The sequence below is a fragment of the Odocoileus virginianus genome, chromosome 3, assembly GCF_023699985.2.
Source record: "Odocoileus virginianus isolate 20LAN1187 ecotype Illinois chromosome 3, Ovbor_1.2, whole genome shotgun sequence".
NCBI classification, from domain to species: Eukaryota; Metazoa; Chordata; class Mammalia; order Artiodactyla; family Cervidae; genus Odocoileus; species Odocoileus virginianus.
In genome coordinates, this window is record NC_069676.1 from 12,091,767 (window position 1) to 12,161,308 (window position 69,542).

Here is a 69,542-nt window from a genome sequence, read left to right on the forward strand (position 1 = left end):
CCAGAAGTGGTGTGGAGGGGGGGAGGGGGTTAACAGAGAAAGATATTTCATTCCTTTTTTTTATTTTTAATTGCAGAATAATTGCTTTACAATGTTGTGTTAGTTTCTGCTGTACAACAAAGTGAAGCAGCTATAAATATACATATATCCCTTCCCTCTGAAACTCTCTCCCACCCCTCATCCCATCCCACCCCTTTAGGTCTTCACAGAGCACAAACTGCACTCCCTGTGCTATACAAGAGCTTCCCACCTGCTAGCTATTTTCATAAGGTAATGTATATGCTTCAACACTACTCTCTCAACTTGTTCCCACCCTCTCCTTCCCCTTTTTCAATTTTTAAAAATTGAAGTATTGTTGATTTACAGTGTTGTGTCATTCTCTGCTGTACAGCAAAGTGACTCAGTTATACACATATGCATATTTTTATATTCTTTTCTGTTATGGCTTATCACAGGATATTGAATATAGTACCTGTACTATGTATTAAACCTTGTTGTTTCAGTTCAGTTCAGTTGCTCAGTCATGTCTGACTCTGTGACCCCATGGACTGCAGCATACCAGGCCTCCCTGTCCATCAGCAACTCCCAGAATTTACTCAAACTCATGTCCATTGAGTCAGTGATGCCATCCAACCATCTCATCCTCTGTCATCCCCTTCCCCTCCCACCTTCAATCATTCCCAGCATCAAGGTCTCTTCAGATGAGTCAGTTCTTCACATCAGGTGGCCAAAGTACCAGAGTTTCAGCTTCAGCATCAGTCCTTCCAATGAACATCAGGACTGATCTCCTTTAGAATGGACTGGTTGGATCCCCTTGCAGTCCAAGGGACTCTCAAGAGTCTTCTCCAACACCACAGTTCAAAAGCATTATCCATTCTAAATTTACTAGTTTGTATCTACCAACCCCAAACTCCCAGTCCATCCCTCTGCTTAGCTCCATCCCCTTTGGCCACCACAAGCCTGTTCTCTATGTCTGTGAATCTGTTTTTGTTTTGTAGATAGGCTCATTTGTGACAAATTTTATATTCCACATATAACTGATAGCCTATAGTGTTTGTCTTTTTCTGACTTACTTCACTTGGCGTGATAATCTCTAGTTGTACCCATATTGCTGCAAATGGCAATATTTTGGTTTTTTATGGCTGAGTAGATTTCCACTGTGTATATGTACCATATCTTCTTTATCCATATATTACTTATCTATTCATCTGTCAATAGACATTTAGGTTGCTTCTATGTTTTGGCCACTGTGAATAGTGCTGCTATGGATATAGGCATGCATATAAGAAACATATTTCTTCTTCCATATATTTCTTTCAAAGGTGGTGACTGATATTCTACTGTGTTCATGATTAATTCTAAATTGGCTCTTCTTTACGACACTTTGGCCTATTGTCTGTAAAATGACTGTACATAGAAACAGGTAAATAGCAGAGACATCAGTGAGAAAAGAGAAAATAAGTTTGCCAGAACTAAGAAATATCACTGAAGTTACTGGAATGTATGATCCTCAAGTGTGAATGATTTGACTTGCTTGAATCTAACAAAAAGACAGTGCTGACTCCTTGTTGGCTTGTTTCATTTATTTGAAACCTCTTTTCCTTTCCAGTGGTGTCTAAGCCACATGGGACCAGAGAATGTAACACTTGTCTCAAATTCCTCCTCATGGACCTCTCGGATGATCCAGAACTGCAGCCCCTCCTCTTTAGCCTCTTCCTGTCCATGTGCCTGGTCACTGTGCTTGGGAACCTGCTCATCATCCTGGCCTTCATCTCTGATTCCCACCTCCACACTCCCATGTACTTCTTCCTTTCCAGCCTATCCATGACTGACACTGACTGCACCTCTACCACTGTCCCCAAGATGATTGTGGACATTCAAACTCACAGCAGACTCATCTCTTACATGAGCTGCCTGACTCAGATGTCTATTTTTATCATTTTTGGATGTTTGGATAATCTACTCCTGACTGCCATGGCCTATGACTGGTTTGTGGCCATCTGTCACCCTCTGCACTACACAGTCATCATGAACCCACGCCTCTGCAGCCTGCTAATTTTGGTGTCATTTTTCATCAGCCTTTTGGCCTACCGTCTTCATAGTTTGATGGTGTTAGAACTTGCCTTCTTCCTGGATATGGAAATTTCTCATTTCTTCTGTGACCCCTCTCAGCTCCTTAGCCTTGCCTGTTTTGAAATCCCCAGCAGTAACACATTAATCTATTTTATTGGTGCCATTTTTGGTGGTTTTCCATTCACAGGGATCCTCTTCTCTTATACTCACATTGTTTCCTCTATTCTGAGAGTCCCATCAACAGGTGGGAAGTATAAAGCCTTCTCCACCTGTAGCTGTCACCTGGCAATCATGTGTTTATTTTATGGAACAGGCCTTGGGGTGCATCTCAGTTCTACTGTCTCATCTCCCAGGGACAGTGCAGTGGCCTCAGTGATATACACTGTGGTCACCCCCATACTGAACTCCTTTGTTTACAGCCTGAGGAACAGGGACATCAAGAGGGCCATGTGGGGACTCCTCAGCAAAACAACCTAACCTCAACATCTGTGCATCTTGTTTGCATAGATTAGAAGAGCCAGTAAAAACAGTTGGAATTCAAAGTTGTGCCTATTTGGTTCTTTGAATTTGTAGCTCTTGTGCCTTTCAAAACTTAATAATGTTTCTGATCAGTTTGTTGCTTCATTTGGTATATTTTAATGGGGTTGAGGGATTATTGTGGGATTCTATCATTATAATCACTGCATGATTGAATCCCAACCCAGGGATCGAACTCGGGTCTTCCACATTGTAGGAAGACACTTTACCATCTGAGCCACCAGGGAAGTTTCTTGTTATAGCTATAGACTCTCTTTCTTTCCTTTTTTTTAATTAGTTTATTTTAATTGGAGGCTAATTACTTTACAATATTGCAATGGCTTTCGACATACATCAACATGAATCAGCCACAGGTGTACACGTGTCCCCCATCCTGAACCCCCCTCTCACCTCCCTCCCCATCTCATCCCTAAGAGTCATCCCAGTGCATTGGCCCTGAGTGCCCTGTCTCATGCATCAAACCTGGACTGGTGATCTATCTCACATATGGTAACATACACGTTTCAATGCTATTCTTTCAAATCATCCCACCCTCACCTTCTCCCACAGAGTCCAAATGCCTATTCTTTATCTCTGTGTCTCTTTTGCTGTCTCACATATAGGATCATCATTACCATCTTTCTAAATTCCATGTATATGTGTTAATACACTGTATTGGTGTTTTTCTTTCTGACTTACTTCACTCTGTATAATAGGCTCCAGTTTCACCCACCTCATTAGAATTGATTCAAATGAATTCTTTTTAATAGCTGAGTAATATTCCATTGTTGTATATGTACCACAGCATTCTTATCCATTCATCTGCCGATGGACATCTAGGTTGCTTCCATATCCTAGCTATTTGATACAGTGCTGCAATGAATATTGGGGTACATGTGTCTCCTTCAACTCTGGTTTCCTCAGTGTGTATGCCCAGCAGTGGGATTGCTGGGTCATATTGCTGGACCCAGACACCCTAGAGACATGTAAAAATCCTTTTCTTAACAATTAAAGTCTTCAATCCTTAGGGAGGGGATATAGGTATACACATACCTGATTCACGATGTTGTACAGCAGAAATTCACACAAAATTGTAAAGCTACTATACTCCAATTAAAACATATTTTCAAAATCTGCACTTCTTTCCAAAATTCATGTCTATTGTCCACAGAACTGTTGCATCTTTCATATCTTCTTATGCATGTTGTGTGTAACATCCATGTAACTGGTCCTCAACATTGGTTTCACATTGGACTCACCTGGGAGTCTTTAAAAAATATTGGTGACTGCTTCTCAACATAGATTATGATTTAATTAGACTGAATTGTATTCCTAGCATAGGATTTTTAAAAGATCCCAGTTGATTTTCATGCTGTCTGGGAACTAATGATATAATCACATTTTGTTCAAAGACTGTTGTTGTTGTTCAGTTGCTCAGTCATGTCCAACCTTTTGTGACCCCATGGACTGCAGCACACCAGGCATCCCTGTCCTTCACCATCACCCGGAGCTTGCTCAAACTCCCATTGAGTTTGTGATGCCATCCAATCATCTCATCCTTTGTCATCCCCTTCTCCTCCTGCCTTCAATCTTTCCCAGAATCAGGGTCTTTTCCAAAGACTGGGCTCTTCATGTCAGGTGGCCAAAGTATTGGAGCTTCAGCTTCAGCATCAGGCTTTCCAATGGATATTCAGGGTTGATTTCCTTTACGATTGATTGGTTTGATCTCCTTGCTGTCCAAGGGACTCGCAAGAGTCTTTTCCAACACCACAATTGAAAAGCATCAACTCCTGGGCACTCAGCCTTCTTTATCGTCCAACTCTCACATCCATCCAAGACTACTGAAAAAACCAGAGCTTGGACTATACAGACCTTTGTCAGCAAAGTAATGTCACTGTTTTTTAATATAGCAGAGTTTTATCATAGCTTTTCTTCCAAGGAGCAAGCATCTTTTAATTTCACAGCTGCAGTCACCATTGGCAGTGATTTTGGAGCCCAAGAAAATAAAGTCTGACTGGTAGGTTTGGAGCCTTTAGTGTTCACGAGCAGATGAAGTTCTTAAAGTCATACTAGCTTAAAGTCATACTAGTAAACTCATACTAGAAGGATGATCTGAGAAAGTGTACCCTAGAAATAGGCCATGTTATGTTCCCCAACATTCCTGATATTTCTTTACATATATTTGCTTTCCATACCATACAACCTGTCGCTTGTGTTCATTAATAAGATATTGTCACCTTGCTCTGAATTCAGCCTTCTGTACTTTACTTCAGCAAAGGCTAACTCTTTTCTTTACTAGTAATAGGATCTTTGTGTTTTTATTGTTTAGTCACTAAGTCGTGTCTGACTCTTGTCAGAGAGTCTGAGTCTGAGAGTCTGCTAGGCTCCTCCTTCCATGGGATTTCCCAGGCAAGAATACTGGAGTGAGTTGCCATCTCCTCCTCCTGAGTTGGGGATCTCCCCAACCCAGGGATCAAATCAACATTTCTTACATCTCCCACAAGTTCCTCTTTTGAGTAGTAGGGCCTTGAACATGGGTATGAACTGTACAGATCCAGTTATCCAGACTACAACACATTTGGCTCATTCAATCTGAGAATACAAAATCACTGATATGAAGGGTTGACTGCAATAATACATGGGTTTTCTCCTGCTCAAGGTCAGTGCCCCTCCCTGCAGCATTGTTCAAGGGTAAACTGCAGTAACACGTGTGGTTTAAAGTGTGAATTCTGAATCCAGGCAGATTTTAGCTGCTAGTTGTGTGACTTTGGGCAAACTCCTTAATTTCTCTGCCTCAATCTCCCCATCTATAAAATGTAGATAATGACAGCATCTATCTCAAAGTTTGTTTTCCAATGTTTCAATTGTTTATTAACTGACCAGATTATAAAAATAATCCTGGTAGATACCTTAATTCACCCTTCTAATAAGCCTGTTGATCTAGTCTTCCCCGTTGCCAGCATCTCCACCTTCTACAAAATGAGTGGTCTCATTCTTCATTCCACCTTGTGGAGAAGACAATTTAAAGGGACACAGGAAATTGTTTGCTTCTTTGAAATGTTTTCTAATGGTATAGATCTCATGAATCAGATCCTCCATGCAGAAGATGCCATACTTCCCAAGAGATCAAGCAATCAACATGTTACCTGTCAGGGCAATTTGCTTCTTGCTGATTTTGCCATAACCACGTTTGTAGATCAATTCATTTACAGACTTCAGATTTGGGTACCCCCATGCTTGTATGGCTCCACAATTCTCAGCATGTTAACTGAAGACTTGTTGAGCTTCACAAAGGTGCCATTGAAAATCTGCCGAGGCGAAGGAGCTGTAGCACCTTTTGAACCTTTGGGTTCATGCCGTTGACACCTCTGATTCTGATGACAAATGCCAATTTGGGTTCTGCAGGTACACAGAAGTTGCCAGCTTTTTGTGCCATCCGAGCCATTCGAATTTCAGTTCTGTACATCTGCATGTATTCCTTGTGGTGATGCTTAGCTTTTTCATAGACAAGCTTCCTCCTTGCCTTTCGAAGCATCTTTTGGGCAAACTTCTTTCTCAGGTGATTGACCTTAAGTTCTGTGAAATTGTTTTGCTTTTTCTTAAGGGTTTCAGGCACAGTAGGAACCATTTTTTTCCCCTCTTCTGCACACTTCATGGTTCCAGCCAGAAAAGAGCTATCTAAAAATTTTTGTGCATGAAGTGTAAATGTGTTGGAGCTATAAAGTGTTTCAAAGAGTTCCCAACACAGAGTAACAAACAGTTCAATAAACCATAGCTATTTCAGTTGAATCAAACTATTAATATGCATTATTGCTAACAATGAGCTGTACATTTTCACTTTTAGATAAAGCAATATTGGTCTCATATTTTATTTTTTAAATTTTTATTGGCATATAGTTGCTTTACAATGTTGTATTAGTTTCTACTGTACAGCAAAATGAATCACTTATACGTGTACTTACTTATTTCCCATTCAGGTCACCACAGTGCATTAAGTAGAGTTCCCTGTGCTATACCATACGTTATCTATTTTATACACAGTATAAGTAGTATATATGTGTCAATATCAGTCTCCCAATTCCTCCCACCCCACCATTTCCCCTTGGTATCCATACATTTGTTCTCTACATCTGTGTCTCTATTTCTGCTTTGCAAATATCTATACTATTTTTCTAGATTTCACATATATGAATTAACATACAATATTTGCTTTTCTCTGACTTACCTCACTCTGTATGACATTCTCTAGGTCCATCAATGAACATTGGGGTGCATGGTTTTTTTTAAATTCGGCCTTATACTTTACTAAATGGATTCTTTCCTTCCCTTATAACCACACTCCTTCCATAAGATAAGGAGTTCATATTCTGTGGATAATTGAAAAGATATCTGGAGCTTGCCTAGAAGATGCCAAGTGAAGGTCACTCCAAAATGCTGTCTCAGCCTCAGCTGACCCTAGCAGCTCCTTGTCTGACCACAAATAAGCCTGCTTTCTCTAACTGGTTCTTCAGAATTCTTTGGTCACTGGAAGCAATATAGTGTAGTTATAAAAATCATGAATTCTGAATTCAGACATAGTTTCACTACATGTATAACACTGGCCAATTGTTTGAGCTCATGTGTGCTGTTTCACTACGTGTGTCAAGTGGATAAGTATCTGCCTCATAACTTTTTGTGGCAATCAAAAAGATTAATATATAGAAATATCTTGAGTATTAAGATAGTGAATGACACAGAGTGAAACTCATGAAATATTAAATAGTATTTTTCTCTTACCTCTTCCCTCCTATCATAAAACCAAATAAGCCCCTTCTCTTCAAAGCCTTCTCTGAAACAAATTTAAGTCTTCTAAACTTCTCCACAGTATGGGACAGAGAAGGTATGGCCCCATGGCATGTGACATCTTAGTTCCAATCGTCTTATGTTTCCTGACCAGGGATCAAACCTACACCCCCAGCATTGGAGGCACAGAGTCTTAACCAATGGACCACCAGGGAAGTCCCTGAGAAGCAAGTGATTCCGACAGAACAGGAAGGATGAAGTCCCACCCCAGCCACTGCAGCAGCACTTCCTATGTGCATTTCTGATGCACTAAACTAAGGACCAAAAAGCTTAAATGACTTTTTTCTAAGGTCACAGAGGTAATGAGCTGAAAAGTGAAGACTAGAAATCAGGTGCCTTGGTTCCTAGACCAGTTTTCTTTCCATTCCAACAAGGAAACCCTGTGACCTTATGACAATAGGCACATAAAGGTGTTTCTCTGCATACATCTCAAATGCATTGCAACTGATAATGTTAATATAGAATATTCTGATGGGATGGTTCTATAAGCAAACTACACAAAACAGAAGACAGGCACTGATATAAGCATCTAGCACAACTAGCTAGGAAAATATGAGAAAATTAAACCCAAATTCAGTAGAAGGAATAAGACCAAAAATTAAAGAATTATAAGTAGAATAAAACTGAGAGTTGATTCTTCAAAAACAATTAAAATATCTAAATCCCTACCAAGACGAAGAAAAGGGGGACCACATAAATTACCAAGATCAGGAATGAAAAAGGAGATAGTATCATTACAGCTTTTAGACATTAAAAATAAATTATAGGATTTTATTAATAACTTTAGGTCAACAAATTTGGAAAGTTATGGAATGGAGAGATACACTATAGTAAAACAAATACAAATTTTAAATAATCTTTTGTCTATTTATACATTCAATATAAATCACTACTAGAGTAGGAAATGGCAACCCACTCTAGTATTCTTGCCTGGAAAATTCCATAGACAGTGGCCCTGGCAGGCTACAGTCCATGGGGTTGCAAAGAGTTGGACACAACTGAGCATTACACACACACACACACAAATTCACCAGTAAAATGATTTTACAAAAGCTTCCTGTCAAGAAAACCCAAATATAGATTCCCTGGTGAATTCTTCCAAACATATAAGGAATAGATAGTAGATAGTTCAGATTTCATATAAAGTCTTCAAAACAGTTTCCAACTTTTATGAGGCAGCATGAACCTGATACAAAGCATACTGACATAAAAGAAATTACAAGACAAACCTCATTAACAAAGACACAGAAATAATTTTTTTAACAGCATTTGGAATCTAGCAAAATGAATAGGTTAAAGCTAATCTATAACATTCCCAAGTATGGTTTATTCCAGGAATACATATTTTCTTACCATTTGAAAATCAAGGAATGTAGTAATTCACCACATTAAGAGATCAAGGAATTATTTTTAAAGACCCTGACATAGACAGAAAAGGCACTAGATAAAATCCATTATCCATTAATGATTTAAAAAACTCTTCCCATATATATATACTTATGGCTGATTATGGATGATTTATGTTATTGTACAGCAGAAATCAACACAACATTGTAATGCAATTATCCTTCAATTTTTTTTAAGTTACAAGGTATTTTTTAAAAAACATCTTCACAATTGAGGAACAGATAGTAGAACAGAATTCCTTTCATTTTTAAAAGCTATCTGTGAAAAACATAACTATTATTATACTTAATGGAAAAATATGGAACATTTTCCCCTAAAATCAGGAAGAATGCAAAGATGTTCACTTTCATCATTTCTATTTATTACTATAAAGCAATGAGGCAAGAAAAAGAAAGGGTAAAATTTAGAAATCAAGTAAGACTTTCTTTTATTGGTGTTGACAAGATTGTATACAACAAAAATCCAAAATAACTCATAAATCATTTGAATAAATAATTTATAAATGTCATGGATAAAAGATCAATGTACAAAAGGAAATTGCAATTCTATGTGCTAGCCCCCAAAATCAAAAATTAAATAAAAATATTTACAAAGGAAAACATACCACAAGCCTAGAAATAAAGTTATTCAAGACCTCTACAATAGAAACTACAAAAAAAAAAAAGTTAAGAGGAATTAAAAATGACCTAGATAAATGAAAAATTATATTAGGCTCATCAGTTAAAAGACTTAGTGTTGTAAAGACATTAATTTTATTCACATTATTCTATAAAGTCAATGCAATTCCAAGCAGAGTCCCAAAAGATTTGTGAAAATTGCTAAGGAGATCCTAAAATTAATATAGAATCAAGTGGGAAATAGAGAAGGCATGATGATCTTGATGAATAAAAAAGTTGGAAGGCTCTTGCTACCAAGTATCTAAAAATATTGCAAAATTATGTAAAGACTGAGAAATCATCTTCAGCAATCAAAAGAGATGGTAACATAATCAAACCTTTCTGAAAGATTTCTTGAACTATGGCTGGCTGAGAGTTCCCAGCCTTCATAGCTCCCTCCCACTGCTAAGATCAGAGTAAGCATATTGTGTTGGCTAATGTTATTATTACATCTATTACTATACCCTATCTGCCCCTGCTGCCTTCTCCCTTCACCATATACATCATAAAATCAACCCTGAATATTCATTGGAAGGACCGTTACTGAAACTGAAGCTCCAATACTTTGACCACCTGATGCAGAGAGCCAATTGATTGGAAAACACCCTGATGATGGGAAAGATTGAGGGCAGTAGTAGAAGGGGGTGACAGAGAATGAGATGGTTGGATGGCATCACCAACTCAATGGACATGAGTTTGAGCAAACTCTGGGAGACAGTGAAGGACAGGGAAGCCTGGTGTGCTTCAGTCCATTGGGTCACAAAGATTCTGACAACTTAGCAACTGAACAACAAGATTCAGTGAGAAGCCAGTCCTAAACCAACCAAAGAAGCATACTCCTCTGGCCACAATGAGATAACAGTTGGCAAATAAGCCAATCAGATTGAACTGTAACAGGCATATTGGAATCAGTCACAATGATAACCACTCTCTTCTCCCTGACACATCAACCTGGAAAGAAAGCAGCTTGGATCTTCTGAGGGCCACTGTGGAGAGAAAGAGCCCACTTGGAAGAATAATTAATGCATAAAGATGCACAGTCAAGGAATGGAGACAGAATTCATCCAGCTAACATCTTTTTAGCTCCAGGATCCAGCCATCTCTGCAATTAGTTATACCCTAGGATTTTCCTGTAATCAAACTATTTAATTCTCTTTATAGTTTACAAAAATGAAAAGAATGGAGACAAGCCAGAGATTGGGGAAAACTATCTGCAATACAGGTATATATAGTATACATAATTTACATATATATAATAGATGTTTTATGTATATGTATGTAACTAGATAGAGACATATACATACATTTTAAAAGAATAACCAGAGGAAGGGCTTCCCAGGTGGTGTAATGCAAAAGACTCTTCCTGCCAATGCAGGAGACACAGGAGATGTGGGTTCAATCCCTGGGCCAGAAGATCCCCTGAAGAAGGAAATGGCAACCCACTTCAGTATTCTTGCCTGGGAAATCCCATGGACAGAGGAGCCTGGTGGGCTACAGTCCATGGGGTCACAAAGAGTTAGACATGACTGAGTGACTGATCATACACAAAAGCGACAGTTTTAAGACATGGCTCCCAAATTCTTTTATAGTCCTCTCATGAAAGTGAAGTCCACACTTCTTCTTTTGAATCAACTTGTAATCCTAAGTATGAATTGTAGCTGAAACTATTAATACCTACTGTTTCTAAAAACTTTTGTTACCCAGCCTATTGAAATGTCAGTTTCTTAGTTTTAAAATGGGGCCAATAAAAATTACAATTTTCTATATTTTTAGATCTCAGCTATGTATTCTCACATGCTTCTATATTCAGTGGCACAGGTATAGATCTCTTTTCTTATCTCTGTGGACTCTACACAATTTAATTTTGATTTCATGCAACCAGTTTCTCCAGGGACCAGGGGTGGGGAAAATGGGGAGATATTGATCAAAAGATGCAAACTGCCAGATAGAAGATGAATAAATTCTCAAGATCTAACTATAGTCAGGGCTTACCTGACTTCCCTGGTAGCTCAGACAGCAAAGAATTCACCCGCAAGGCAGGAGACCTGGGGTTTATCTCTGGTCAGTAAGATCCCCTGGAGAAGGGAACAGCTACCCACTCCAGTATTCTTGTCTGGAGAATTCCATGGACAGAGGGGACTAGAGGGCTACAGTCCCTGGGGTTGCAAAGAGTTGGACATGACAGATCAACTGAGCACACACACACACACACAACCATAGGAAACCTTTCAAATAGAAAAGGAACCAAAAATGGGTGAAATGCCTCAACAGGTATCCCCCAGAAAGAAGATATCCAGGGAACTGCCTGGTTGCCTAGTGGTTAGGATTCCAGGGTTTCACTATGATGGCCCAGGTTCAATCTCTGGTCAGGGAACTAAGAACCTGCAAGTCACACAGCCAAAAAAATAAAAATTAAAAAAAAAAAACCAGATATCCAAATAATCAATAAGCATATAAGAAAGTATTCACCATTGTTACATATCAGGTAAATGCAAATTAAAACCAGAAACAAAATAGTACACTCTGTGTTGAACAGCTAAAATTAGAAAGTGCTAATCAGGCATGTGGAACAGTTAGGACCTTCATTCATTGCTTTTAGGATTATAAGTAGAATTGCTTTTGAAAAACTGGAATACCTACCTAAACATAAAGTCTATCCTATGATTCAGTAATTTCATTCTTATATTCAAAGCACGTAACAAGAGACATAAGTTCATAGTCTGCCAAAATAGAAATTAAGAGGCAAATTAGACATTATATTGAAAAAAGAAGCCAAATGTAACTGTACATATTGCATCTTAACATTTACATGAAGATCAACAAGCAAACTTAATTATAATCAAAGCCAAAATTGTGGAGCAACATTTTTTAATATTTATTTATTTTTATTTATTTATTTGGCTGCGCTAAGTCTTAGTTTCAGTATGCAGGATCTTTAGATGTGGCATGTGAGATCTAGTTCCCTGATCAGGGATCAAACCCCAGCCCCCTGCACTGGCAGGCAGATTCTTAGCCACTGGACCACCAGTAAAGTCCCCAGAGAAATTATTGAGAAAGCAGATGAATGAACTTTCTGAAATCCTGGGAAAGTTCTGTTTGTCACAGTATTCAGTGTAAAATTTCATCAAGCTGTACACTTAAGATTAGCACACTTTCGACCATGTAGATGACAACAACCCTGATCCAAACTGGAGCCAACTCTATGCAGTCAACAGATGTGCCAGAGGGGCTGTAATATCAGCAAAATTACAATGCAAGAACTTACCAGAAAAATCCAAGCTGTGTATGACCATGATGGAGAAATTTATGGAGGTGTCTATGGAGTGGCTGCCTCTGAGACAATGAAAGTCAAGCATTTTGTGTTCTTCTTTGAGCCAGTACAGATCAGTGAGTCCAATAATTAGGGAAAAAGCTGGAAACTGAAGCTTGCCAGGCCCCCATGCATCGGTCTCCCTGTCTCGTTGGCCCCACAAACTCAGAATAATGGTTTCTTCCCTCTGCCTTCCAATTCTCACACAAACTCTTATTTTAGACAACTCAAACCTGGAACTAGATAAAGAACTGACTCTGGGAAATGCAGTCCCAGCCACGTCCAAAGTACCACAACATAAACCAGCCCAACCAACTTTACTTGTAGCTTTCCTGTTGCACGGTCTCTTTTATAAAAGTTCAAAACATTGAACAAAACATTTATCCCAGTCATAAGGATAAAGAAAAAAATACAAAAATACCATAACAAATGAGACTCTTCTATCAAGGCTTTTGCACTTATTGATTTCCACTGGATTACTTATTAGACAAGGAAAGCTTTTAATGGTAAAAAACTAATAATGTTTTTGTAAAAAAAAAAAAAGAGAGACGGGGAGAAATAGTGGGTAGACAATTTCCAGTTTCTGCCATACTAGATCAAAATGAAATTACCATTTACAAAAGAAACTACAAATACTGGAATGTCGATACCACAATGACTGTACACTTAAACAACAATGAGAATTAATCAGTAACTAATAATAGTAATAAAAGATCACTCATGCCTACATATAAAAAAATATACTTTAAATGCCCAATGGGTCCAGAAAACTCTGTAATAGAAATAACATTTACATCTGAACCAAAATAAAAGTACCTCATAACAAAACATATGTGGCTAGAGCTGAAAGGTATTAGAGGAAATTTACCACCTTAAACATTCATATCAGAAAATTAAAACAGGAAATCAATGAGCCAGCAGTAGCCCACTTTAAGAATGAGGCATTGATCTTTGCTTCGAGTATGAATTTTCTTAGAACACAATAAGTGATGGTCATGGAGGTATTACCACATGATTTACAAACACAGAGTTTCTCTCAGTTATGGGTTTTTCCAAAAGATGAGTGACAATTTCTTACATTCATAGTGAGTCTCCACAGTGTAAGATCTCATGTGCTGCTTAAGCTTTGAAAAAAGACATTCCCTCATTTCTTACTTTATAAATTTTCTCTAGTGTGAGTTTTCACATGTCTTCGAAAGTAAGCAGGACAAACAAAGGCTTTCCCACATTCCTTACATTCATAGGGCTTCTCACCAGTGTGGCTTCTTACATGTCTTCGAAAGGATGAAGGACAACTGAAAGCTTTCCCACATTCCAGACATTCAAAGGGTTTCTCTCCAGTGTGCATCCTTGTATGGACAGTCAGGTATGAAGAATGGCGAAAGGCTTTCCCACATTCCTTACATTCATAGGGTTTCTCCCCAGTGTGTGTTCTCATGTGGATCCTAAGGGCTGAGGGGTAAATGAAGGCTTTTCCACATTTCTTACATTCATAAGGTTTCTCTCCAGTGTGAGTTCTTATATGTACCGTCAGGTGGGATGAACTGATGAAGGCTTTCCCACATTCCTTACATTCATAAGGCTTTTCTCCGCTGTGAGTTCTTAAGTGTTCAGTGAGGGATGAGGAACGACTGAAGGCTTTCCCACATTCCTTACATTCATACTGCACCTTTCCAGTGTGATCTCTCACATGTGCTCGAAAGGACGAGGGGCAACTGAAGGCTTTTCCACATTCTTTACATTCATAGGGTTTCTCTCTACTCTGATTTTTCACATGTGTATTCAGGGAAGTGGGAAGATAGAAGGCTTTCCCACATTCAAGGCATTCATAGGGTTTTTCCCCTGTATGTTTTCTCATATGGATGCTCAAGGAGGATGGACAGTTGTAGGCTTTCCCACATTCCTTACATTTATAGGGTTTCTCGCCTGTATGTGTTCTAACATGTACAGTGAGCTTTGAGGACTCACTGAAGGCTTTCCCACACTCTTTACATTCATAAGGCTTTTCTCCAGTATGGATTCTTATATGTATGATAAGGTGAGAGGAGGAACTGAAGGCCTTCCCACACTCCTTACACTCATATGGCTTATCTCCACTGTGAATTCTTTTGTGTTTGGAGAGTGAGGAGGAACAGCTAAAGGCTTTCCCACACTCCTTACATTCATAAGGCTTATCTCCACTGTGAATTCTTTTGTGTTCTGTGAGGGATGAAGAACAGCTAAAGGTTTTCCCACATTCCCTGCATTCACAACTTGTCTTTCCTGCATGAATCTTCATATGTGCCCGAAAGAAGGAAGAACAACTGAAGGCTTTGGTACATTCCTTACATTCGTAGGGTTTCTCTTCAGTGGGAGTTTTCATATGCTTCTTAAAACAAGCAAAAAAATGGAAAGCTTTCCCACATTCCTTACACTGATAGGGTTTGCTACCAGTGTGAGACCTAATGTGATTCTTCAGGGATAAATGATCTATGAAGGCCTTTTTACATGCATGACACTCATAGGCTCTTACTTCAGTAGTTCTCTTGAGTACATTAAGGTGTGAAATTTGGCTGAAGGTTTGTCCACACTGATTTTCTTCATTATGTTTGTAGATGTTCTCAACCCCATGACTTCTTTCAAAAATAAAAAGCACATTATTAGTGGCAAGTAAATTTTTACCATTTTCAGTGACTATGTGTGTTTTTCTGCCCTGTCCAATGATAAGATGAATTATGACTGAGTTTTTGACTTATGAGATTTTTCTGATGGTTGCTCAATGATTTATGTGTCAAACATGGAAGGGCTCAAGTCTCACTTGTGAAAAAAATATCTTATGAAAAGTCTTTATGAAATTACAATTTTTGACCAAGTTTTAGATTTTTCTTTTTCTAATTCTGTGATATTTTAAGATTCTTTCCTGAGACACTACTTTTCTCTTATATGAATGGCACTTACCTCAAACGTCTCTCATGGGTTTTGTTCTGATAATCAATATCATGGTATTCCCAGATTTTATGTAAAATGGACAATGAGGAATCACTCCTTTTGAATTCCACTACATCCAGTTCATTGGATATTTTTTCTCCACAAGTATCTTGTGGAACGACTGATTCATTAACTTTAAGTTGAATCTTGAAACCTGAAATAAATTAGCAAAGGCACCCATAAGCAAAGGACTTTGGCAGTATGGCTGGTTCAGGACTTTGGTTAATAAGCACATGGTCAAAATAGTAAAGTGACTAGGAAATAATCCCATGAAGATGGAGACTGATGGTAGCATAAATAAGACACTACTAGGAGAACAAAACAAAAAGAAATGGAATAAAACACACAAGACCAAATACTACATTACAAAGAGGAAATGTGGTTTTTCCCAACAACAAGGAACAGGTGAGAGGACTGAAGAAAAGTCAAAATAGTAATCAAGGACTTCCCTGGTGGAACAGTGGATAAGAATCCACTTGCCAATGCAGGGGACACCTGTTCAATCCCTGGTCCGGGAAGATTCCACATGCCACAGAGCAACTAAGCTAGTGTGCCATAACTACTAAGCCCACAACCTCGAGCCCACAAGCAGCAAATACTAAGCCCAAGCACTGCAATTAGAGGGCAGTCTCCACACTCTGCAACTAGAGAAAAGCCCATGCAAAGCAATAAAGATCCAGCATAGTAAAAAATAAAAATTTTAAAAATAAATAAAATAGTAATCTAAGGTGTCTGTGGAAGCTCAGTTTCCTCAGACAAAACAAAGCTTCATTTTGATTTTATGTTATTTTTCCAAATGTAATATCCCCCAACCACATCAAGTATTCTTGCCTTCCTGATGCTCCCCCTGGATAGGTCTTTTCTCCACTGTCTCTAGGTCCTCCTCTTGTTTCCACTGTGAGATCAGATAGGGTTTGTGTAGTGGATACCCTGTCCACACAGAAAGGTATATCATAAGGGAAAACAATGAGTTACCACAAATATTTATATGAAACAGAGCAAAAACTGCTCTTCTGATACTTTAAAGCAAGTGATAGGGATAGAATAGGATAGTTATACAGGAAAGGATAGTTATGCAGAAGTCCCAGTAGTAGATTATAGATAAGTAGGGAAACCTAGGGAACTTTGAGAGACCAGTGGAAGTTAATGATGCTCAAAAAGCTATTAGACCGTGGTGGAACAAAGCAGCCTTCTTTAACTATAATGCCACTTATAAAAGCACAAGATATGGCCCAGGTCATTAGATGAAAGAAAAATGTCACCATCCTTCTAGTGATCTGAATAAGTGCTATGACAATGTGGCACCAGTGGTCAAAAATCTGCCTGCCAAAGCAGGATTTGTGGGTTCAAACCCAATGCTGGGAAGATCCTCTGAAATAGAAAATGGCAACCCACTCCACTATTCTTGCTTGGAAAATTCCATGGACAGGGGAGTCTGGTGGGCTACAGTCTATGGGATCTCAAAGAGTCAGACATGACTGAGCATGCATGCACACATGACAATTCTAGTTTGACCACACAGGGTCAGACATTCTGGTGCTTGATACAAAGAGGAGCTAGTGATGTAAGCCTGAAATCAACTCATAGAAGGCAGTCCTTTCCCCTCCCCCACTTTCCTTTGACAATAAAATTATAGCCCATTTAATCCTCAGTGCAGGGCTCCCTCACCTATCCACTTACATCTCTTACAAGCATCCTCTATTAATAAATCTACTTTTTGCCTATCAGTTTGCTTCTTGCTGTTCCTTTTGCACTGAGATACAAAAAAAATCTGACCTTTATTAAGTCCAGAAATCAGGTGTGTGATCTCAGTTGGAAGACCATGGGTTTTGGCCAGGCTGAAGTTCCAGCCTCATGAGTTTAAGTCCCAAACTGGATTTTGGCCAAGTTCAAGTCTTAGCATTTGAGTTCAAGCTCTGGCACGTGGGTTCAAGTCCCAATCTGAGGTGAACTGTTTCACAAGTGTGAGTTTAACTGCAACAAAATATCTAATTTATCTTTTAAGGGGAAGGGGCAGTCTGATGAATAGAACTGATCTGATATTCACACATACACCTCGATATTATTAGAAGCTGGTCCAATACTCACAGGCAGGATATTTTGTTCTCCTGTTGAAGATAAATAATCTCCAAATACCAATCTTAGACAAGGTTACTCTAATACCATGATAAAATGAAACAAAATAAGGCAACTTCATGATTTAGCCTAGGGACAAAGTATTACTAGAATTTCCCCTGCTTTCTGTCAGCATCCAATCTAAAATGACCACCTGTGAACTGGGGTGAGAGTGGCCCTCAAAAATTCATATCTAAATAGACCAATGGAACAGAATTGAGAGTCTAGAAATAGACCCACATAAATATAGTCAACTTTTCTTTGACAAAGGCTCAAAGGCAATAAACAGAGAAAAAAACAAGTCTTTCCAACAAATGGTGCTAAAACAACTACTAGACATTAAGGTACATTTTAAAAAAATCTTGATATAGACTTGCAAAAAATTAACTCAAAATACACAGGGAGGCATTCAGGGCTTTGGGACAACTTGGGGTCCCTCAATAGAGAGTAAAAAATTAGCTCAAAATGGATCACAAATCTAAATGTAAAAGGTAAAACTATGGAATTCCTAAAAGATAACAGGGAAAAAATGTAGATGCCCTAAGATCTAGTGATTTGTTAGATATGTGAAAATTAATCAAAGAAAACTTCACTAAAATGGAGTTGAGAGGCCAGAAGAGGAAGCTTTCATCTAATTCTTTACAACATTAATTACAGGGAGAATTGTCCATCAGAGACCCCAAGAATCACCAACTATAATCCTAACAGGAAAAGATGTACATCACATCTCCTATCAGAAATCACCACTTCAGCAACTCAGCCATCATCACCCTTAACTTTCACCTTTATCCAGTGGACTTTCATCCGAAACAACCTCTCCCAATTTCCTCATTTTTCTCTACAAAATTACATTCCTCTCCATTGTTCTGTGGACTTGCCTATGGCTTTTGTTATAGCTTTCTTATCTCAAATTGCAATTCCCCTGCTATTCCCAAGTAAACCATTTTTTGTTGGTAAAATAACATTATTTTTAAAGCCAACAAGTAACCTGAAAAGCACAATTCATGAAAGAAAGAACTGATAAGCTGGTCTTCATTAAAACTAAAAATTTTTGCTCTGAGTAAAACACTGTCAAGAAAATGAAAAGACATGCCACATACTTGGAGAAAATATTTGCAAAAGACACATGATAAAGAACTATTATCCAAAATATACACGGAAGTCTTAAAACTCAACAATAAGAAAATAACTTGATTTTTTTAAAAATAGGCCAAAGTAAGAATATACAATGGAGAAAAAGTCTCTTCAGCAAGTGGTGTTGGGAACACTAGACAGCTGCATGTGTATCAAGGAATCAACACACCCTCACATCATACACAAAACTACACTCAAAATGGCTTAAAAGACAAGACACCATAAAACTCCTATAAGAGAACACAGGCAAAATACTCTTTGACATAAATCATACCAATGTTTTCTTAGGCCAGTCTCCCAAGGTAAGAGAAATAAAAGCAAAAATAAACAAGTGGGGCCAAGTCAAACTTACAAGCTTTTGCACAGCAAAGTAAACCACAAAGCAAAAAGACAACCTACAGACTGAGAGAAAATATCTGCAAATGATGCAACTGACAAGAGCTTAATTTCCAAAATTAAGCTCCTTAACTCAAACAGCTCCTACAATTCAATAACAACAACAAAATTGAAAAACAGGCAGAAGACCTAGACATTTCTCTCTTAAAGAAGACATACAAATGGCCAATAGGCACAAGAAAAGATGTTCGTCTAATTACTAATAATTAAATAATTAATAATCTAATTATTGATGATTAATTATCTTATTATTAACTAATTAATTAATAATTAGTTATGATAATCACTAATTATTAAAATGCAAATCAAAACAACAATGAGGTTCCACCTCACACCAGTCAGAATGGTGATTATTTATTTATTTTTTTTTTTAGGATAAGTGATTACATTTTTATTTCTTTTTTTTTTCCATTTATTTTTTGATTATTTAAAAGTCTACAAATATGTATGCAAAGAGTAACATGGAAACTTACATTACCATATGTAAAATAGACAGCCAACAGGAATTTGCTGTATGGCTCAGGAAACTCAAACAGGGGCTCTGTATCAACCTAGAGGGGTGGGATAGGAAGGGAGATGGGAGGGAGGTTCAAAAAGGAGGGGATACATGTATACCTATGGCTGATTCACGTTGAGGTTTGACAGAAAACAATAAAATTCTGTTAAGCAATTATCCTTCAATAAAAAGATTAATTAATTTTTAAAAGTCTACAAATAACAAACACTGGAGAGGATATGGAGAAAAGGAAACCCTCCTAAACTATCCAGGAGATAGTGAAGGTAGTGAAGCCTGGGGTGCTACTGTCCATGAAGTCACAAAGAGTCAGATATGACTTAGCACTGAACAACCACCTACATTGTTGGTGGGAATGTAAACTTGTGCAGTCACTATGGAAAACAGTATGGAGGTTCCTCAAGAAACAAAAAGTACAGTTGCCATATGATCCAGCAATCCCACTCCTGTGCATATACCCAGACAAAATTATAATTCTAAAAGATACATACACCCCAACATTCAAACCAGCACTATTTATTACAATAGCCAAGACATGGAAACAACTCAAATGTCCATCAACAGATGAATGGATAAAAAAGATGCAGTATGCATATACAGTGGAATATTACTCGGTCATTAAAAAGAAATAAATAATGCTATTTGCAGCAACATGGATGGACCTAGGGATTATCATACTAAGCAAAGTAAGTCAAAAAGAGAAAGACAAATACCATACGATCTCACTTAACATGTGGAATCTAAAATACGACACAAGTGGAACATACCTATAAAACAAAAACAGACTCGCAGACGCAGAGAACAGACTTGTGGGTGTCAAGGGCAAGGAGTGGATTGGGAGTCTGGGATTAGCAGATGCAAACTATTATATATAGAATAAATAAGCAAGATCCTACTGTATAGCACAGGGAAATATATTTAATATCCTGTGATAAATCATAGTGGAAAAGAAAGTGAAAAGTGTTAGTCACTCAGTTGTGTCTGACTCTTTGCAATCCCGTGGACTATATACTGCCAGGTTCCTCTGTTCATGGAATTCTTCAGGCAAGAATACTGGAGTGGGTTGCCATTTCCTTCTCCAAAAGAATATGAAGAACATATATATATGTAAGTATAACTGAGTCATTTTGCTATACAACAGAAATTAAACACAACACTGTAAACCAACTACAGTTCAATAAACATTTAAGTTTTTTTTTTCCAATGGGCCTAAGACTTTAACAGATGCCTTACGAAGATGATGCCTTACGAAGATACATAGATAGCAAATAAGCATATGAAAAAAAAGATGTTCTACATTACCTGTCATCAGGAAAATGCAAAGCAAAACAATGAGACACCACTACATACCTAAAAGAATGGCCAAGTCCTGGTGAGGATATGGAGCTGGTGGGAATGCAAAATGGTACAGCTACTTTGGAATACAATTTGGCAGATTCTTACCGAATTAAACATACTCTTAGCCATATAAGAAAGCAATCATGCTCTCTTGGAGTTACCAAAAGGAGTTAAAAACACATCTACACAAAAACCTTCATGCGGATGTTTATAGCAGTTTTAATCATAATTGCCAAAAGGTGGAAGCAATCGTGTTCTTCAATGAGTGAATGGATAAACAGACTGGTATTGTACATCCAGACAACAAAATATTACTCAGCACTAGAAAGAAATCAGCCATCAAGCCATGAAGAGATGGAAGAGCATTAAATGCATATTAGTAAGTGAAAATTGTCAATCTGAAAAGGCTATATACTGTATGATTCCAACTACATGACATTCTGGAAAAGGCAAAACTATGAGAACAGTAAAAAGATCAGTGGCTGCCAGGAGTTAGGAGGGAAGGAGAAAAAAACTGGGGTGGAGGGGGATAAAGAATTTTTAGGAGTAGTGAAATTACTCTATGATACTATAATGGTGGATGCCTGTTGTTGTTTAGTCAATCAGTTGTGTCCTACTCTTTCATGACCCCACGGACTATAGCCCACCAGACTCCTCTGTTTATGGGATTTCCCAGGCAAGAATCCTACAGCGGATTGCCATTTCTTACTCCAGAGGATCTTCCCAACCCAGCGATCCAAACTGCACATCTGCTTCATTGTCAGGAGGGTTCTTTACTACTGAGCCACCAGGGAAGCCCATAATGGTGGAAATGTCATCACATATTTGTCTAAACTGTAACAAGATACAACAAAAGTGAACACTAATATAAACTTGAGATTTACCATGATAATGATGTGTCAATATAGGTTCATCAACTGTAATAAATATACCACTTTGGTAAAAAGCAGTGCATTTATGGGCAATCTTTGTACCTGCCTGTTAATTTTGCTGTGAGCCTATGAACTGCTCTAACAAAAATAAAGTATACTGGGGGGGTGGGGGAGGAATCCATGTCCACCCAGAATTCAGAACATTACTTTATTTAGAAATAGATATTTGCAGATGTAATCAAGTTAACATAAAGTTATACTCGATTGGGGTAGGCCCTAAATGCAATTACTGGGGTCCTTACAAGGACAGAAAAATGTAGAGACAAAGGACGAAGGCACTATGAAGATGGAGGCAGAGATTAGAGTGATGTGGCTACCAACCAAGGACTGCCAGCAACAACCAAAGGCTAGGAAGAGACAAGGAGGGATTTTTCCTGAGCCTTCAGAAGGACCATGACACCTTGATTTCAGACTGCCAATCTCCTGAAATTTAGAAGAGTAAACTTCACACTTACCTGGTGGTACAGGTGGTACAGAAGATGCCTGCCAAGGCAGGAGACACATGTTCAATCCCTGGTGCAGGAAGATTCCACATGCCATGGAGCAATTAAGCCCATGTATCACAACCACCGAGGCCCTCGTACTAAAGCCTGGGCTCCCCGACAAGAGAAGCTACCACTGTGAGAAGCCCATGCACCCCAACAAAGAGTAGCCCCACTCACTGCAACTAGAGAAAGCCCAAGTGCAGCAAGGAAAACCCAGCACAGCCTAGATAAATAAAATAGTTGTCTAGCTATAGAATAAGACTGGGGAGTAGAGGTGGAGGAAGTTTTTTAAAAAGTAAAAGAATAAGCTTCTGTTGTTCTTAGCTACCCAGTTTGTGGCACTTTGTTATGGAAGGCCTAGGAAAACGGAACAGCTTGTTTTCATGGACCTACCCACAAGTTATTCGACCTAAGTATTAAATCCTATAATATTTACTTTCTAATACACTGCATTGTTCCCCATGACATGTGCTTCTCCCTCACTGCTCCAAGGAATAAATCCAACTTGTTAAACTGGTGGTCTTCGGGTACAGAGAATTAACAGCAGTAAAATTCTCAAAAGGTCCCAAACCACCAATTTTCTCCCTGTCCCCCAAAGTGACCCCTGAAGTCTGTGCCCACACTATACTCACTAAATAAGCCTCCTTGAGGATTCTGACCACAAGAAAAAGGAAAAGCAGGTTCAATATATATGTTTATTTTCTTTCTTTTCTTCATGTTAATTTCATATTTATCTTCTCCATTACTGAAGCATTTTGAATACAATGACATCTTATCGTCCATAGTACATATTCAAAAGGGTTTGATACAAGTTCATCCTCAAAAAAAAATGCTTACAGAATGAAAGAATGAGAAACCACTACAATATTGTAAAGTAATTAGCCTCCAACAAATAAAAATAAATGGAAAAAAAAAACAATGAAAGAATGACTGAATGAAGAAAAATAAAGCTTTCAGTACCCTGAGAGAAAATGAAAACTTTACAACCCTGAGAAAATGAAAACTCTGTATTCAGTGCCAGTGGCAAAATGGGTAAGGAAATTTTCACTAATTCTTTTGCTTGTTTTATATTGGTGAACTATTTTAACAATACACATGTTTATTTTCATGGTGAAGCCACTAAACCATAAGCTACTTGGTGTCAGTGACCATGTCTGTCTTATTTAACAATTTATTCCAGTTTTTCAACCCAAATCCTAGAAAAAGGGCAATTTATAAGAAAAAGCTGTTTTCTAAATAACAGAATGTTGGAAGAATGTTGCCATTCTTACCTAATGAGGCCAGGTTCTGGAAGTTTTCCAGCATCACATCTCTGTAGAGGTTTCTCTGAGCGAGATTCAGCAGAGCCCACTCCTCTTGGGTAAAGTCCACAGCCACATCCTCGAAGACCACTGTGTCCTAAAACATTCCACATACTTTGTTCAGAAAGGTACCAACTCCCCCAGCATGTGCAAGAGGGTGAATGAGGCTGACACTACTGGAGAACTGAGAATCAACTCACAAGAGATTCAGAAGGTTCTTTTCTCGCAAATATCTACCCTAGGATTCAGTCATCAGATCTTTCTTGTTCTATCTAAGCATCCTGACTGATCAAATTCTGTTTCATAGGTTTAACAACATTTTTGAAACACTAAATTTATCTTTCCACTGTTTGATGGGGACTAATTCTACTCTTACAATAATCAAGAACATCCAGAACACATTGCAGATATGACAGAAATGCTCTAAAAATGAAATAACAATTTCCACATTGAAAGAAGCAAAAATCCCTTGTTAGAGGGACTTCCCTGGAGGTTCAGGGCTTAAGACTGTATATTCCAATGCAGAGGATGTGCGTTCAATCCTTGGTTGAGCAGCTACGATCCCACATGCCTTGAGGCCAGAAAACCAAAACAGAAAACAGAAAAAACAACCATAACAAAACATCCTACTGTAAAGCAGAAAAACTACTGTAACAAAAAAAACCATTAAAAAAAAATTCCTTGTTACATAAACAAGTTCACCTGCTTCCTTATTCCCCACCATAGCAATCAGCACAACATAAAACACTAGATAAAATTTGGATGAAGCTTAAATCCCCAAGGGATAAGGACCTTTTCTTTTTTCCCCCCATATACCTGGGGCCCAGAAGTCAGCAAGAAGCACAACATTCAACCCAGGCCCACAGTCAGTCATATTTTCTTACACTCTAGGCTCAGGAGCTGTAAATTATAGAACATGATCTAAAATCAGTCTATCACTTGTTTATATACATAAACTTTTACTGGGATACAATAAAACATTTGTTAATACACTGTATATGGCTGTTTTCACACTAAAATGGCAGAACTGATGGGAAATCCCTGGCAGTCCAGTGGTTAAGACTCCATGCTTTCACTGCTGAGGGCACAGGTTCAATCCCTGGTCAGGGAAATAAGATCCTACAAGCTGCCCAAAACAAATAAACAAAAAACAATAAAATGGCAGAACTGAGTAAAATAGAAACTATGGTCTAAAATGCTTACTATGTGACCCAATGTAGGAAAAGGTTGTTTATCTCTGCTCTAAATTTAGGACATAGATAACCTGATGGAATTGAAATATTCTTTTGGAGAATTATTAGCTCTTACTTACCTGTATCACATTTTTCTGTAACTCAGCAGCTCTTCTCTCTTTCTCCATATTCCCTTCATGAAGAAAGAAAAAGTATTGAGATGTTACAGCTGAGACAGGAGAAAGAAGACATGAGAATCTGGGTATCCCCACAGTCTTCACAATCAAGACTGTGGATTCGGCAGCACATCTGTTATGAGTGATCATTCTCCTCAAAAAACACACACACACACACAAAGCCCCTGCACACCCAAGCAAATACACATTGATCTTGTGAAAAAATGGAGCAAGAAAAAAAAATAGTAACTTACTTACAAAACAGAAAGAGACTCACAGACATAGGGAAGGAGCTTATGGTCGCCAGGGGGAAGGATAGGGGAAAGGGATAGTTAGGGAGTTTGGAATGGACATGTACACACTGCTATATTTAAAGTGGATAACCAACAATGACCTACTGTGTAACACACGGAACTCTGATCAATGTTATGTGGAGGCCTGGGTGGGAGGGGAGTTTAGGGAAGAATGGATGCATGTATATGCATGACTGAGTGCCTTCCTTGCTCACCTGAAACTATCACAACATTGTTAATTAGCTACACCCCAATACAAAATAAAAAGATTTTTTCTTTTTTTTTTTACAGTTTTTAACATTCTTTTATTTTTTTTTCCGTTTACTTTTATTAGTTGGAGGCTAATTACTTTACAATATTGTAGTGGTTTTTGCCATACATTGACATGAATCAGCCATGGATTTACATGTGTTCCCCATCCTGAACTCCCCTCCCACCTCCCTCCCCATCCCATCCCTCTGGGTCATCCCAGTGCACCAGCCCCGAGCATTTGTTTCATGCATAGTTTTTTTCTTTATTTGGAGCAATTTTATCTCCTCAAGAGCTAGAAACAGTCCTCTCACTCTTGTAGATCATTAAAAAGAAAAAAAAAAGATTTAAGAGTCCATTTTGTAAGTAAGTCAGCTGGAGTCTAAAAACATTTAGCTGTCAATCTGCCCATGATAACGAAAACATTAAAAATATAAGAGAATGCCTTTAGTAGTAAAAATATACACTCCATCTCAAAGGAAAGTGTGACTTGTATGCCAGATCTCCACCCAATATTTATTTCTGCACCGCCTGGCAAGCCAACATGTATTACTACTCAATCTCTGACTATGAGATCCTCCCCCTCCTAGGACTGCAGGGTCTCCAAAATCTAGTTTTTGAGAAATAGCACAACTGACTGAATTTCACACGCAGGTGGCAGAGAAGACATCTCATGTTAAATTCTGCCTGTATAGGAGGTATAGCCATAGCTGAACAAGAATACCTGAAGTGAAGTTGGCATATGTGTCATCTCTGACAGTGGCATCCACAGTACTAGTGCATGAATTTCAAATAATGCAAACACAGCAGTCTCTTTCACTTCAGTGGACCAAATATGTATTGTAGAGCCAACAGAAACTTAGTCACATAGACGTGTGCTCAGTGTTATCCAAATAGAAAGCTGCTGAGGGAGGGTGTGTATCCAGGTGTATTTACCTTCAAAGCTAAATGCCCAAAGAGTGTGCTTCTGAATATATACCTTATAATTTAGTTGTCAGTGAGGCCCCTATGCCCTAACATTACTGGGCTCTAGCCTAGAATGCTGTCGGGCACACTATGGAGAGTAAACAAATGAAGTATTCCCTTCAACTGTTTTATCTTTGAGCTCCTTCTCTTTTTTAATAATTTATTTTTAATTGGAGGGTAGACTTTTCAGAGTCCCTTGGACAGGAAGGAGATCAAACCAGTCAATTTTGAAGGAAATCAACCCTGAATACTCATTGGAAGGATTGATGCTGAACCTTCAATATTTTGGCCATCTGAGGAGGCTGAGAAAGATTGAGGGTAAGAGGAGAACGGGATGACAGAAGATGGATGTCAGCTGCATGGTATCACCGACTCAATGGACATGAGTTAGAGCAAACTCCAGGAGATAGTGAGGGACAGGGAAGCCTGGCATTCTGCAGTTCATAGGGTTGCAAAGAGTTGGACACAACTTAGCGACTGAATGCTTCCCTGGTAGATCAGCTGGTAAAGATCTGCCTGCAATGTGGGGGAGACCTGGGTTCAGCCCCTGGGTTGGGAAGATGCCCTGGAGAAGGAAACAGCTACCCACTCCAGTATTCTGGCCTGGAGAATTTCATGGACTGTATAGTCCATGGGGTCGCAAAGAGTTGGACACGGCTGAGTGACTTTCACTAGTGACTGAACAACAAATGCTTTACAATGTTATGTTGGTTTCTTCTATACAACAAAGTGAATCAGCTATAAATTACATATATTCCCTCCCTCTTGAGTCTCCCTCCCACCCATGTCCATCCCACCCCTATAGGTTGTAACACAGCAGCAAGCTGACTCCCTGTGCTACACAGAAGCTTTCTACTATCCACTGTCCACATGGTAGCATACATATGTCAATGCTACTCTCGCAATTCATCCCACCGTCTCCTTCCTCCACTGTGTCCACAAGTCCATTCTCTATATTTGCATCTCTATTCCTGCCCTTGAGCTCCTTCTCTGGACTAAGCCCTATGTCTTCAACAAGGATGCTCCCCTTAAGTTCTCTACCTCCTGCTCCTTCATCTCATGTTTATTTAGGTAATATTTGCCCTGTCCAACTATGTGCAGTCAGAGGAGACACAGCACTGAACAAAACAGAAAAATCCTAAAGTGCTTGGGTCTTAAAATTATTTTAAGGAGGACCAGTAAATTAACAAAATATTATCAGGTGATGGTATATGCTATATAAAAATATATCACATTATAGGGATAAGGAGATACACACACATTTATCTTTAGCAAGTCAGGACCACTTATGTGACAGGGTAGAAGCAGGAAATTAAAACAACTGCTTTAGGACTTCCCTGGTGGCCCAGTGGTTAAGAATCTGCAGGGGCCAGGGGTTTGATCCCTGGTCCAGAAAGATTTTACATACCACAGGGCAACCAAGCTGTGCACCGCAACTACTGAGCGAGCACTCTAGGGCCCTCACGCTGCAACTACTCAGCTCACAAGTGGCAACTACTGAAGCCCGCACACCTAGAGTCTGTGCTCTGCAATGAGAAGCCACCACCATGAGAAGCCCACAAACTGCGGGGAGCCAGCCTGACCGCTCAGGCTCCTTCTTGGCCCTGAGAGAGATCAAGAGGTCCCTCTCTGTCCCGCCACCCCTGATTTATTAAAGTACAGGTTGACCTTTCTCACCTCCCTCAAGGAAATTGCTGTAGCGACCTTTTACCCATTTTCCTGATGAGATTGTCAGGCTCCTGTGTATGGTTTATGTCTAAGTAATCCTTAGATAATCTTTAATTGATTGTGATCATGATAATCTTTTAACTGATTGTAATCATACTAAGACGCCACTCCCTTACTCATATATAAGCATGTCACTCCTCAATAAAGTTGGCGGTTGGCAGTTGTCGGTTGTCGGTTACAGTCGAGAGCTGACTCCGTCCCTCTCAACCCCATTCTTTCCTAGTCTTTTCTTTCCTAGTCCTTTCTTTTATTTCTCAGGTATTTCGGCGATTGCGCCCGTGACCGGTTCGTTTGCCGGCAGGCTCCGGCAACAAACTGCAAAGAAGAGTAGCCCCCACTTGCTACAACTAAAGAAAACCCACGCTTGGCAATGGAGACCCAATGCAGCTAAAAATAATTTTTTAAGAATAAATAGAACAACTGTTTCAAACAACACAAGAAATCAACAGCTGGTGTGGCACATATATTTATGCACAACTGACCCTCAAACAGTTGCAGGGGTTGGGGTACCAACCCTCCGGCAGTGGAAAATCTGAGTTTAACTCATAGTCAGCCCTCAGTATCCAAGGATTCAACCAATGGCCCATCCTGTAGTATTTGCAGTATTTAATAGTAGGGGGGGGAAAAAATCTGTATATAAGTGGACACATGCATTTCAAACCCATGTTATTCAAGGGTTAATTGTATTTATAAACATCATCAATTCCTATAGAAGAAAAATCAGTAATGATAGGTTAACCATTGATGTATAATGGCAGAAAAACAACCGCATAAAGGTGTAAAAAAAAAAATATATATATATATATATATACACACATATATATGACAAAATTAATGATATTTTTTGGAGAAGGAAATGGAGACCCACTCCAGTACTCTTGCCTGGAGAATCCCATGGACAGAGGAGCCTGGCAGGCTACAGTCCAAGGGGTCACAAGTGTCAGACACTACTTAGTGACTAAACCACCACCAGTGATATTTTTAAAAACTTAGAATCAGAAAAGCTAAAATGGCAATACTACCCAAAGCAACCTACAGATTTATTGCTATCCCTATCAAATTACCCATGTCATTTTTCACAGAACTAGAACAAATAATATTAAAATTTATATGAAATCATAAAAGACTCAGAATTGCCAAAGCAATCCTGAGGAAGAAGAACAAAGCAAAAGGCATAAGCGTCCCAGGCTTCAGACAATACTACAAAACTACAGTATTCAAAACAGTGTGGTATTTGCACACACACAAAAAAAAACAAAACAAACATACAGATCAATGGAACAGAACAGAGAGCCCAGAAACAAATCCATATGCCTATGGTCAATTAATCATCAACAAAGGAGGCAAGAATATACAATGGGAAAAAGACAATCTCTTCAGCAAGTGGTGCTGGGAAAGCTGGACAGCTGCATGTAAACCAAAGAAATTAGAACATACTCTCTCCCATGGAAAAAAGGGAACCCTCCTACACTGTTGGTAGGAATGTAAATTGGTACAACCATTGTACATTGGTACAACCATGTAAGGTTCCTTAAAAAACTAAACACAGAACTACCGTATATCCAAAAACCCCACTCCTGGGCATATATCTGGAATAAAGCAATTCAAAAAGATACATGCATCCCTATGTTCAAAGCAGCACTATTCACAACAGTGAAGTCAGGTAAACAACCTAAATATCCGAGGAATGGATAAAGAAGATGTGGTACATATAGAAAGTGGAACACTACTAAGCCATTTTTTTTTTCCTTTTTTTATTTTTATTAGTTGGAGGCTAATTACTTTACATCATTACAGTAGTTTTTGTTATACATTGAAATGAATTAGCCATGGATTTACATGTATTCCCCATCCCAGTCCCCCCTCCCACCTCCCTCTCCACCCAATCCCTCTGGGTCTTCCCAGTGCACCAGGCCCGAGCACTTGTCTCATGTACCCAACCTGAGCTGGTTATCTGTTTCACCCTAGATAATATACATGTTTCAATGCTGTTCTTTTGAAACATCCCACCCTCGCCTTCTCCCAGAGTCCACAAGTCTGTTCTATACATCTGAGTCTCTTTTTCTGTTTTGCATATAGGGTTATCGTTATCATCTTTCTAAAGTCCATATATATGTGTTAGTATACTGTAATGGTCTTTATCTTTCTGGCTTACTTCGCTCTGTATAATGGGCTCCAGTTTCATCCATCTCATTAGAACTGATTCAAATGAATTCTTTTTAATGGCTGAGTAATATTCCATGGTGTATATGTACCACAGCTTCCTCATCCATTCGTCTGCTGATGGGCACCTGGGTTGTTTCCATGTCCTGGCTATTATAAACAGTGCTGCGATGAACATTGGGGTGCACGTGTCTCTTTCAGATCTGGTTTCCTTGGTGTGTATGCCCAGAAGTGGGATTGCTGGGTCATATGGCAGTTCTATTTCCAGCTTTTTAAGAAATCTCCACACTGTTTTCCATAGTCAGCCATTTTTTAAAAAAAAGAAAGGAATAATGCTATTTGCAGCAACACGGGTATAGCCAGAAATTTTCACACTAAGTGAAGCAAGTTAGAAAGTGAAAGACAAATACCATATGATATCATTTATATGCAGAATCTAAAATGTGGCACAAACAAGCCAATCTACAAAATGGGAAAAGACTCAACAGATACAGAGAACAGATTTGTGGCTACCAAAGGGGAGAGGAGATAGGACAGGGATGGACTAGGAGTCTGGAATTAGTAGATGCAAACTATAGAATGGATAAACAACAAAGTCCTATTACATTGCAAAAGGAATTATATTCAATATCCTAGGATAGACTATAATGAAAAAGAATATATTATATAAAAAAATAATGTATATACATGTATAAGTCATTTTGCTACAGAGCAGAAATTAACACAACATTGTAAATCAACTATACTTCAATTTTAAAAAATTAAAGTGAAAAAAGTTAACAAAACTATAAATACAAAACCTGTTTACATCCAGTCATTAAAGGAAAAAAAAAAAAAAAAGCTGTTTAGAACATATCTACAAAGGAAACAGAAGCTACAGACTTTTACAGACAGATTCACCAAATAAGTAAAGGATTCATAATTCCATTTCTTTGTTGTTGAGGGGGTGTTTTCCTGTGTATTTCCAAGATGAGAAAGGGACTCAAAACTCAAATATGTGTGTATTTATGTACATGTACACACACACACACATATGAAAGATGTCATTCGTATACACAAGGGCAAAATATTAAAATATTAAGTATAGTCCAGGAATGAATAATGAAGATAGTAATCACAAACTAAGTTCATTTCTCCTAGGACTGATGGGTGGTTAAAATGATTTATATAGTTAAAACGATAAATATAATTCACATCAATAGAAAAAGATCATATGACTCATCCCCTTCAATACAAAATAGTGACTGATTTCTATCAATATCCATTGATGATAATAATTTAACCCACTAGGACTAGACGGAAATAGGCTTTAATTAGAATATATATATATATATATAATCTACAAACACCTATAGCAAACATCCTATTTAATAATGAAATGACAGAATTCCCTCTGGGATCAGGAACAAGGCAAGGAGGCAATTTATATGCTTTCTACATTGAACTGAAAGTCCTGGCAAATGCACTAAATAAACAAAAATATAAGGTACGAGGAATAAAAAAGAAAACGCTAAAACTGGCATATGATCACACTTGCGGTGTGAAATTCAAAAAAATTCTAGGATAAACGACTAACATTCAGAGCGGCAACTGGCAAACGGGGGTTAAAAAGATACTAAATAATCAGTTCACTAGTATATAGCTGAATATAATGTAGCAAACTCACTCCCACAGTTCGAGAAAAAGAAATCAAAGGTTAAAACGTATCTCTTGCACCTGGAAGGGAGAGATGCGAACGGAGTTAAGCAAACGTCACCCCGCACTCACCAAACAAACCGAAATCCACAGACCCGCTCAGAGACGAGGTTGAGGCTCACGTCCCCGTGACCGAATGTCAGGGATGCTTTTCCTTTCCGGAAAGAGCAGAGGATGCTTTTGGAGGCCGATTAAGTACGAGAATGGCTCTTCAACTCTTGCCTGCAGCCGATTCACCCCGACTGCTTGGACCCTCACAGAGTTCCTGATTCAGTGAACTTGGGACCAGCCGCGGCTGCTAGAGACCCCGGGAGCGGCAGGGAGCAGCTCCCGGCGGGAAGCCCAAGCAGCAGTCTTTTGACCACTGATCGCAAGGGCGAGTTCTCCACCTCCTGAGCACCAGACTTGGGGCTGGCTGGGCAGAACTCAGGCGAAAATTTGCGTCAGATTTAGACAGAGATGCAAAAAGACAAGGCCGCCCGCTCGCGCACGCGCAAAAGCGTGCTGCTGCTTCCGGTTTCTGAGACACGTACAGCGTTAGGGGCGGGGTCTCGGGAGCTGGGAAAAGGGAGGGGGGGGGGCGGTGGCAGCTTCCAGCAGCAAGCGGAGAAGTGCTAGTTTCTTACAGGGAGAGACGCGACTGGGTCGTGGAGCCGGGTCAGCCGAGGACTTGGCGTTGGATGACGCTGGAGCGGGACCAGGCCCGTGGCGGGGCTTGGTTGACTAGGCTTGTGGGGCGGAGCTGGGACGCGACCAGGCCTAGGGGCGTGGCTTAGTTATATTCCCCTGTGGGATCTTAGTTCCCCAATCAGGGATTGAACCTGTGTTGCCTGCATTGCAAGACAGAATCTTAATCACATGCTTAACCACTGGACCATCAGAGAAGTCCCGAGGTAGTAGGTTTTGCTGAGCCCATGCATAACTTTCATCTCTGCCACCGTGGCTACTTTGTTCAGGAGCCCACTGGGGAGACGAGCAGCTGGAAAAGGAGGCTTACTGGTATCCACCGAACCAGTTATCCTATTGTCATAGTCACTCTGCAGATATAAAATGGAACCCGCACCCCAGACTTTATTTGCATGTCAAGATATTATGCCACACACACATACACCAAGAGGGTATGAAAATGTTTAAAACTTACATTACAAATGACCCTTGGGTCAGCAGAGTAAAATAACTCTACTTGTGAGTTGCCATCAAACATCCAGTTTTTTAAGACACTAGAGACATATTCTCCACCATTAATTTCTCTCAGTCTTCCATGAACCTTTCTTGGAGCAATAAAAAGTTCTCAGTGGTGGGATTTACCAACCATATATTTCCATGTTCTCTCCCACTCCTCTTTTCTCCCAAATCCTCAACACATCTTTCTCAGTTCTTTATCCCCACTAGCCTATTCAGATGGGAACTTTTGACTCAGTGAAGAGCCACTATTAGATTCTCACCTGGAAGACTTTTTTCCCCTTTTTTAATCTCTCAGGCTCTGATGTCCCAATATACTAATTTATGTTGGCTTCCCTTAAAGACGCTCCACTCATGTTTCTCCAACTCACTAATTAGTTCAGTTTTCTGATTTACTTTTCTCAATAACTAACGTCTCATCTACAGATGTGGGGGAAAGAAAGATTATAGACCCATATGAATCAATATAAACCTCATAATGCCTCTGCAATTGCACAGTTCTGGCAACCCATTCCAGAATTCTTGCCTGGGAAATCGCATGGTCAGAAGGGCCTGGTGGGCTATAGTCCATGGAATCACAAAAGAGTCAGACATGACTTATCAACTAAACAAGAAATCTCGAAGAACTAGAAGCACTATGACCTACTGTTGCAGATTTCATAGTCAAGAGCTTACTCATTTCTTGTACTAATCTCTGAAGCACTCCTATCCTCTCAAAAAATAATAATGACACAGGGAATTATTTTGTAAAAAAAAACAACAGCTAAGGGTTATAAATTGTATCATGTGCCCACATTTCCTGTGTCCGCCCCCCCCCCCAACCCAGCTGCCATTCTGGATTCTTTACTTCTGAAATCAGCATACTTCACAGTAGTAGGTCTCTGTTCAGCTTTCTCTAGTATTCCTTTACATCCTGACTCCGAATACCTTTTCACTTTCGTATGACAAAACAATACACCTGGAAGTGTGACGTCACAAGTATTCACTAACATCCCCTCCTACTTCTTCCAGTTTCTCAACCGTAGTCTCCAAGCCTTTCAACCTCCCTATTCTTCTACTTTGATTCTAAGTGTTGTTGTTGTTCAGTCGCTCAGTCCTGTCCAACTCTTTTCGACCCCATGGTCTGCAGCATGCCAGGCTTCCCTGTCCTTCACCATCTCCCAGAGCTTGCTCAAACTCATGTCCATTGAGTCAGTAACGCTATACAACCATCTCATCCTCTGCTGAACTGTTATATTCACGTGATCCAACCTCCCCTCAAGAGAAATCTTTTTATCTCTGGAAACCTTTGTTATCTAAAGACATACAGTTTCCGGGAATTCCCTGGTGATCCAATGGTTAGGGTTTAGTGCTTTCATTGCAGGGGGCCTGGATTCGATCCCCGGTCGAGGAATTAAGATCTTGCAAACCTCCCAGCCAAAAATAAAGAAATAAGACACAAAGTGTTTGAGGATAAATTACAATTAAATCAGATTTAGTAGGTTAATTGTATAGTTCATGATGTAACACTGAGAAACAAGTCCTCACACCAAATTGAATAGCAGCTATTAAAAATTCCCTTTCCTGGGGACTTCCCCGGTGGTCCAGTGGTTAAGAATCTCCCTTCCAATGCAGGGGACGCTGGTTCATCCCTGGTGGGGGAACTAATATCACACATGCTGCAGGGCAGCTAAGCCTGTGCGCCGATACTAAGATCCAATGCAGCGAAGTAAATACATCAGAATAAAGTAAAATAAATTTTTAAAATTTCCGTTTCCTTTTGCTGCAAGACAACTTAGAGGATTCCTAAAGATTATTGTAGACTGTGCACTGTCACATTAATTATCTGTCTCCTTCTACGAAATGACTATTCAATTATCCACCCAAATTTGAAAGCAATTGTCATTCATGTAAGATGCATGGACTACTGAGGAAAGCAAGCCAACGAGCCGATCCTGGGCCACAGCCCCGCCTTGCGGGTCCGGAACCTGAGCCTCAGCGCCTCTCAGCGGGAAGAAAAAGGTATAACTCTCCGAGGCTCCGGGACTTGGTGGCCTCTAGGGCCCGCCCAAACTCCCAGGCCCCACCCCACCTCCGAGGCCCCACCCCTTAGGCTGCACGCGGACACTGGGAGTGCGCGTGCGCGTTTGAATTTGCGCGTGCGCGTTTGAATTTGCGCGTGCGCAAGACGGAAGTTCTGTTATTTGTGGGCCCTGGCCGGGGTCTGAGGTGAAATTTTTCGTTTCTTACTGTCCCGGCTGTGTGCGGTCAAGCAGGAGGGGAAGAGACCCAAGAGGAGGCTTGAAGTCAAAGGACGCTGGCCTCGAGGGCTGACCTGGACGCCCTGGCTTCCCGCCGGCGCTGCCGGGCGGCGGCCCCTCCTCCGAGAGCCTGGACCGGCTCAGCCCGCCGGTATCCCGGCGGCAGTTCCGGGAGGAGGCGGGTCGGCACGGCCTACTTTCCATCCGCGTTGGTCCCGATTTCACAATCTTCCAGAGCAGCCTTGGGTCCTTTCTCCACAGGGAAAAGAAATAGCATCTCCGTCCTTCTCGACACTCCGGCGCTTATGGCCCCCGGTCCTCTTGTCCCGTTTAGCTCTCGGTGGCCTTACTCCGGCTGTGGTTGTCGGTTATTGAAGTTTGGTAAGTCATATTCCGTTGAAAAGAGAAGAAACCTTTGTAGGTTATTAGGGAGCACGTCTGTTTGATCTGAATAAGAGCAGGAGTGAAGGACTCATATAAATAATAAATTTAATAAATTTACCATATGAGAGCCCCGTAAAGCCCCAAACCTTCAAAATATGGAAGTCTCTGGGAAGGAAGCCGATCGAGGCTGTTTTCCATTAGTAGCAGCAGTTGGAATTGAATTTACGCAAGATGAGTTTTAAGGGGTAGATTTTTCTTCCAGGTATTCATCTAGAATCTCTCTCTCTTTTTTTTTTTCCTTTCGCCCGTGCTGCACGGGCTGGAGGGATCTTAGTTCCCCCACCAGGAGTTGAACCCTGACCCACGGGATTGACAGTGCAGTGTCCTAACCACTGGACCACCAAGAAATTCCCTCATCTTGAAGTTTTTATCTTAAGAAAATTTGTGGTCAATAAAAGGAATATCCATGAACCCTTAATCTAGGTTCACTAATTTAAGATTTTGTCTGTCATTTTATATATATGTATATATATAATGATGAACCATTTAATGGTAAATTGCAGACATTGACTTCTAAGAATGAGGACAGTTTCCTACTAAAAGCAAAACTCCACTGACCATCCAAGAAAATCAAAATTTCTCCAGTTTTCCAAAAGTATATTTTATAGTTGTCGGGTTTGGGGGGAAGCTGGGATTCAAATAAGATTTGCATATTGCATTTAAGTTTTAACATTTGTTTTACCTGAAACATTTGCCAGTATTTTTGGTTTCCTGCAGTCCAGAAGATTTATATTGAAAAATGTTGACATTCCCATATGGTGATGTTTTCCTACAATTTCATGTAATTAACTCGGTGGTATCTCATAAAGTGGACATGGAGTCTAGGGTGTGTGCTCCGTCGTATCTGTGTCTTTTGCGACCTCATGGACTGTAGCCCACCAGGCTCCCCTGTCCATGGGACTTCCCAGGCGAGACTATTGGAGTGGGTTGCCATTCCCTCCAGGAGTCAAACCCAGGTCACCTGCCTTTGCTGTCAGGTTCTTTACCACTGAATCACCCTGGTAGAGCCAGTAGTATCTAATACAAATGTAATGTGATTTAAAATTTTTTAGTAGTCAATTAGGAGAAAATATACATGTGAAGTTATTTTTAATAATATGTCACATCTAACCTAATTTACCCAGTTATTAGTATATAACTATTGGTGAATTAATGACCAATGTGGCTAATACAAAGTTATTAGTGAGAAATTTTACTTTTCTTTTGTACCAAGTTGTTGGGACTCTGATATGTATTTTACACCTAAGCTCACCTCAGTATGGATGCTAAATTTTTATTAGAAATTCTTGCTCTTTAGCTTTCAGAAAATTGACTGTTCAAAAAGTATTTGGGGAAACCCAGATTGCTTCAAACATACTGAAAGATTTTTTGAGTAACTGAACAGTTTTCTTTCTAAAACTTAAAGTGAGTAAAATGGCAAATTCAGGCCTTCAGTCTCACTGGCCACATTTCATATTCACAGTAGCCACGCAGAGCAGACAATGACTACTGTGTTAGACTGCAGATTTAAGAGACTTGAAAATTTCCTAGGTGATGTGTACTTCATGTTATGTCACATCAGGGGGCACATAAATTCAAGTCGTCCACTGTGTATTAGGAATGCAAAGCGTTTAGTTAAGGTACCCATCTCTCTTGCACAGTCACATTTTTCTTTGTGGTAATCTGTAGGTAATAGGCTTCCCAGGTGGCTCGGTGGTAAAGAATCTGTCCACAGTGCAGGAATGCTGGTTTGATCCCTTTGTCAGGAAGATCACCTGGAGAAGGAAATGACAACCCACTCCAGGATTCTTGTCTGGGAAATCCCATGAACAGAAGAGCCTGACAGCCTAATCTGTGGGGTCACAGAAGAGTTGGACATGACTCAGCAACTTAACAACAACAATCTGTGGGTGATACTTGGCAACAGGGGAATACTCTGTTGCCCAACCCTTTCACCCAGTGGTTTTAGCGTCACTTGTTGATCTTCACTTCTGCCTATTTTTACATTGGGGTCTTGAAAAGTGCTTTTGTTGTTGTTTTTCCTACTTCTTTTTCTTTTTTTCCAAATTTTTCCATTCTCTTGCTGTCAGTCTTTTGTGAACAAGAGCTTTCTCTCCCTACTTCCCCTGTCTTCTCTATTTTTTTCCCTTTTGGGGTTTCATGACATATTCCCCTATTTGTCTTTCATTTATCATATTGTAAACAGTTGCTGTCATTTGATGCTCAGACTCTCCCAAACTTGGCCAAGAGTAGTCCTTTTAATTTGATTCATGTGTCCCTTCAACATATCCCTATAAATCTTTGAGCATAAATTCCCAGTTCACTTTGAACTTGACTGTTGCTGCTGTTGCTGCTTAGTCACTTCAGTCATAGCCAACTCTGTGTGACCCTATGAATTGTAGCCTGCCAGGCTCCTCTGTCCGTGGAATTCTCCAGGCAAGAGTACTGGAGTGGGTTGCCATGCCCTCCTCCAGGGGATCTTCCCAACCCAAGGATCAAACCCAGGTCTCCTGCATTGCAGGCAGATTCTTTACTGCTGAGGCACCAGAGAAGCCTCAAACTTGACTGTTACAGACCATAATCAATGATTTCTCCAAGAAGCCTGTTTCCTTGTAGACACCAAGGTCTGTATGAGACATGGACTCAGTGCTCCTGGGGTTTAATTGTGTCTAGGCCTTTCAGTGAATATCTAAAATAGATATTTTCATGACTTTTCTGGCGGTCCAGTGCTTAAGACTCTGTGCTTCCACTGCAGGGGGCACAAGTTCGATCCCTGGTTGGGGAACTAAGATCCCACATGCCACACAAAGTGGCCAAAAATATAAATAAATAAGTTTTATTTAAAAATATTTATAATTTTATATCCTCCTTTTCATATAAATTATATTGTGAACATACTCTCATATTATTATTCTTCAAAAACCCAATTAAAATATATCTTTTCTTCCATCATAGGTTCATACTCATATTCCTAGTAAAAATTTGGGGCAACCCAGACCTGCTAAGTTAATCATTTCCTGCACACTATTTCGTGATCAGTCATATTGGAGAATAACAATAATCTCAGGAGTTCAGGCTTTTGAGACAGAGTAACCTGGATTCAGGCTGTGGCTCACCACTTCCTAAGTGGTGATCTTGGACTAATTACCACTGCTGTTTGTACATGAATTGCCTCAACTGTTGAATGACAGTAATAATAATTTGATAATCATATGAGCTTTCAATGTTTCTAGCACATAATGGGTACTCAGTAAATGGCAATTATTCCATCTACAGTTTCTAATGACTTTCACATAATATGTAACTGCCGTCTTCTGCAGAGAGATGGCTAATGAATGATGCTTGATGACAAATCAGTAATGCCTCCTGCTTAAAGATTGATGGCATGAGGTAAGACTCCCACTACTACTTAAGAGGAATTGAACTGTCTTGAAGAGACTTCAGGAATAAGATGTATAAGGCAGATTTCACTGTCAGATCACAGATGCCAGCCATTGATCTTTTCTGGCAAGTGCTTGCTGATGCTCCTTTCAGAGACAGTACTTCACTGGCTTGTGAGCAGAATGTCTTTGTGGTCTGGGTCTACATAGTCCTGCTTCTGGGCTGTCTAGGAGGGTCCTTAAGTATATAACAATACCTTGCTGTCTAAATCCTGGAACTTGGGGAGAAAGGGGTAAGTCTGCCCATTTTTGTGGGAGAAGTTCTGCTTAATTACATGAGTTATCACTGTTAGCAAAAAAAAAAAACCAATAATTTTACCTGTCTAGACTTTAATTTCTTTATCTGTAAAATGAAATTAGATTGTTAAACTTTTTTTCTTTTTATCAAAATCCATTTCTAATTTCAGGTGAGGCAGACTGTAGGGCATTTTATGGCAGCAGTGTGTACGTGTTTACTTAGAATTAGTATGGGGTGTTTCCAGGCTTGTGAATATGGGAACTGAGCAGCCTGAATTCTCAGGTTTTGTTTCTTCTCCTCAAGGCTGTCTTTCCCAAGACTTTTTCTGTCTTTATGAAGAGAAGTCAGAAGGGAAAAGGACTGTGACTGGACGTCTGACAAATTATTTTCAAGTGAGTAGGAAATTTATTCTTTTATAAAAGCACATGCTTCTCCCTACCAGGTAGATGTGTTTCCTTCTAGTGAAACAGAGCTTTTTATTCCAACAGAACCTGCTTAGGGACTGAGTCCAAGTTAAATTTCCTCAGATCTTAGGGCCTTTCATGTACATAAGAGAATGATACCATCATCCCCGTATTTACTAATTCAATCCAATCATCCATGCTAATTGTGTGCCCTCATTTTGCTATAATAGACAGGGAGCTGACATGTGATTCTGAGAATTTGTTCTGTCACTGGAGGAGTGATGCATTTCTAGCATTTATTGTCTGTAATGTGCTCAGAACTATTGCTAATCCTATCAGTAGCGAAAAATAAGACCAGAAGAGGTCACAATCTAGTTGTGGTGAGATACATCGTTAGGAGAGAGAGAGGTGCTCGTAAAGCTACATAATTGGATGAGGTCACTATGAATATGTCCAGGTAGAGAGGAGAAGGGGCTTGAGGACCATCAAGCCCTAGGGTTGATGGTGGGAGAACATGAAACCTGTCTAGGCTTTGGGTCTCCCTTCCTCTTTCTCAAGTGCACACTGATGGAGATGGCAACTGCCTGATGCCAGGATGTTTGTGATGGTTTAGGATCCAGTGACCTTTGAGGTCATAGACTTTACAGTACAGTGGCTTCCTCTAGAAAAATGAAGATCTGTCCATTGTACTGACTTTATTTTTCCTAGGATAAAAGGCTTAGGACTTCAAAATTGTGTATATAAGCTTGAGCTTGGGTTTTAGGCCAAAGATTGGGAGTCTGTTTTGTGAAAAATGAGAGAGAGAATGTGAATATGTTTGCATTTTAGTTTTATTTTAAAGTTTACCGGTTTGGTAAAGTTGAGACAAACATTTTGTTGTTTCTCAAGTTATACCTGAGAGTATTTGGTATCCCTGAAGAGCAGACTCTTGGCCCTGTATTTATGGAAGTATTTGTCATCCCTTACATATTAGTCTTATATCAGGCATCTTCCTCTCAGAGCAGGGCACCAGCTATGCATACTCGTCTGATCTTTCAGGTAGAACTAAGAGGAAAGCTGAAGAAAATGGAAAGTTTTCCAAGAGAGAGAAAAGGCTAAATATTTATTTATTTATTTGGCTGTGCTAGGTCTTCGTTGCTGTTCACAACTTTCTCTAGTTGTGACAAGCGGGGACTACTCCTTGTTGTGGTGCACAGGCTTCTCATTTTGGTGGCCTCTCTTGTTGTGGAGCACAGGCTCTAGGCTTTCAGGCTCAGCAGTTGTGGCACATGGGCTAAGTTGCTAAGTTGTTCCACAGTAAGTGGGATCTTCTCACACCAGGGACCAAACCCACGTCCCCTGCATTGTCAGGTGGATTCTTATCTACTGTACCACCAGGGAAGTCCAAACTTTTCTTCTCTTTAACTTTTCCCTCACCTTTGGAAACTTTCTTTTGGCCTGACAGTAGAGTCTGTCCCATTTTTTAATTTAAATTTTGCATTTGCCTTAAGCTCTTTGTCCATTTCCTTTCACCTTTATTTTCCTCCATGGCGCTTTCCATTCATTGTCAGCTTTAACACTTATAGAATCATTTCTTAGTAAATCACCTACTAATTTGACCATAGCACCTTATCATGCCAAGCTCTTAATCCAGCCAAACTTAATTTATTCTTTCTTTCTGTTCTAAAATATATTTTAAGTCAATGTTTGAAAGTAAATACACATTGGCCTTCATTTTTAACACCTTCCTTCCATTTATTTTCCAATAAGGTAATTTTTTGTAATCTTATTTCAGATTGGGAAATTTGTCTGAATACCAGAAGGTCAGCACCTCAGTGGAATATTTTGAATGGGAAAAAATCCAACATGGTAGACATGGTAAGATTCACAAGGTATAATTCCTTCCCTTCCACTCGTGGAAGATTAACAGTTCCATAAAATAGAAAAGCAGCACAATAACCATGACAGATATTTGAGGCTAATGTCATTCACCTGTTTTTCAGTCTGAGCATTGTGAATTTGGCAGACACTTGAAATATCCCTCACAATTATTTCTTTACATAGAATTCACTTGGCTAAATATTCCCATATATGTCATTCTGATGAAGTTTTGGATAAATCATTTCATTTTGGTCAGTTATCAGCTAAACTCTATAAGAATCCTTATGAAAGTAAAGAATACAACAGAGCTTTGTTGCAGAATGATCACTTCATTTTGCTTGAAAGCAGTGAGGCCTGGAACCATGCATTGCAGTGAAAATGAAAGAAAAAACTTCAATCATACCAATTTGTTTCTTGTATATACTCTTATTTTTAAAGACTAATGATGTTAAGCATAAATATGGGCAGCTGATCTTTGACAAAGGAGTGAAGGAAATGGAATGTAGAAATATAATTCTTTTCAACAGATGATGCTGGAACAGCCAGACATCCACATGCAAAAGAATAAATCTAGACACTGACCTTTAACACTCTTAACAAAAGTTAATTCAAAATGCATTGCAGCCCTAGGTATTAAACACAAAACTGTAAAACTCCTTGAAGATAACATAGGAGAAAACTTAGAAGCCCTTGGGGTATGGCAATACTTTTTAAAATATAACATGGAAGACATGATCCATAAAAAAAATAATTGATAAACTGACATTGTTAAAATTAAAAATTTCTGCTCTGCTAAAGGCGTTGTCCAGAGAGTGAGAAGGCAAGCACAGATTTAGAGAAAATGTTTGCAAAAGACAACTGATAAAAGACTCTTAAGACTCAACAATAAGAAAACAAATAGCTGGTTAAAAATGGACTGAGACCTTAATAGACACAGCAGCAAAGAAGACATACAAATAGCAAATAAGCATGTGAAAAGATAGTCCACATCATATATCACCAGAAAAAAGAGAGAGGGGGCCTTCCTGAGCTCTACTGTAAATACAAGCACACACACCCTCTGCCAGTAACTCTGCCCTGGCCATCCATACTCATGCACCTCACTAGAAACCCAGAGCATCTTGTTCCTAGAGGAAATGACAAGGCTGCATCTGACAAAAACGCAGAGGGCAGGCTGCTTATTCATTGGGATACAGCCTAGAAAGGAGAATTCACTGAAGAGGTTTATTCCATTGTTTTAATTTGGGAGGGAGGAGGTAGAAGGAAGTTCCAGAGGGGGTCAGACAGCCCAGAAATTCACACAAGTGGCATGTCTCTTCTCACCAAAATTTGCTCTGCTCTCTGCTGTAATCATTAACAACCTTTGTCCCTGACCTCAAGATTCTTCCACTTCAAGACCACCAAACACTGCTCCTACTTCTGATGGATAAAAATATTTAGGACAGGGGAGCAGGGGTGGGGGACACTAATTTGATGTAACAGTAAGTCCTGAGGGTACCCCCATAAATGGCTTCCAGGTGCCAAGCAGAACCTGAGGCCAGGAATGATGAAGCTGGCATAAAGCTACTGAACCAGATGTGAATTTCTCATTTGAATGAATATCATTTGAGAACTGTAGTTGAACGCTGAACACATGGGGTCTAAGGACCTTAACCCTCTTCAAAGTCAAAAACCCCAGTACAACTTACCAGTCAGCCTTCTGGGTTCTGCACCTGTGAATACAACCAACCATGAACTATGTAGTACTCTAGTATATACTCACTGAAAAAAAAAAAAAATCTACATATAAGTGGACCTGTTCAGATCAACCCTTGTTGTTCAGGGGTCAACTATAATGATATATATTCATTATAGTATCATACAGGGTATTTTCACTGCCCTAAAAATCCTCTGTGCCCTGCTTATATATTCTGCCAATCACTCTCACTAATCCCTGGCAACCACTGATCTCCAGTTTTGTCTTTTCCAGAGTGTCTTATAGTTGGAATCATACAGTATTTAATCTTTCCAGAATGACTTCTTTCACTTAGTAATTAATATGCATTTAAGGTCTTTTCATGGCCTGATAGTTCATTCACTTTAGCTCTGGTAATCTGTTGTTTCTTATCTGTTCACCTTCTGAAGGACATCTTGACTGCTTCCAAGTTTTGGCAGTTGAGTAAAACTATTAACATTCATGTTCAAAGAAACAACCCCCCACCCCCACCCAATCCAGAGCATGCATGTGCTGGTTTTTGTGTGGACGTATGTTTTCAACTTACTTGGGTAAATATCAAAGTGTGACTATTGTATTACTTGGTAGGATTATATTTAGTTTTGTAAGTGATCATCAAATTGTATCCCAAAGTAGCTGTGCAACTTTGTATTTCCACCAGCACTGAATGAGCTTTCCTATTCTACATCTTCACCAGTGTTTGTCATTATTAGTATCAGATTTTGGCCATTCTCAGATTTGTAATGGCCTGTCTGTCTGTCTCGGCAGGTAGCTTAAAGTCTGATCTAGACTCTCTGGTTATTGGTTTTTAATACCAGGAAAATCATTGTTTAAATTGGAATTGGGACAGAAAGTTCTCTGACTTCTGGGGGGCTTATTTAGGTTAGGAAGAAGGGAGAGGCATTGACCACACAAGAGAATCCATAATGGTTGAGTAAGTGAAGTTTGGACTCCTTTTGACTGCTCAGTTTCCTTTTCAAAATCTTGGGGACCTCTCCGTTTTCCCTTGGGGAGAACAAATGGAGTCAAAGACCTGGGCTCATGTACCTGGGGATCATTTTATATTTTAATGTGACATCAAGAGTAAGTTACTTGACTTGATAAGCCTCTTTTGCTTATCCTGCGTGGATTCTCGGGCTGTCGAACTCCTGCGACCCCATGGACTTCAGGCCGCCAGGTTGCTCTACCCATGGCATTTTCCAGGCAAGAATACTGGAGTGGGTTGCCATTTCCTACTCCAGGGGATCTTCCCGATCCAGGGATGAAACCTACCGACTCCTGCATTGCCAGGTAGATTCTTTACCACGAGACACCTGGCAAGTCCCCAAACTTTACTAGGCTTGTCCTCAGCTTGTGGCCAGCATCCTCTCTGGGCCTTAGCCACTCTCCACTTTGGCCGCATCCTAGCCCCGCCCACTCGCTAGAGTGGGCGCAGAAGTGCGCCTCCGGGAACGGCGTAGTCTCTATAGCCCCCTCCCGCAGCTTAGCTTATCCGTTGGCATCTGATCCGGCCAGACCCAAGCCCAGGTTCTGACTGCGAGTCTGCGGTGGCCGTTGGAGAACGGGGAAGGATCATGGGTATGATAGAAGGCGCGAACTGTTCTGGGCCGCAGCGCGTATTGCCCAGGTTCTCATGTGACTCCCAGACCTAGCTGCGCGCATGGGATTGCAAGACCCGCCGCTTTTATTCCCAGCAGCCACCGACTCCATCCCCATCTGTTGGGGCCGAGCTTTTCCCATCTCCAGAAAGACTGCTTGGGTGGTCTGTACCCAGGAGGAGATGCGGTCAGGTCACGTGCGCGGGGTCTTTTCTCCATCTCCTGTCCACCCTCTTTTAAAAGCCTCACCCAGGTCTGACTGAATTTCGTAAGAAAATGTCCATTCTTGTATCTCATTTTCTTCCGTTAGTGACGTGTCGTGAAGTACTCATTAGTTCACGGAGATCTGCCTTTAAAAAAAAAAAAAACCTCTTTTACAACACTGTAGTGTGGAATCATCCTGTTGGTGGATGATTGAGTTGTTCCCATCTGAATGGGTTTGTCCATGTTTCTTCATATTTATGGACTTAGGATTTTAAATTTAAGGCCGATTTTTAGAACTTGAGTTGGGTCATAAGTGCTGTTCCTATATACTGCAAACTGCCTCCTTGTTCTGTTTTGAGCCCTCAGAGCTATATTCTGTATCCAGCAAGCTGCATACCTATTAGTTTTCAATTAATCTTACCTGTAGATGCTTTTGGATGTTTACACACTGTCATATCATCCAGGAATGGCAGGATGATATTCTTGCTTTATTATCTTCTAACCTATCATGTCTCCCCATCCTTGTACACTCTCCACAATTTACTGTGCTGTCTGTAACATGCTTAGTAGAAGGAGCCGCTGTTTTTCTGTGTCTCAAAGGCCTTCAGCTTTTATCTAGTAAATTGAAACACTTGCTGTATATTTTTGACATGTTTTCAAGTTTAAAGACATTTCCTTCTATGCTTCTTTTTTCTGTGTGTTACTAACATTATTTTTTGTAATAGTTTTCATTGTTGTTATTGTTCAGTTGCTAAGTCATGCCTGACTCTTTGTGACCCCATGGACTGTAGCTCTCCAGGCTTCTCTGCCCTCTGTTATCTCCCAGAGTTTGCTCAGATTCATGTCCATTGAGTCAGTGAGCTATCTAACCATTTCATCCTCTGCTGCCCTCTTCTCCTTTTGCCTTCAGTCTTTACCAACATCACGGTCTTTTCCAGTGAGTCAGCTCTTCCCATCAGGTGGCCAAAGTATTGGAGCTTCAGCTTTAGCATCAGTCCTTCCAGTGAATATTCAGGACTGATTTCCTTTAGGATTGACTGGTTTTATCTCCCTAGTCCAGGGAGCTCTCAAAAGTCTTCTCCAGCACCACAGTTCAAAAGCATCAATTTTTCGGTGCTCTGCCTTCTTTATTGTCCAACTCTCACATCCCTGCATGACTGCTGGAAAACCATTGCTTTGACTATATGGACCTTTGCCAGCAAAGTGATGTCTCTGCTTTTTAATAGGCTATCAAGGTTTGTCATAGCTCCTTCCAAGGAGCATCTTTTAATTGTAATAGCTTTATTGAGATATAATCCCATGTAACTAAAGTGTATAATCCAGTGTATTTTAGTGTATTCCCAGAGATGTGCCACCCTCACTGCAATCTAATTTTAGAAGATTTTCATCATCCCAGGAAGAAATCCCATGCTCATTAGCATTCACTCCCCATACCTCACTACCCACCAGGCCGAGGCTACCCCTAATCTGTTTCTTGTCTTTATAGACTTGTCCATTCTGGACATTTCGTATACATGTAATCATATAATATTTTGTCTTTTGTGAATGGTTTCTTTCACTTAGTATAATGTTTTCAAGGTTCATCCACATTGTAGGAAGTATCAGTACTTAATTCCTATCAATGGCCAAGTAATATTCTTTTGTATGGATACATCACATTTATCCACTCACAATTTAATGGGCATTTGGGTTATTTCCACATTTTGGCTATTGTAAATAGTGCTGCTGTGAGCTCTCCTGCTAAAGTTTTTGTGGGGACTTATTTTCATTTCTCCTGGGTTTATACCTAGGAGTAGAATGCTGATTCTTATGATAATCATATATGTAACCTTTTGATAAACTACAAATATTTCTAAAGGGGCTGCACCATTATTCCTTCCCATCAGCAAATAAGAGTTCTAATTTCTCCACTTCATCACCAGTTGTTAGTCTTTTTGATAATTATCAAAATGAGTGTCAAGTAGTATCTTGTGGTTTTAATTTGCATGTCCCTGGTAGTTAATAATAAGCATATTTTCATATACTTAATGGCCATTGTATTTTCTTTAGAAAAACATATTTTGCCCATTTTAAAAGTTGAGGTTTTTTTAATTTTTTTTTATAGAGTTGGCCGAAAATATTTTTAAATCATTAGGCAATGTTGGGTATTATCAGACTTTTTTTTTTTTTCCAAGGAAAAACATTTATTATTCTTATATTTTGACTTGTTCTGTAGATTCTTCTGGATTTTTTTTTCTTTTCTTTTTTCTTTTTCTTTTTTTTGGTTTTTGTCAGACATTGAAATGAATTAGCCATGAATTTACATGTATTCCCCATCCCGGTCCCCCCTCCCACCTCCCTCTCCACCCGATCCCTCTGGGTCTTCCCAGTGCACCAGGCCCGAGCACTTCTCTCATGCATCCAACCTGGGCTGGTGATCTGTTTCACCCTAGATAATATACATGTTTCGATGCTGTTCTCTTGAAACATCCCACCCTCACCTTCTCCCACAGAGTCCACAAGTCTGTTCTATAGATCTGAGTCTCTTTTTCTGTTTTGCATATAGGGTTATTGTTACCATCTTTCTAAATTCCATATATATGTGTTAGTATACTGTAATGGTCTTTATCTTTCTGGCTTACTTCACTCTGTATAATGGGCTCCAGTTTCATCCAATATCAGACATTTTTAATGCGTTATTGAGATGATCATACTATTTTCTACTTTGATCTATTTTGCTGTGTTCATCGCTCAGTCATGTCCAACTCTTTGTGACCCTATGGACGATAGCCTGCCAGGCTCCTCTGTTCGTGGAATTTTCCAGGCCAGAATACTGGAGTGGGCCACCATTTCCTTCTCCAGGGGATCTTCCCAGCCTAGGGATCAAACCTGCATCTCCCGCACTGGCAGGTGGATTCTTTACCATGGAGCCACCAGGGAAGCCCACATATATATATGTATATGTATGTATAAATGTGTGTGTATACACACACACACATACATATATGTATGCAATAGGTATAAGTAAATCACTTTGCTGTGCACCTGAAACTAACATGACATGTATATCAATATACTTCAATTAAAACTTTTTAAACAAACTTTTAACAGAAGTTTTTAGCATTATCACAACACCATTACCACACACCTCCAAGTTAACAGTTTTTCTTGATATTATCAGTGGTCTTGATAATTGATATTATCAGTAGCCAAAGGTTACCAGGAACACACAGAATTAAACAAGTTGGATTTATTACTTATTGCAGCAAGGCAGAATGCACACTATAGTGAACTGTGTCTTAATAAGGGAGTGTTAGAAAACACTTATTAAGGCATTTGGTTTTGTACACATGAAGCTTACATAATTTTGTAAATCATTATTACCTCAATAAAAATAAACTTTAAAATTACTTTTAAAAAGGAAAGGGAGGGACTTCCCTGGTAGTCCCATGGCTAAGACTCCCAGCTTCCAATGCAGGGGATCCAGGCTTAATCCCTGGTCAGGGAACTAGATCTCACATGCCCCAACAAAGACCTGGTGCAGGCAATAAGTAAATAAATATTTTTTTAAAAAAGAGAAACATTTCTCTTGATAAACATATTGGCAAATTTGCTCATAAGTTTAATGAAAAAATCATAGATCATTTTAACGTTCAGGAAGGTTGCTTTAAAGGGCATCCAGTATAAAACTACTGACTCAGAAGTACACTGCATGGAGAAGGGAATTGCAGCCCACTCCAGTATTCTTGCCTGGAGAATTCCATGGACAGAGGAGCCTGGTGGGCTACAGTCCATGGGGCCACAAAAAGTTAGACACGACTGAGTGACTAACACTTGACTAGAATGCTTAAAAGGATGGAGCTGCATGGCTGAACTAACTCAGCAATGAGAGGGAGCAAGCCTTTTTATAATAAATCACTTTGGGGGAAAGAAAAAGCACACTGCATATTGGAATTAAAAAATGTCATTCCAAGGATCAAAAGTGTGAGTTGTAAGTGAATGTGATTTTTCAAGCTATACTGATATTTTCCAAGGGACAGTGATACTTAAAATTGTAGTTTAGTCTAAAAACAATACCTTTTTATCCACTTTGGTAGAAATAGCTATTTTTGAAGGCAAATTCTCTAGTTTTCAAACTAATTTGTCAATGTTAAGCATTTTCTAGACTTTGTCCATGTCTGTTGACCTTTATTAATTGAGAACCTAAAATCATGTAACTTAAAAGAAATAGGTCTTTAAGGTGCAAGCTGAAACCAGGAACTTTGTAAATGCCATTACAAAGCCTTAACATTAAAATTTTTTTTAACATATTTCTCTAATCTATAAAAAAAAAATTGGGGGCTTCCCTGTGGCTCAGTTGGTCATAACTTTCCTTCAAAGGAGTAAGTGTCTTTTAATTTCATGGCTGCAGTCACCATCTGCAGTGATTTTGGAGCCACCAAAAATAAAGTCTGACACTGTTTCCACTGTTTCCCCATCTATTTGCCATGAAGTGATGGGACCAGATGCCATGATCTTAGTTTTCTGAATGTTGAGCATTAAGCCAGCTTTTTCACTCTCCTCTTTCACTTTCATCAAGAGGGTTTTTAGTTCCTCTTTACTTTCTGCCATAAGGGTGGTGTCATCTGCATATATGAGCTTATTGATATTTCTCCTGGCAATCTGGATTCCAGCTTGTGCTTCTTCCAGCCCAGCATTTCTCATGATGTATTCTGCATAAAAGTTAAATAAAGACCAACCTAGATAGCATATTAAAAAGCAGAGACATTATTTTTACAACAAAGGTCCGTCCAGTCAAGGCTATGGTCCAGTGGTCATTAATGGATATGAGAGTTGGACTGTGAAGAAAGCTGAGTGCCAAAGAATTGATGCTTTTGAACTGTGGTGTTGGAGAAGACTCTTGAAAGTCCCTTGGACTGCAAGGAGATCCAACCAATCCATCCTAAAGGAGATCAGTCCTGGGTGTTCATTGTAAAGACTGATGCTGAAGCTGAAATTCCAATACTTTGGCCACCTCATGCGAAGAGTTGACTCATTGGAAAAGACCCTGATGCTGGGAGGGATTGGGGGCAGGAGGAGAAGGGGACGACCGAGGATGAGATGGCTGGGTGGCATCACCAACTCTATGGACATGAGTTGGGGTAAACTCCGGGAGTTGGTGATGGACAGGGAGGCCTGGCGTGCTGCAATTCATGGGGTCTCAAAGAGTCGGACACGACTGAGCGACTGAACTGAACTGAACTGGTGGCTCAGTGGTAAAGAATCCACCCACCAGTGCAGGAGACACGAGTTCAATCCCGGGTCAGGGAAGAGTCCACATGCTGCAGAGCAACTAAGCCCACGCACCACAACTTCTGAGCCCAAGAGCCACAAATACTGAAGCCCGTGCACCACAACTAGAGAGTAGCCCCCACTCACTGCAACTAGAGAGAAGCCCGCACAACACCGAAGACCCAGCACAGCCTAAAATAAATAACCTTTTTTTTTTTTTTTTTAAGAAAAAAGCTCTAAGGGCCACACATTGCAGTAATTTGTTACACCTCTTAAGTCTCTTAATCAGGAAGAGTTCTCCTTTCCTCTTTCTCCCCAAACTGGATATTTCTGATTATGTCCTCTATGTATCATTTAGCATGTCCTCTGTCCCTTTCTCTTACCCTTCTTCTATAAACTACTAATTAGATGGAAAGATGTTAGGATTTTTTTTAGCAAAGAATATTTTATAATTGGTATTGCCTCTTATTGCATCATATCAGAACTCATGATGTCCAGGTGTCTCTTTTAAGATGTTAAGATTTATCAGCTTGATCTTCCTTTATGAAGTTGCCCAGCACATCTATTTAGTCTTAAAATTATCCCCTTCAGGTTTCTTCTTAGTTACAGGAAAAGGGGGGGGGGGGGTCACTTAATGGGGAAACCTGATGCATACCACCTTAACCAAGTGACCAAAATTAACATCCGTAATGAGACACACTGTCATCATATGCCTCCTGAAGTGATTCACTGAGGACAAGCATCCGTTACAAAATACATCATCCAAAAATAAACTTTGTGAGTCTAACCATGAGAAAACAACAGACAAACTAAAACTGAGATGTAATCTGTAAAACATTTGACCTGGGACTTTTCAAACCCGGAAAGATGAAGAAAGGCCAAGGGACTGGTCCAGGTTAAAGAAGATGAAAGAAACATAGTCTGAGGGCATAATCCTGGACGGGAAATTTTAAAGTGGCTGCTGTAAAGGATATTATTGGACTAGTTGGTAAAATTCTGCATATGAATTATATGTTAGATAATAAATATTAAATCCTGGGTTTGATCGTGTTAGGGAAAATCCCAAGTTCTTTGACACTCTGAAGTGTATAGGAAAAAAGGGCCTGACACCTGCAATTTCCTCTCAAGTAGTTTCCTCTCAATATTCTTGATGAAACACACACACACCCCTACAGAGAGGAGAAAGGAAGCAAATGTGACAGAACTTTAACAATTAGCAAAGAGTATAGGGAAGCTCATCATTTTTACACTAATTTTTTTTTTCATTTTTATTAGTTGGAGGCTAATTACTTTACAGTATTGTAGTGGTTTTTGTCATACATTGACATGAATCAGCCATGGATTTACATGTATTCTCCATCCCGATCCCCCCTCCACCTCCCTCTCTACCCGATCCCTCTGGGTCTTCCCAGTGCACCAGGCCCGAGCACTTGTCTCATGCATCCAACCTGGGCTGGTGATCTGTTTCACCCTAGATAATTCTTACAACTTTTGAGTTTGAAATTTTTTCAAAGCTAGAAGTTGAAAATAAATATTCACTTTTCGCCTAATATTTTAGTAACCATTGATTGTCATTGCCTAAGTACATTCACTTTTCACCTAATATTTTGGTAACCATTGATTTGCATTAATTTACTAGTGGTTTCAGAATGGTGACTTTCTGATTCTAGCATTTTCTTCATAATAAATGAAACTTAGAATAAAGTTTGTATGGTTATTCTGGAAAGAACTTTCCTTTATCACAACTATTTATTAATAATAAAATGTTCATAAAGGAGGGGACAGGATGATACAGGCTTGATTTTTTTTTTTTTTATGAATTTTCAGAATAACAAAATTATACCCTGGCCACCTCCAGTAGTGACCATTGACCTTTTTTTAGTAACATTATGGACTCATGGCTTTGTTTTATATTTGGTGTATTTCAACTGATTGTAATCACTACTGTTTATTAAATTGTTCCATCATAAGCCAGTGGGAACCTTTTTAAGTTTTCTCCTATGTGGTAGCTTCCTTCCTTTCTGGTATAAGCTGTTCCAGGCTTATGCTGAGTGTTTCTTGTTCTACACTGAACATATTTCCCAAAGGAGTCCTGGTTTCTTATACAGAGGAGTTTTAATACTAGAGGACTCATTGCTCCTGAGTTGTTAGTGACTCTAGGCAATTTTGGTGGCTCAATCTAGGGAAAAGTTTAAAAAATAAGAACATACTATATTCCCAATTCCTAATTGTTCTTGGGTAAGGAGATAAATTCTTTACTGTATTATGTGTATGTATATGTGCATTTGGGTGTGTGTGGTTACTCTGAAGCTAGTATGAGGAAGCTTACAAGACCTCTAAGTGTTGAATATCTGTCAGGCCTAGAATCTCCTGGCTTCTTTCTTCATTTCTAGGTCTTCATGCTCAGAACCCTACCAAACCAGGAGAGAGACACACAAAAGAAAGAATGGCTGCAGGATTGCTGACAACCTGGTCACAGGTATGTGGGAAGTTACTGTTTCCAAAAAAAATCACTATTCCAAAAGGGTACATCTCTTGTCCATAACCCAGAGCTTCACAGCCCAACCAGGCTAGCCTCAGGCTCCCTCAGTTCTTTGGGCTTCTTAGAATGGGAGAGAGAGAATGTTTAAGGAAAGGCTTCAACATTTGTTTTGTGTTTCAGATAATCCCCCAGGGTGAGTGTTAGTTCCATATTCTGCTGGGTGCCATGAAGGAACATAAAGACTTTTTTCACTAGGAAAAACATTCATTTTCCAAGTATTTTTCTCCTTCTGTAGTATGCTCAATCTGTACTAGATCTTGAGTAAGATTGGAAGACTCCTTGTAACTTAGTTGTGGCAATATCAGCTCAGCTGTGTTAGAAAAGCTTCTAAAAACCATGAGCCTGAAAGAGATGGTCCAGTGAGTGAAAACAGAAGTGAAAAGTTCCAAGAACTTGGATGAAATGATGAAAGACCTCTCAAGAATGTCTGAGCTTACTGCACATTGGGTCTTCGCCCCAAGTCCTCTCAGCCTCACCCATCATCTTTCTGGTTCAGAGTTAGAGATAGTTCTTGGCTGAACCTGAACGTATACATGGTGTTTTAGGACTTGGTGACCTTCGAGGAAGTGTCAGTGGACTTCTCACTGGAGGAGTGGGCCCTGCTGGCCCCCGCTCAGAAAATCCTGTACAGAGATGTGATGTTGGAGAACTTTAGAAACCTGGCCTCAGTGGGTAAAGTTGGCCTCATTCCTTCATATTCATTTGTTCATGCATGTACTAGTTCTTCATCACTTATCTGTCCCAGGAGCTATATATGGTAAACACAGAATGGATGGTTCCTGCCCTTGTGGGGCAGTCTTATCACTTCCCAAGAAAATTCACTGATTGTATTTTCTCGGTCCTTAAAACTTAGGTAATGTACAAATCTTGGGCTTAAGAATTCAAGGGTCAGATCATGTGGGAAAAGGTATGTGGGTGTTTGTCTTATGGTGCTCTGTGAAAGGGCTATGTAATCTGATTCTTTTGCTGCTCTTGCCTATCTTCAGAATCCTTGAAAACCAAAGTATTGCAATCAGTTTTGTGGAAAGATTCCTTGTCTCCTTCACAGTCTCCCCACATCATGTGTCTTTCCCCATGAGCAGGGTATCATCTCTGCAAACACAGTCTGATCACTGAGGTGGTGCAGGAAGAGCCGAGGCCAGAGGAGAGAGGAATTTTCCAAAGTGCTTGTACAGGTGAGCCCCACACAGGAAGGGGTCATTGTACGGAATAGCCACAGCCTGTGAGGGGTGGTACAGTTTATTAGTAATTGTGAGATAAGAAGGCTGAGACCATTACATGAGCTTTCTGTCTAAAGCCTCCAGAATTTATGTAAAATATCTCTCATTTCCGTTGCTTGTTCCTATCATTGGCATCTTTTCCCAGAAACAAGTTCCTAAATTAATTTCTCTGATCACTGGTTACATATTCTCTCTCACATTTTCTTCCTGTATTTAGTGTTATTAATTGAAAAGAAATCCATAGCATGCCTGTCTCCTTTTTTCTTTCACCCCTACTTTTTCTCCCATAATTATAAAAAAATTTCCCCATTCACTTTCAGATGGGGCTACTCAACTTAAATCAAAAGATGTAATTCTCATGCAGAATGTTCCTGGAGAAAAAACTGCCAATGGCATAAAAATGGTGAGATTCACTAGAAATGATTCCTGTTTTTTAAGACTGGGCGAGCTCTGTGAATTTCAAGGAATAAAAACAGAGGCAGCACCCAAGCAAGAGGAGACACTTGAGGCAAGTAGAATTCACTCATCAGAAAGCTGCGTCAGGAAATCCTTTATTAATCCCATAAAATTGGAGAAATCCCCAAACCTACCTCAACACTTGCAGCTTGCAGAGAATATCAAAAACTAACATTTACTTGGTCTTCCCTGGTAGTGCAGTGGTAGAGAATCTGCCTGCCAGTGCAGGAGACGCAGGTTCAATCCTTGAGTTGGGAAGTTCCCTTGGAAAAAGAAATGGCTACTCACTCCAGTATTCTTACCGAGGAAATCCCATGGACAGAGGAGCCTGGTGGGCTGCAATCCATAAGGTCACAAAAGAGACACAACATAGCAACTAAACAACAACAAACATTTACTTAAATGTCATTCCACTATTAAGTATTTAATAAATCATTCATTCTTCACCCATGATTAGAAAAACTCTATAATTAGGATGCCCTTTGATGGAATGAATTCCATGGGGCCTTGGGAAGAATATTCAGCTATTTCAACTTGAAAGAATAAGGCAGAAAATATACACACACCCTGAAAATGGTAAAAATGTTAGTCATAATAATATACTTCCTATATATGGCAGGATCCACATGGAAATGAGTTCCTGTGTAATAAAAGTGAGAAAGCCTTTGTGCATGTTAAGTCACTTCAGGCGTGTCTGACTCTGTGCAGCCCTATGGTCTGTAGCCTGCCAGGCTCCTCTGTCCATGGGATTCTCCAGGCAAGAATACTGGAGTCGGCTGCCATGCCCTTCTCCAGGGGATTTTCCCAACCCAGGGATCAAACCTAGGTCTCCTGCATTGCAGGCAGACTCTACTGTTTGAGCCACCAGGGAAGCCCCAGGAAAGCCTTTAGTCATCACTTACTCCTTTGTCTGTAGGCACCAACCCACCCTGGTGAGAAACCATTGGAACGTAATCATTGTAGAAAATTCTTCAGAAAGAATTATTGCCTTATTCATACAAAATATTGCAAGGGCAAGAAATGCTATGAATATAAAGAATATGGGAAAGACTTTGGCCATCCCTCAACTCTTAGGAGTCATGTGAGTACTCACATTGGAGAGAAAATTCTTGAATTCAGTGATTGTGGAAAAACTTTCAATCAAGAGTCATACCTTAGGAAAGACTTCAGAACTCTCACAGGAGAAAAATCTAAGTGTAATCAACATCTTACGTCCTTCAAATTACACTCTTCCTTCTCAGTACATGAACAAATACCTACTGAAGAGAAACTCCATGAGTGCAGTGACTGTGGAAAAAGATCTTCCCATAGTGTCCACAAAAAAATGTGTACTATGAAAGAAAGCTCAAAATGTAATGGACATGGGAAAGTTTTGACTGGCCCCTTGTCCCTTCAGATATGTATGAGACCTCACACTGGAGAGAAAGCTTATGAATGTAAGGATTGTGGGAAAGCTTTTGTTTTTCAGTCTTCCCTGAAGAAACACGTAAGATCACACACTGGAGAGAAACCTTATGAGTGTAATCACTGTGGAAAATCCTTCAGCCAGAGCTCTCATCTTAACGTTCACAAAAGAACTCACACTGGAGAGAAACCTTATGACTGTAAGGAATGTGGCAAGGCTTTCACTGTTCCTTCATCCCTTCAGAAACATATGAGAACCCATACTGGAGAGAAACCCTATGAATGCAGTGACTGTGGGAAAGCCTTTATTGATCAGTCATCCCTTAAGAAACATACCCGATCTCACACTGGAGAGAAACCTTATGAGTGTAATCACTGCGGAAAATCCTTCAGCACAGGCTCTTATCTCATTGTGCACAAGAGAGCCCACACTGGAGAGAAAACCTTTGCATGTAAAGAATGTGAGAAGGCCTTTAGGAATTCCTCTTGCCTAAGAGTGCATATGAGAACTCACACAGGGGAGAAGCCTTATAAATGTATCCAGTGTGGAAAAGCATTTAGCACTAGCACTAACCTTATAATGCACAAGCGAATACATACTGGCAGAAGCTCTGTGAATGAAATGACTACAAGCTAGCCTTAAGGGCCCCTTCCCGCCTCAGGCATTTTTGAACACACTCTGGATAGAAACCGTATTACGACCAATTTAGAAAGCCATCAGGCACAACTCTTGAGTTAGATTACACTGGGGCAAACATTGTAAATGTTATGGTTCTGTGGTTATATTTATCAGTGAGTGTTTAATCTTTAAAGTGTGACAACTCGTTAGCTGATGAGTATTAAAGATTATAGCACTCTAAATTCCTCTTAATCTACATCACAAAGGTTGGTTTTTTTTTAGTATTTATTTATGTATTTATTTGGCTACAACAAGTACTAATTGTGGCATGTAGAAGCCTCAGTCTTCATTGTGGCGTACAAGATCTTTAATCACAACATACAGGATCTAGTTAACTGACCCGGAATTGAACCTAGGCCCTCTGTGTCGGGAGTGTGGAGTCTTAGCCACAGGGCCACAAGGGAAGTACCTCACTAAAGTTTAGGTATGTAATGTTTTTCTTATAAGTAAGTACTAAATATTTTGCATTTCTCATCAAGATATCTTGGACTGAACTATAGGTTATTTAGAAATACGTATTTTAATGTGCAGACTGGGCATATTTTAGTAATCTTTTAGTTATAGATTTCTAACTGAAGCATTGTCCACAGAATGCCTGATCTTCATGACATAAATTCAATAACATACAAACAGAAAATTATTAGAGACTTGCTATGTGGCCTAATGTGTGAGATACAAGAAGTTGCTGTCCCAGTATCCATTTCTCCCTTGCTTCCTTCAAGTAACAAAACTACAGTTGTTTTCAAATTAGCAGTGTAGACAGTTTCTGAGGACTCATCTCCCAGCTTTCCCTGCAGCTGTGAGTGCCCATGAGCTCACAGTCTTGGCCTGTGAGAAAGAAGCAAGAGGTCACTGCTTGTGGGTTCTAAAGAATTCCATGGAAATGGGAGCATGGCATCTGGCATTTTCACTTTACCATCTGCCCTCAGGTTTATCTCTTTTTTTCTTAGAGAATAGACCAATAAGATGACATTCGTAGACTACTGATTATGTAATAGACACGTAAGGTATTTTTTGGCTGTATATAAACAACTATGAGTTGCTTGTTTCTGAATTTCATGTAACATGACAAAAATAAACTCCTAACTGGTTTAAATCACTTGTGTGGGAAGAATCTGTTACAGTGGATTTCAGTCTTAACTGGTGCATCTCATATATGGTCAAGCTTTAAGAGTCCTTCAAGGGAGAGGGAGCATATGTATTCTTATGGCTGATTCATGTTGTTGTATGGCAGAAACCAACACAACATTGTAAAGCAGTTCTTCTCTAATCAAAAAAAAATTTTTTTTAATCTTTCAAGTATAGGCGAAAACAATGTGTATTCTGTAATTGTTGAGTATAGGTCAGTTTTCATTCCAATCCCAAAGAAAGGCAATGCCAAAGAATGCTCAAGACTACCACACAATTGCACTCATCTCACATGCTAACAAGTTCAGTTCAGTTCAGTTGCTCAGTCGTGTCCGACTCTTTTTTGAGTAATGCTCAAAATTCTCCAAGCCAGGCCTCAACAGTACATGAACTGAGAACTTCCAGGTGTTCAAGCTGGATTTAGAAAAGGCAGAGGAACCAGAGATCAAATTGCCAACATCCATTGGACCATCAAAGCAAGAAAGTTGCAGAAAAACATCTACTTCTGCATTATTTACTATGCCAGTGCCTTTGACTGTGTGGATCACAACAGACTGTGGAAAATTCTAAAGAGATGGGAATACCAGGCCACCTTACCTGCCTCCTGAGAAATCTGTGCAGGTCAAGAAGCAACAGTTAGAACTAGACATGAAACAACAGACTGGTTCCAAATCAGGAAAGGAGTATGTCAAGGCTGTATATTGTCACCCTGCTAATTTAACTTATATGCAGAATACATCATGGGAAATGCTGGGCTGGATGAAATACAAGCTGGAATCAAGATTGCCAGGAAAAATATCAATAACCTCAGATACACAGATGACACCACCCTTATGACAAAGTGAAGAAGAACTAAACAGTCTCTTGATGAAAGAGGAGAGTGAAGAGGTAGGCTTAAAACTCAACATTCAGAAAACTAAGATCATGGCATCTGGTCCCATCACTTCATGGCAAATAGATGGGGAAACAGTGGAAACAGTGAGAGACTATTTTCTTGGGCTCCAAAATCACTGTAGTTGGTGACTGCAACCATGAAATTTGAAAAGACGCTTGCTCTTTGGAAGAAAAGCTATGACCAACCTAGATAGCATATTAACAAGCAGAGACATTACTTAGCCAACAAAGGTCCGTCTTGTCAAGCTATGGTTTTTCCTATAGTCATGTATGGATATGAGAGCTGGACTATAAAGCTGAGCACCAAAGAATTGATGATGCTTTTGAACTCTGGTGTTGGAGAAGACTCTTGAGAGTCCCTTGTACTGCAAGGAGATCCAACCAGTCAGTCCTCATGGAAATCAGTCCTGAATATTCATTGGAAGGACTGATGTTGAAGCTGAAGCTCCAATACTTTGGCCACCTGATATGAAGAACTGGCTTCTTGGAAAAGACCCTGATGCTGGAAAGATTGAAGGCAGGAGTAGAAGGGTACGACAGAGGATGAGATGATTTATGGCATCACCAACTTGATGGACATGAGTTTGAGAAAGCTCCAAGAGTTGGTGATGGACAGGGAAGCCTGGCCTGCTGCAGTCCATGGGGTCACAAAGAGTTGAACACAACTGAGCGACTGAACTGAATAGGCTTTCAGTATATCTGATGAATAAATCTTGTGTTTTTAAAATGTGTATCATTACGAACTTTATCTCCTGATCGCCCCTTTATTGAGAGAGGTATTTTAGTGTCCCAGTATGACAGTGGATATTAGGTTGTTTTTTAAATTCTTTTATTTTGAGGCCATAGAATGGATACACACAAATGTAGTCATTTTATATGTTTCTGACAAATTATCCTTTCATTCTTATATAGTGTCCGTTCTTTTCCTGTTAATAAGTATTTATTCCCAACCCAGGAATTGAACCTGGGTCTCCCACATTGTAGGCAGACGCTTTACCATCTCAGCCACCAGGGAATTCCCTCACTTGATATAAATGTGAGCTATTGACCTACTGCATGCATGCTAAGTTGCTTCAGTGGTGTCCAACCCTTTGTGACCCTGTGGACTGTAGCCTGCCAGGTTCCTCTGTCCAAGGGGTTCTCCAGGCAAGAATACTGGGGTCAGTTGCCATGCCCTCCTCCAGGAGATCTTCCTGATCCAGAGATTGAATCCACATCTCTTTAAGTCTCCTGCATTGGCAGGTGGGTTTTTTACCACTAGCGCCACCTGGGAAGCCCCAGGATAACATTTTCTCCCTACCAATTTTAAAGAAAACCAGAAACAACTTAACCTTTCTTCATCACCATATTATTTATGATGTTCCTTGCAACACCAAGAGACATCTCCACAACATCCCTTGTGGGAGACAGAGAGACCTGGAGGTCCCCAGCGGCTGTCCCAACCAAAGACACCAGCAGCCCTCGCCTATCTCTCTGTTGCTCCTTGCTTTGCTTCTGTAGTGATTTGTTCCCCAACCTGCTGGGATATGAGGGATCTCATCCGTAGAGACTGGTGGCTCAGTACTTAATGAAAAATGAAAAGGGGGAGGGACATTTGTTCTTATTCCCAAGAAATCTCAGAAGGTTTCTCAAATCAGTTTGTAAAGCTCCTGGTCAGTGTGCTTGGGCTCTGGTGAATGCCACTGCCTATCAACATGTAAGAACATCTTTCTGAAAATCAAACTTAAAAACAGGGATTGCCCCACCTTGGATATAGATTCTAGTTTCTCTGAGGTTGACAGGGCCATTCTAGAAAGGGAGGCTACTGCTCAGAGCAGGAGTCACTCAGGACCATCAGGAGCTTATCAGGTAAGTATCTTAACAAAATTTTAAAAAAGGGAAAGACAGGAGACCAAAAGAAAAAGTATAAAGGCTGGGGATTTACAGGTTTACAGGCAGTACCCTCAACCCTTATCAAAAAAAGGGGAAACTAAATGTTATGTACCAAGCAGTTGTGAAGTCCAGCAAATGTAATGCTAGTCTCAGCTTGCTTACTGATTTTAAAACAAAATGAAATAAATAAATAAAATTCAAAGAAAAGTTTGTCCCAGGACTCCCCAGATAGGCTTAGAGATGCCTGGCGTGTACCGGTCCCTTCTGTTGGGGCCTCAAGGCCTCTCAGAACCAGGTCCAGAGGCCGCTACAGCAAAATGTAAGGGCGCCTCCACAGGGTCATTTTGGTTTCATCTTGCGCTCTGCTCTGCAAAAGCATCGAAAGGACCTTTATGAGTTTTCTTCAAGAGGTGAGGAATTTCTGCCTTTAAAGTCATTGACTCCAACCCTGTGTCCTCACATCCTCGCATCCTTACAGTCCTGGAGATTCTGGTGAGCAGTGGGGGAAAGTGGTGGTCCATGTTTGGATATGTTAAAGGTTATTGATATTTAACAAAAAGAAGTTAACCTTTAGATACAGAATGTTAAAAGAACTTAAAAAGCATGAAGAAAGTCTGTGGAAGAAGTGAATAAACAAAAGCAAATTGAATGAAAATGGAATTGAAAAATAACATGAGAAGGTGGTTTTCTGAAGAGATTCATAAAATAGATGAATGTTGGACTAAATATGATGGGGCATTGCTCCTTGTCCAAGGCAAGGAGAGAGTGCAGAACTGTTTTGAGTGTTTCCAATGAAGAACTGTGGAGGCTTACCAGTACTTTAATTTATTCTGAATTCTTTTGTAAAAAGTTTCATAAATTTTTTTGTAATCTTTTTGGGAAAAGTGTGGGAGACCTAATGATTTCTCCTTTCTTTATCTTGCCCAGGAAATAGCAAAATTTATGTAGGGTGTCTGTGTGTCTCTGTTTCTGTGTGTGTGTAGGATAATGATTTTTTTTTACCTGTTTGTTTTCCCATATTACTAATGAATTGATTTATCAATTATTCTTTTATTGTCTGTCTTTAATAAGAATGATGGATATTTAATGCCTATAATATTTTCTGTATATGTTACTGTTCTCAAATGAGTGCCTGGCATAGTGGTGTTGAAAGAATAAAGGAATAAGCCAGTGATGGTAAAGAATCTGCCTGCAATGTGGGAGACCTGGGTTCGATCCCTGGGTTGGAGAGATTCCCTGGAGAAGAGAAGGCTACCCACTCCAGTATTCTGGCCTGGAGAATTTCATGGACTGTTTAGTCCATGGTGTCTCAAAGAGTCAGACTTAACTGAATGACTCGCTTTCAAGAACTTAAAGAGGCCCAGAGCTTCAAACTTTTCTAACATCCATCAAGAGAAACTCAAGGGTGTTGACCAAATAAACATTTTATTTTCTCCCTTCATAAGCCCAGCAGCACCCTGCGTGCCTGCTAAGTCACTTCAGTCATTTCCTACTCTTTGCAACCCTGTGAACTGTAGCCTATGAAGCTTCTCTGTCCATGGGATTCTCCAGGCAAGAATACTGGAGTGGATTGCCATGCCCTCCTCTAGGGGATCTTCTCCACCCAGGGATCAAACCAGGCAGGCGGGTTCTTTACCATTAGCACCACCTGGAAAGCCCTTTTAGCAGCAGCCTACACCAGTGCTTTTCCAGTATAAATATAATGTATAGATCATGTACATAAAATATTTTCAGTACCTACAATAAACAAAAATGAAAGATGAAATTTGTTTATATGAATATATTTTATTTTATCCTATATATACTCAAATATTAATTAAACACTTAGTCAATATTAAAAATGAGATGAGGAGGGCATGGCAACCCACTCCAGTATTCTTGCCTGGAGAATCCCACGGACAGAGGAGCCTGGCAGGCTATAGTCCATAGGGCTGCACAGAGTTGCACATGACTGAAATGACTTAGCACACATACACACACAAAACAATGAGATGTTTTACATTGTTTTCTTCCTGCAAATGGATCTGAATCTACTGGCCATTAAATTTTTATCCTATGTACTTGATTTCTGTTTAGAGTTTACATAATTCACAGTGGAAAGAGTAGATTCCAATAATCAAGTTCTTCTAAACATATACATAAGGTATAAGCTCCTAATGAGATATCTGGTACATAGTGTCTTCAGTGAATAGCAATGATGTTACTGATATTGTTATATAGAGGATACTCTTTGTAACTATTATATACATAGAAAGAGTTAACTTATGATGTTGTATATGAGATAACTAGAATTTCTTGTTTGGTATTTGGTATGAAGCAAGATTACAGATAACCCAGTCTCCCAGGGGATGGAGAGATCCCTATCCACTTCTATTTATAAGCTGCCTTACATGATCTTGACATCAAAGAATGAAATTTTGAAGCAAATTTAACATCATTACAACATGACAGCTATGATATGTCCCATGAGAAGTCCTCGTTAATGCCACTTTTCAGAGACCCTAGTTTAGGATCTGCCAGTTTGCTTTAATATGGGCCTGAGCTGTCATACTTATGGTTCATCTAGGAACTGCTGAAGGAAGCCAGAGAATGCTGTTCTCTAAGTCAATTTTCTGGAATGTGTGTTAGGTAGAGTTGCTGTATAATATTATTCATGTGTTTTATTGCCTTGGCAAGTGAAAAGTCACATTACCCAGATCTTAAGGTCCCTTACATGTAAAGTGAAGCCACTGTCTTTTCCTAATGGGCAGCATGGCTTACCATCCCCTTTTCTGGCTCCAGGTGAGACAAGACTCTTCTGGTATTTCACAGCAGTAGTGTGGATTTATGTGAGATTTCTTGGATGTGAAGAATATTCAGAAGTTTTGAGTTAGAGTGGAATGACTTTCAGGCAGTGACTGGGAATTACAATCATCTCTGTGTGCCCATGCCTTCTTTCTTTTCTCCTAGGTATTCTTTCTAAGGGCCCTTTCTGCCTTCCTGAGGGAAAGTTAGACAGAAAGGATGATGTCTGAGTGTTTGAGAAGTTGTTCTTGGTAAGAAGACAGAGTATCCTACAAAATGGCCTGCTACATCCACCAGTGGACACATTTTGTTTAGGTAGACCCTTGTCCAGAACTTCTTAAAAGCCACTGCAGGACTCAGTCCCTGGGAAATCCCCTCCCAAAATGGAGTCTTATTCTGATGACACATTCAGTTCAGTCACTCAGTCGTGTCTAACTCTGTGACCCCTTGGACTGCAGTACACCAGTCTTCCCTGTCCATCACCATCTCCCAGAGCCTGCTCAAACTCGTCTCCATCGAGTCCGGTGCCATCCAACCATCTCATCCTCTGTCGTCCCCTTGTCATCTGCCCTCAGTCTTTTCCAGCATCAGGGTCTTTTCCAGTGAGTCTGTTCTTTGCATCAGGTGGCCAAAGTATTGGAGCTTCAGCTTCAACATCAGTCCTTCCAATGAATATTCAGGACTGATTTCCTTTAGGATTGACTGGTTTGATCTCCTTGCAGTCCAAGGGATTCATTACCCTGAATGATCTCAGTATTTCAGTAATTACCTCCTAATACTGCCTCTCACGATGGTGACTGCATTGTTTTTGTTTTGCCTGGTGTACTTACATAGTAATGAAGATGACCATGCATTTCTCATCAGCATGTACAGAGCCTCCAATTGGCTTACAACTGTGCTGCCAAAGGGGAATAAAATGCTTTTAGGCTCATTGTATTTGGATAAGTTCATGTATTCCATGTTCCAGTAGAGCCATAGCTGAAGAATATAAATCACGAGTGAGTGCAGATGGAAGAGAACCTAGGACCAATGTGACCTGGGAGGGATGAGAGATGTTTAATACCTCTTCCTATGGGTCACCCATCTTCATTCCCCACTGAACGTTGGTGGAAATCTTACTTTAATAAAGCTAGTATGTGTGTGATGGTTTAGGACTCAATGACCTTTGCTGATGTGGTTGTGGACTTCACCCAGGAAGAGTGGACTTTACTGGACCTCTTTTAGAGAAAGCTATACAGAGAGGTGATGCTAGAAAACTACAAGAACCTGACCACAGCAGATAAGCCTGCCATCATTCCTATAGCTTCTTAGAAAACAGATATTTGTGATGCACTTACTCTTGCAGCATGATGTTGTTCAGTCACTCACTTGTGTCCAACTCTTTGTGACCCCATGGACTGCAGCACTCCAGGCAACCCTGTCCATCACCATCTTCTGGAGCTTGCTCAAATTCATGTCCATTGAGTCAGTGATGCCATCCAGCCATCTCATCTTCTGTTGTCTCCTTTTCCACCTGCCTTCGATCTTCCCCAGCATCAGGATCTTTTCTAATGAGTCAGCTCTTCTCATCAGGTGGCCAAAATACTGGAGCTTCAGCTTCAGCATCAGTCCATCCAATGAATATTCAGAATTGATTTCCTTTAGAATTGATTAGGTTAAGCTCCTTGCAGTCCAAATGACTCTCAAGAGTCTCCTCCAACACCATAGTTCAAAAGCATCAGTTCTTCAACACTCAGCCTACTTTATGGTCCAATTTTCACATCCATCAGGACTACTGGAAAAACTATAGCTTTGACTATATGGACATTTGTTGGCTAAGTAATGTCTGCTTTTTAATACACTGTCTAGCGTTTTTCATAGCTTTTTTTCCAAGGAGCAAGCATCTTTTAATTTCATGGCTGCTGTCACCATCTGTAGTGATTTTGAAACCCAAGAAAATAAAGTCTATCACTGTCATTGTTTCCCCATCTATTTGCCATGAAGTGATGAAACCAGAGGACTGATGTTAAAGCTCAAACTCCAATACTTGGGCCACCTGATTCGAAGAGCCATAAGGGTTGTGTCATCTGGATACCTGAGGTTATTGATATTTCTCCCAGCAATGTTGTTTCCAGCTTGTGCTTCATCCAGTCTGGCATTTTGCATGATGTACTCTGTATATAAGTTAAATAAGTAGGGTGATAATATACAACCTTGACGTACTCCTTTCCCAATTTGGAACCAGCCCGTTGTTCCCTGTCCAGTTCTAACCGTTGCTTCTTGACCTGCATACAGGTTTCTCAGGAGGCAGGTAAGGTGGCCTGGGATGTTGCACTAAGGGTGATGTTAAATCTGAATATAATGGAAACTCACTAGTCTTCACATGAATGAGTTTCAATTCAGGTGGTGTCTAAAATTGTAGTTTGAAGACTAACTGTATCACCATTGTTCTTAGACATTCTCAGACTCCACCTTTGACCCACTGAATGAAACTGCAGCATTGGGACACATTTATGTCCTAACAAACACTGGACTTGACTTTCATGAAGAATAAAGTTTGGCAATCATTGGTATATTGGTTTTTCCATGTGAATGAACTTTTTTTGCACTTAGTTTCCCATTTCAAAAAAAAAGTCTTAAGCTTTGTCATTGTGTATATCAATCTGAACATGGTCTTCAGATGCCAAAGAGAAACAATCTTTGTGGAAAACAGATACAGGTGAATTCCCATTTTTATCTATTCTGAAATAGTTTTGCACGTTTTTAGAAATACAGGACCTGATTCATTGGATAGTTTATCCTGTTTTGCAGGAGCTTCTTTAATTAATATGTCTTTCCTCGGGGACAGGATATCAGTCATTGAAACCCACTCTGATATCTTGGTTGAAATAAGATTTGAGGACAGTGGAAAGAAGAGGAGTCTTCCAAGGTGAGTGATTCCTGGTCAATGAAACTTTCAGTGTGTTTGGAATAATAGTGAGGAGACTTATGAGTAATGATGGGCTTTCTCACAGAGGGCTGAGGTCATTGTTCTCCAGTGTTTCACAATATATTCAAGTTATCATAGGTACTTATTTGACATTGATTCAAAATTTCTTATGGGTTCACAAGGTGGCTTGCTCTTTTTTTTTTAATTTTATTAGTTTATCTGTTTGTTTTTGGCTTCATTTGGTCTTTTTTGCTGTGCATGGGCTTTTCTAGATGTGGAGAGTAGGGGGTGCTCATTGCGGTGGCTTCTCTTGTTGCAGAGCACAGGTTCTAGGCCCATGGGCTTCAGTAGTTGCAGCTTGCAGGTTCTATAGTTCTTAGTCACTTGCTGTCTTGTGAGATCTTCCCAGACCAGGGATCAAACCCATGTCTTCTGTATTACCAGGTGGATTCTTAACCACTAGACCACCAGGGAAGTCCTTCTCTCTTACATATATAATTTTATTGCAGTATAGTTGATTTACAGCACTGTGTTAAGCTTCAGTGTACAGCAAAGTGATCCAGTTATACATACACATATATTTATTATTTTTCAGATTCTTTTCTCATATATGTCATTACAGAATACTTAGAGTTTCTTGTGCTATACCATAGGTCCTTGGTGTTTATCTATCTTATATATAGTAGTATGTGTATATTCCTCCCAAGCTCCTGATTTACCCCTCCCTCCCCCCCCCCATTTCCCTTGGTAAACATCAGTTTGTTTTTGATATTGTTAAATCTGTTTTATAAATGAGTTCATTTGTATCATTTTTAAATTAGATTCCACATATGAGTGATAGGATATTTGTCTTCCTTTGTCTGACTTACTTCACTTAATATGGTAATCTCTCAGTCCATTCATATTGTTCCAAATGACATTTTTTCTTTTTTATGAATGAGTAATATTCTATTCTACATATGTACCACATCTTTATCCAAGATGCCTTTTTCAATTTCTTTTTTAAGTTTATCATTTTGATGTAGGTTTTTTTTCCCAAAAAGTTCTTTTCTCCTTCACTGATAATATTCTATTTTTTTTCCCTATCACATTTAATTTTTATGGAATTCTTTTTAACCAGGTACTGGATTTCAGCTCTGTATTGTTAAATACTTTGGCATAGCCAAACTCCTCAAATCAAGTATGTATATATCAACATTTTTAGCATCTTTACTTTGGAAGCAAATAAAAATGAGTATTATTTTTAACTCCATCAATGAACTCTTTCCTGCTACAAACTCTTAACACAATTGTTATTTTTTTATGGGAAAAACAATTTAAACCAAAGACTCAGGAATTCAGCAGGATAACCTTGGGGGGAAACATCTGTTGAGATGAAAACAGTAACATCAGTAATATTAAAATGCCATATTTCATTTTTTCCACATTCAGAAAAGAAAGGTAATTTCATTTACAGCACAAGCAAAGTGATAGATGTATGCAATAGGTGACAGTCATCCAGGGGAGAGCAGTGTCTATGGTGAGATGCTCTGAATAGGATGAATTTGGGGATATCATAAGCCTAGCTTGATACTTATTGCTTCAGAGTTCCCCTAGGTTCTTGCTTCCTCATATGTAACAGGAAATTTGAGATTTTCACAATAATTCATGAAGCTGTAGAGGATTATTTCAAGGTTGAAGTAGGTGAAATATCATTCTAGCAGAAATATTCCATCATTCAATTTGAAAGAAATCAACAGAGCAGATGTTTGTAAATATAATAGAAATGGTGAAAGTCATCATCATCATTATAATCATATTTCAAGTTTGAGATGAATAGGATCAGTTAATGAGCCTGAGCAATCTTTGCATCTGTTAGAGAAATTAAATAAATAGTCTTGTTTAGGCTTCAGAGACAAAGCAGGCCTCTGACATTGCTTCCAACCTGCCTGGACACTGTCTTGACTGTGAGTGACTATAAATGACTGCCTGCTGTGAATGCAAGACTTGCAGCACCATAGATAAGATGGGGGAGGGATCTTGAGATTGTTGAGCCCCTGGAGGGGGCCTGGCCAGCCAAGCCCCAGGCTTAGCAACATTCCAAGTTTTACATGACAAAACCAACAGTATTAACATGAAACCAGGCTTGCAATTTGGTCACAGGCTGATAATAATATCAGTTTGCAGCCCTCCTGGGATTATAAATGGGAACCCTGAATCGCAATCTTTGAAGTTTTACCCATAGAGCAGACTTTCTGCCTGAGACCCTTTCCCAATTGGGATTCCAGATGTGCTGCTAAATGGGACTTCTCAGTGCTATTTGTCAGGATGTTGGTCAAAACCCAATTTGATGATGTATTCTCTGCTTTCTATTTCTCTTTTCTTTTAATGTTAGTATATTGAAAGTAAGCTCGATAATTCTCTAATAAATATTTGTATTATTTATCCGTATATAACAAGTCACTCATTTTGTTAACAAATGCTTTGAACCTGAGACAAAAGTGAAAACTTTTGGCAAAACAGCATCATCATTTCTTTATCCATCCACAGGCAGCAATCAAAATTGGATGGGAAGTCTATGACTGTGAGCAACATGAGAAGGGCTTCAGTGAACACACTAACCTTATGATATATACACAGGAATACTCAGAATGGAGGGAACACTTAAGAGCATAATGAGTGTGGAAGAAGCTTC

The 69,542-nt window shown here is 39.7% G+C and overlaps 3 protein-coding genes and 1 non-coding gene across 18 annotated transcripts; 2 read left to right on the plus strand and 2 right to left on the minus strand.

The window, feature by feature from the left end:
• Positions 1-1,636: 1,636 nt before the first annotated feature.
• On the plus strand, positions 1,637-2,550 carry LOC110123408 (olfactory receptor 7E178-like). The gene has a single exon (XM_020871297.2). The coding sequence runs from the start codon at positions 1,666-1,668 to the stop codon at positions 2,548-2,550; it is 885 nt and encodes a 294-aa protein (XP_020726956.2). The 5' UTR covers positions 1,637-1,665.
• Positions 2,551-8,172: 5,622 nt separating this feature from the next.
• ZNF699 (zinc finger protein 699) lies at positions 8,173-32,941 on the minus strand. 3 transcript variants are annotated; one of them, XM_070463906.1, is made up of 6 exons: positions 32,501-32,941; positions 25,299-25,351; positions 23,957-24,083; positions 16,603-16,701; positions 15,742-15,925; positions 8,173-15,419 (listed from the first exon to the last, which is right to left on the minus strand). In XM_070463906.1, exons 2-6 carry the CDS (start codon positions 25,344-25,346, stop codon positions 13,961-13,963), a joined length of 1,917 nt encoding a protein of 638 aa, XP_070320007.1. In that variant the 5' UTR covers positions 25,347-25,351; positions 32,501-32,941; the 3' UTR covers positions 8,173-13,960. The 3 variants fall into 3 exon arrangements, with proteins under 3 accessions (XP_070320007.1, XP_070320003.1, XP_070319996.1); XM_070463902.1 differs by lacking the exon at positions 16,603-16,701 and having other exon boundaries at positions 8,173-15,416; positions 32,501-32,939; XM_070463895.1 differs by lacking the exon at positions 16,603-16,701 and having other exon boundaries at positions 32,501-32,939.
• Positions 32,942-35,753: 2,812 nt separating this feature from the next.
• LOC110147030 (zinc finger protein 177-like) lies at positions 35,754-58,378 on the plus strand. 13 transcript variants are annotated; one of them, XM_070463939.1, is made up of 8 exons: positions 36,158-36,231; positions 39,594-39,663; positions 40,255-40,343; positions 53,375-53,460; positions 54,069-54,195; positions 54,606-54,698; positions 55,064-55,251; positions 56,116-58,378. In XM_070463939.1, exons 4-8 carry the CDS (start codon positions 53,428-53,430, stop codon positions 57,238-57,240), a joined length of 1,566 nt encoding a protein of 521 aa, XP_070320040.1. In that variant the 5' UTR covers positions 36,158-36,231; positions 39,594-39,663; positions 40,255-40,343; positions 53,375-53,427; the 3' UTR covers positions 57,241-58,378. The 13 variants fall into 13 exon arrangements, 12 of the variants coding, with proteins under 12 accessions (XP_070320018.1, XP_070320010.1, XP_020763937.2 ...); XR_011486401.1 differs by lacking the exons at positions 39,594-39,663; positions 40,255-40,343 and having other exon boundaries at positions 35,754-36,231; positions 56,116-57,706; positions 57,873-58,378; XM_070463964.1 differs by lacking the exons at positions 39,594-39,663; positions 54,069-54,195 and adding an exon at positions 42,130-42,226 and having other exon boundaries at positions 36,143-36,231.
• A 1,869-nt stretch (positions 58,379-60,247) lies between these two features.
• On the minus strand, positions 60,248-60,319 carry TRNAC-ACA (transfer RNA cysteine (anticodon ACA)). Its single transcript has one exon. It is a non-coding gene; the product is annotated as a tRNA-Cys (tRNA).
• Positions 60,320-69,542: the final 9,223 nt, after the last annotated feature.

What these genes read in the sequence shown, in the direction of transcription:
- LOC110123408 (XM_020871297.2), top strand. Translation starts at nt 1,666, where the DNA reads ATGGACCTCTCGGATGATCCAGAACTGCAGCCCCTCCTCTTTAGCCTC.
- ZNF699 (XM_070463906.1), bottom strand. Translation starts at nt 25,346, where the DNA reads ATGGAGAAAGAGAGAAGAGCTGCTGAGTTACAGAAAAATGTGATACAG. An exon ending in TACAGAAAAATGTGATACAG is followed by an intron (nt 24,084 to 25,298) that starts GTAAGTAAGAGC and finishes GGAATGTTTTAG; the next exon opens with GACACAGTGGTCTTCGAGGA. An exon ending in ACCCATGAGAGACGTTTGAG is followed by an intron (nt 15,420 to 15,741) that starts GTAAGTGCCATT and finishes TATTTTTGAAAG; the next exon opens with AAGTCATGGGGTTGAGAACA.
- LOC110147030 (XM_070463909.1), top strand. Translation starts at nt 36,156, where the DNA reads ATGGCCCCCGGTCCTCTTGTCCCGTTTAGCTCTCGGTGGCCTTACTCC. An exon ending in TTGTCGGTTATTGAAGTTTG is followed by an intron (nt 36,232 to 53,374) that starts GTAAGTCATATT and finishes CTTCATTTCTAG; the next exon opens with GTCTTCATGCTCAGAACCCT. An exon ending in AGCAAGAGGAGACACTTGAG is followed by an intron (nt 55,252 to 56,115) that starts GCAAGTAGAATT and finishes CTTTGTCTGTAG; the next exon opens with GCACCAACCCACCCTGGTGA.